The sequence below is a fragment of the Quercus robur genome, chromosome 8, assembly GCF_932294415.1.
Source record: "Quercus robur chromosome 8, dhQueRobu3.1, whole genome shotgun sequence".
NCBI lineage: Eukaryota > Viridiplantae > Streptophyta > Magnoliopsida > Fagales > Fagaceae > Quercus > Quercus robur.
In genome coordinates this window covers 23646174-23718262 of record NC_065541.1, presented here as the reverse complement: position 1 = coordinate 23718262, position 72089 = coordinate 23646174, and the positions used below count along the sequence as shown (strand labels likewise).

Sequence of the window (72089 nt, the reverse complement as noted above, 5' to 3'; positions counted from 1 at the left end):
GAACATTCTTTCTTAAAGTGTCCATGCCCGTTACATTCAAAACAAGTGACACCTTGTGTAGGTTGGGATTCTTTTCCATCTTTCTTTTTGAATTCCCTTTTCTTCCTTCCAACTTTGGAATTTTCTTTTGTCATCAAATTTGCCATTATTTTTGAATTTCAAGAACTTTCTGAAATTTTTGACAAGGTATGCAACATCTTTGTCAACCACATCTTCTCCCGATGAGTCTTGATCTTCCACCTTCTCATTAATGATCTTAAAAGTAAGAGATTTACTCTTCCGTTGATTGGGCAGCGACATCTCATAAGTCTGAAGAGAACCAACCAGCTCCTGGACTTTGATGTCATCAAGGTCCTTGCTCTCTTCAATCGCCGTCACTTTAACACAAAAACTTTCCGGCAATGATCGAAGGATCTTCCTTACAATTTTTGAATCCTCCGTTTTCTCCCCCAAGTTGAACTTGCTGACAACCACCTCATTTAGCTTCCCATAGAAAGAGTCAAAAGACTCATCCTCACTCATTTTGAGCTCCTCAAACCGAGTGGTCAGCATTTGCAACTTGGTGTCTTTCACTTTCTTCGTGCCTTCATAGGTGGTTTCCAATATCTCCCATGCTTCTTTGGCAATGGTAATATGAGAAATCTTGTGAAATTCATCCGGAGACACACCACAGAAAATAGCATTGAGTGCTTTACTGTTAGCGTTAGATGCAGCAAGTGCTGCCTTATCCCATGTGGATTTGGCTGCCTCAAGTCTGGTCCAACCAATCTCAACAGCATCCCAAACAGATTCATCAATAGAACACAGAAAAGCTCTCATGCGAACCTTCCAAAAAGCATAATTACTACCATCAAAATATGGATGTGCATTTAGGAATTGAGACCGATCCATCTCAAAAGGGAGTCAAGGATCACACAATGGTAATGAAACCAATAACAGTGTACCCGCACTGATACTAATTGAAAGTTCAAATATGTGTTTAAACATCTTTGAACGTTTAGACCCCAAATTACAACTTAACCAATTCAAGCATTATGTCAAACAACTAGTGTGCGGAAACTTAACATAAGCTATAATATGGAATTGGTAAAACTATCTAAGCCAAATTAAAATCACAATCCACAGCAGATAATAAAAAGGCAAAGATAGAGAGGAAGGAAGATGCAAACACAAAGACTACACGCAATGTGTTATCGAAGAGGAAACCGAAGCCCTCGGCGTAAAACCTCTCCACCGCCCTCCAAGCGGTAAGCAATCCACTAGAAAATATAGTTGGGATACATGGACAGCAATAAACCCTCCAAGCCGAATCTATCCAGTACACCTAAGCCCTCCAAGCTTGTTGCTCCAACGAGGTTGCGCCGAACCTTTTTTTTTTCTAGCTTCCCGGATTCCGCTACTAGACCGTAGCATCAACCAATGAAGATTGGTTCCTTCCTAATTGCTTCTCAGAAATCCAAACAACTTTCTCACAGTAATGAAAATGGTGAGAACCAGGTTTAGTAAGATGCCTCTCAAGGATTTGACAATGGAGAGGAAGAGAGTTGAGAAATTTGAAGAGACTCTAATGTATAGATTGTTGGTGAATCAATCTTGTTTTTCTTTAGGGTTTCTCTCTCAAAATTCTCTCTAGAAGCTCTTTTACAATCGTGGGTAAAAGGGGTATTTATACTGGAGTGGGAGAGGAATGTGAAACGTCAGGTTTTACAAAACAGGGGTGGCTCGCGGCTTGACCTCGCGGCTTGACTAAGTCGTGAGATCTAGTCGCGAGATAACCGTATGACTAATTGTCATGTTTTGTCCTATAGTGCTCCAGCTAGCATGACTGTTCACCTTCTGGCATGCTTGGCACGTGTGCTGCGTCTGGCGGCTTGTAGCCATGAGTCACCCGCGAGGCCAAGCCGCGAGTCTCTGTTTTCTTGCACACTCTTGAGCAAACTTCACTCTATCTCACTCACTACCCTTACAACAAACCCACCTAAATACAGGGTTACTAAATGCTGAATTACAAACAAATTTGGCACGGAATAAAGCCAATTAGATGGTTGAATAAATTCAACCTTACAATCTTATACTCATAATAATTATTTATTTCAACCATAATATAAACCCATGGAATTTATATGAGGACCCATGGTCACTATTTGTATCACAACATTCATAATATTTATTTACAAAACTCATGGTGATTATTCTCCTTACAAACCCATTATGATTATCTATAGAAAAACCCATGAGAATATCACATTGTTCCACTATAATGGTTGTTACCATATTTTATTTGAAACCCATGGATATTGCCTCTATTTAAAACCTATGGTAAATATTATTCTCAAAAAATATTGGAGGTCATTATTTAAAAGCCCTAAAGAAAATATCATTTACAAAATAATCCATAACAAAATTATGAGAAACTATAAAAGTTGTTATTTAAAGCCCATGGAAATTAATACCCAAAACCTATCATAAATATTTATTAAAACTCATGGATTCATTTTATTTCTACTAACAACTAAAGCCCATGTGGAATAAAAATTTATGGCAATATATGGTAACTTTGTCCATTTTGTAGGACTCACAATGAGAAAGTAAATGGATAGGCCCAAGTGGAGAGAACCATTAAGTCAGAGGCCCACCAAAATACTTAGCTCTCATGGCCAAGCCCAACATGAAATCTCAGTCAAAACAGCTCATGTGCGCAAACTGACTTCGTTGGAGAACTCCATTCAGTTCTGCCTTCCACTGGAGGTCACCTCAAGAAGCAACCAAGCTCCCAAACCAAATTAGGAGCTGACCACCTATCCCACTGCCAACTCTGACATGAACAGTACCAGAGGCTAATACCTAAAAAGACTAATGGTCAATAAATACACTTCTTCCCCAAGTTTTGGTCACAACTAAAGGAAGTCAAAACTAAGACCTCCAAGCTCATGAAATCCTCACCCAAATAGTTTATTTTATTATTAGTCACAACTCAAGGAAGCCATAACTAAGACCTCCAAGCTCATGAAATCCTCAACCAAATAGTTTATTTTATTATTACTAAAAATTTATGTAATTGGTTCATGAACCAAGCCCATGAATCCTAAAGGAGAAAATTAGGGAACATGTGGTTTGGAAGGCATAAAGGGATCTCCAGCAGAACCCTCTGAAGTGGACTTAAACTTTGACATCTAACTTGGGGTGTTGAATCCTACTTCCTAGGGTCCAAATCTCAGTTGCAGCACTAGAATTCCTCCTTAATACTTGCCTCAATCCCATTGGCTGAACACAATCTAAGAATTCTTAGCATTTAATACAAGATTATGCTGATTTTTATCCATGTGTGACATTGCCCAAAGAAGCAAAACAGCCCCAAAAGCAAATCTCACATTTTAGGCCAAATCCTAGGATAATTGAGTCTGTTGTCCTGCCCCTGATCAATCCTACATTTTTGGAATTTTGCTAATCAATCCCTTAAGCTTCACTATAAAAGGGAGCTACCATCAACTCATGGAGGACAACAAAATCTTATCATAAAATTCCTCACCCATCATGATATTTTTAGCCCATAAGTCAATCCCTTAGTTCAGAAACTAGCCTTTAGTCCATAAATGCCCATATACACTTACTCATAAACATCACATTCCATCTTCTCAGAAAATTTCAACACCTTAAAATATACACCAACACCCTCTGAAATTTTTGATTTGCTTGCCATTTTGCTTGTGGTTTAACTCTCTCTAAGCTCATAATTCATTCCCTTTAGCCCACACTCACTTAACCTCAGACATTCCCTTTCTTTTTCTGCATATTCATAGCCCATAAATGCTTCCTAATTAGTCATGAACAACCCTCTACCCATTAAAGACTTAGCTTCAGCATTAACTCTATCATACCATCACAAGCTTATATATCCACTCACTCAAAACAGTCTATACTACCCTATTCATGCCCCACATACATATTCCCCAAGAATCTTAATTCAACATTTGTTGCACTGAGCTGGAATCTCTCTCTCCCTTCATTCCATCCTATTTTTTTCTCTTTTACTTGTAATTACAAAGCCTTTAATCCTTATTTATTTTTATTATGATGAAAGCCCTAATGTTTTGGATACTATGGAAGTTTTCTCTTATGTTGACTTAATAATAATAAGGAAAACATATGATTTTTACCATGTAAACACACTTATTAATCTGTCAGCATCTACCGCTGGAAGTTTGTCATATTCACTGCTAGACCATTTTTCCTCTTGTGTACTTGTTATAATGGGCCTACTTTTATATTAACCAACTAAGGAGGAAATGCATAATTTTTACTATGCAAATACATTTATTGATTTTTCAAACATTTACCATTGGACGTTTCTCTTACTTACCGCTAGACTACTATTTAAACACTTGTTGTGGTGGGCCATCCTTTGTGCTAGCTTATCTTTGCAAGATGTATTTTTGGAGCCTTACTATAATCTTTGTTAGATGCAACTGAGACCTTGAGCAAAGTGGGCCTTTCACACTTTACCGATAGCCTTTGGGCCATGTTCCAAGCCTAAAGTCGAGTCTCGGTCTTGACTCCCTTAACATCATGTGGGCAACAAATAAAAAACACCCCCAACATTGTGTTAATATTTGTTTTTGTCTTCACTCAATCACTCTCCTATCCCCCCCACCCACCCCCCCCCCCCCGGCATCTTTTTTTTTTTTTTAGAATCACCCATTGTCTAATTGTTTAATTTTTTTTAGTGTTAACATTTACTAACAACTGATTAACTGTCTGGCCCATGCCCCAATCCCCACTTAACAAGTAACAAATTAAAAATAGATTCAAATTCAACCATTCCACTCGCAGATTTGTTCAAAAGTATAAATCAATTGTAACTTTATTTAACAATTTAACTCAACTTTGACAACTATTTTGTAATTTTATTAAGAAAATTTTTGTTGTGTTAACATTTATTTTGTCTTCACTCAATCACTCTCATGTCCTACGCCCTTTGTCTAATTTTTAAAAAAAAAAAAAAAAAATAGAATCACTACTTGTCTAATTGTTTAAATATCTTTTAGTGTTAAGATTTATTAATTAGTGATTGACTGACTGGCACATGCATGTCCCAACCCCCACTTACAAATAACAAATTAAAAATACATTCAAATTCAGCTACTCCACTCGCAGATTCAATCAAAAGTTTTAATTAATTGTAACTTTATTTGCAAGAATAGATTGTAAAGGGGATCATATTCAAGTTTTATTTCAGTTGGACTTGGACTTAAAAAAGATCTTGGTCACAAGGCCATTATATGGGCAGTTCGATGTTCTGCCTTTTGGAGAAAATAAAACACTGTCGGCTTGATCTTATCAACTAGAGTCAAGCAACTTTTGGGAATACTCGTACAAGGCTAGACCAAAAACAACATGAGCTAGCGAAGCTCACCAGTGGTAGCTATGCCTTAAAACTGGACAGAATCATTGATTTGAAAAAGGACATAAAGCACCATGAAGACAAGAACACTAAGTTCTTTCAGCAAAGAGCAAGCCATAGATGTCGCACGAATCATATTGAGGGAGGGATTGCAAGATGACCACAGTGCATGGCAGACCGATGAGAATAGAATTGCTATTATTGCTGAGGACTTTTATCAAGAGCTTTTTACCACTTCCAACCTAAGACACATGGACAATGTCCTAAGCTCAATTGCCCGAGTTGTTACAGATGGAATGAATGAAACCTTAACACAGCCATACACTAAAGATGAAGTCCGCAAAGCACTGTTTCAGATGCACCCTTCAAAGGCACTAGGGCTGGATGGTATGTAACCTTTCTTTTTTCAAAAATATTGGCATATTGTTGGGCCAGATGTTACCGTTGCTGTTTTATTAGTCCTACACTCAGGGAGGTGCCTTCATAAGATGAACTTTACTAATATTGTGTTGATTCCAAAAAAGAACAATCCTCAATGCATAATGGACTTTCACCCCATTAGTTTAAGCAACGTAGTCTTTGGGATTTTTTCTAAGGTGCTTGCCAACCGTCTTAAAATAGTCCTCCCAAATGACATCTCTGACCCCTAAAGTGCTTTTGTCCCAGGCAGACTCATCACAAACAACACCACTGTGGCTTTTGAGATGTTGCATTGTATGCAGAATAGACGGTGTGGCAAGGTTGGTCATATGGCCGTGAAGCTCGACATTAGTAAAGCTTATGACAAAGTGGAATGGGAGTTCCTTAAAAAGATCATGCTTAGATTGGGCTTATCGAAGCAATGGGTAGACTTGGCAATGGAGACGGTATGCACAACCACTTACTCCATCCTCATCAATGGAGAACCTAAAGGTTTTATCACTCCATCCCGTGGTATCCGTCAAGGTGACCCTCTTTCCCAGTATCTCTTTCTTTTGTATGCTAAAGGCCTTTCATCTATGCTACAGAAAGCCACAAAAACTCAGCAACTACAAGGTCTTCTATCATGTCGAGGAGGTGTTAGTATATCCTGTTGGGTAAAAATGAATTGACCCCTTGCAAATTAATTAATTAGTCAAATTACATGCAATAACGTGGTAACACAAACAAATCACCTACTAAAATAAATGTAGCGGAAAATAAATTTGACACAGTGATTTGTTTACGAATGAGGAAAACCTCCGAGACAAAACCCCACCAGGTGAATTTAAGGTCACCACTCTCAAGAATCCACTATTATAAAATCACAAGCGGTTACAAGTATAAGGAATCTTACCAAACCCTTTGGCCTATCCCGAAATACCAACTTACAGTTAAACCCTTACCCCAATACTCAATTGAACTTGTATTGTAGCGGCAATCTCTCCGTTTAATGCACGAATCCCAGTACGTGACTAACCAATGATGCACGGATCCAGTACATGACTAACTGCACCAACTTGAAAAAGATTATTGGCTGCTAAGTTCTTCAATTCATTAAAAATAAATATCAGAAAGCTCCTTGGTCATAAAACCCTTAACGTAAAGACACAGTAACTTCTTCAGAGAGAATGATGAACTAGAGCAATTTCTGCCTCTGATCACACAATGCATGCGCGACGGCCTTTTAAAATAATCCTTATATATGTCTAGAGTTGTGAGAAAAGAAACCCTACACAAATACATAAGCATTAAATCTCGATAGAAGTCTTTCTATTGAGACTGCTGTCGAATTTTAATGAACAACTCTTCTTCACTTGTTTCTTAGTCAGATCTTCATGGCTTTAACACTTGACTTGAACAACATATTTCTTGAAGTCTTAAACCCATCCTAAATCTACCCAATTACAAGTAAAGCGCATTTTGTCAAAGGATTAGCCAATTATATAAAATATGTTCCTAACATATCCCATCTTTTGTTAGTCGATGACACCCTGCTTTTTTGTGAAGCACGCACTAGGGAATTCCAGAACCTCCTATCCATCTTGTCTCAATATGAAGCGGCTTCTAGCCAAGCTATCAATCAGCAGAAAACAGCCCTGTTCTTTAGCCGAAATACCAGCCCTACAGTGAAGGAAGAAATCTGGTCCTTATTGGGTGCTCAAGTCATGCATGACTATGAAAAATACCTAGGACTACCAATGGTGGGTGGAAAGTCTAAAGTAGGTACATTTAAGGAGATTCAAGAGCGTATTGCCAATAGAGTAATGGGATGGAAGGAGAAGCACATCTCAAAAGTAGGGAGGGAGGTGTTGATTAAAACAGCAGCTCAAGCCATTTTGACTTACTTCATAAGTCTCTTCAAGATCCCTAGGACAGTGTGCGATGGGATAAACTCAATCTTGGCAAAATATTGGTGGGGACAAACCCGAAACGAGAGAAAAATTCATTGGATTAGCTGGGGTAAACTTTGCTCCCCAAAAAATAAAGGAGGGTTGTGGTTTCAGGATATTCAGGTGTTCAACTTAGCTATGTTAGCTAAACAAGCTTGGAGACTGATCCATGGAATGCATTCTCTGTTCTACTGTGTTTATAAGGCTCGATATTTCCCCACCTGCTCATTTATGGATGCTAAATTAGGTAGCAATCCATCCTTTGTTTGGCGTAGTCTCCTCCAGGCTAGGGAGCTTCTTCAGGAGGGTTCAACATGGAAAATTGGTGATGGCAAAAATGTTGGTATCGACAGCCACAAATGGTTGCCCAACACACCTAGATTTAAACCTAGTGCAGACCAAACCCTGAAAGTCAGTGCTCTCTTTAATCCTACGACTAGGCAATAGGATCGTTCCCTCATCCATGCCCTCTTCCACAGCTCCACTAGAGATGATATTCTACGCATTCAGCTCAGCCACTTTAGCTCTCGGGATAAGCTTTTGTGGATGGAGACCAAGAGTAGGACCTTCTCTATAAAAACGGCCTACTAGGTTGCTCTCCGACTTCATCGACCTGTGACTGGGGAGCACTCTCTCGCTAGGCAAGATAAGCGGTTATGGAACGAAGTTTGGGCTTTGAACACGCCCCTGAAGATCCGTAACTTCATATGGCATGCATGCTCCGACGTTCTCTCTACTAGAGTAAACCTTCTCCGCCGAAAAGTGCATATCAATCCATAGTGTACCCTTTGTGGACAACATGATGAGACCACTGGCCACATTCTTTGGGAATGCCCCTTTGCCCACAATACATGGGCCTTAGTCCGAGGCAAAATCTAGAAGAGTAACTCTGAAGCTTCGTGTTTCTACCTCCTAGCTTGCTAGGTGTTGGATAGACTCCTGAAGATGGAACTGGAGACTTGGGCCATGATTGCCCGGTCCTTATGGAATGCACGGAACAAATTCCACTTTGAGCAGGTCCAAACTCATCCCATGATGATCTTCCAAAGGGCATCTTCTCTCCTTGAAGAATATCAACGGCTCATGGCTGCACTCCCTCCTTGACGAGCACCTCTGGCGTGCTTATACCCATCTTATAGGCTTTATATAATGGGTCTTTATATAATAGCATGCACACATGAGTAAAATCCTTATATAATATACTTGTTTCTTTGCATCTTTTATTCTTTATACCCCAGTAGGTAGCTAGCCACTGCGTTGGCTGTCTTTTGTTTACTTTCTGTGGGGTTTGTCGTGTACTTTTTTTCATTTTAATATACTTCTATTGTCTTCTGTAAAAATAAAAAAATAAAAAATAAAAAGATTTAGAATTAGGGACTCAAGATATTCAAATTTTTATTTTAGAATGTCAAAAAGAAAAAAGAAATTATAAAATTACTTCCATAGAATTCTCATATTTCCCCAATTCGGGGATAATCTATGAGGCCTCCACTGTTGTAGGCTGAACAACAGCCTTAGCACCAATCGTTTCCTTCAAGGGCTACCCTTTAACTTCATAAATACCAGGGACAAAGACAACGCTCTTCCTAGAGGCAATTTGCAATGTAGAAAATACTTAAAGAGTTCTCAAAGTTTAATAGTAGGTCGTGCAAATAAATGGTAGATGAGCCCAAAGTGGTTTTTGGCCTATTAAATGTATTAAGCCATAGCTTAGGGGTCTATTTAACAACCTCAAAGATACATTGACACCCTTAAGAAGAAAGATCTGGCAACCCATTTTAGTACCTTAAAGATAAACTAAAACCTGTCAAAAGAAACATGTGTGTGTATTGAGGTGTCTCTCAAAAAGCAAGTGAGAGAGAGGCATAAGTGAATTTCCAAAGATTTTATTATTATTATTATTATTATTATTATTATTATTATTATAATAAAGGAGTAATCTATCTCAATTAAGCCTACTACAAATAAATTTTGAATTTTGATAGAATTAAATTTTTTCTAAATATTACACTTTTTATTTTTATTTTTTATAATTCAATTTACAATAATGGGAAACGGTGGATTTGAATGCTGAATATCTCCATCAAAAAACTAAAAAATATTGGCTGAGTTATAAGGCTCTTAGTGTGAGAATATTATACAGAATAGTTTTATGACTTTTATCTTTTATCATTAAATTAAATTAAAGAATGTATTTTCAGTCATAAAATAATGGTTTATTTCTAAAACAAATACTCCTATTTTTTGGGTAAAATATTTCTAAAATATTTTATCTTAAAAGAAAACACCAAATCCACGTTGCTTTTGTGACGTGGCTTGAATTGGAGTTGGTGAAGGATTTTTCTTTACAAAATAACATCATTTTTTTTTAATAATTTCGTTAGTTAGCATAGTTTGCAAACTATTTAGAAAACTAACATCTCGAACTTGTAAGAGTCGAATTCATTGTAGTAACTCGAGGCAAGAGTCTAGAGTTCGATGGAACTCAAGTTTTAGAAACTCTAGTTCCTTGCTCTTTTTCCTTGGTTCCTTTTCCTTTGTTCTTCATTCTCCAAAGGCCAGACCTTTTCTCTAGACCAAATCAAGAACAAACCCACAAAGACCAAATCAAGAACAACCTCAAGAACCCAGAAACAAACCCACAAACACCCACCCATGGCAGAAACCACACCCACAAACCCACAAAACTCAAAAATGGTTTTGGTTCGGGTTGAGAGAGATGAGCTAGTCTCTAGGACCACTGCTGATGGTGGCTGTAAGTGCTCAAGAAATAAAGTCCCAAGCCCACTAAGAATAGTGGTACGTTACCCTTTATACCAAGCCCAAACAATAAAATTTTTAAGAGAGTGAGAAAAGTACTTCAAGTGCAACTCTAAACTAAGTTCTGGGATATAGTCGAAGAGATTAGAGTGATAGAAAAGAGAAATTTAAGTAGTGATTGGAAGTAGTGCTCTCCTCGGGTTGGTCCGAAGATTAGTTTCTTATTTATGAGTGTTACAAGTTCTAAACCAAATTATACACTGTTCACTTTCTTCTTTGTCTATTTGTTTGAGAAAATAATATCCATCCTCCTTTCTGAGATGTTCTCTTTTTTTTATACCCTTCCTCCTTGCATCCTAACCCTCCGCCTATATGCCTCAAGGCATTTCTTAGGATACTTGTCCCATCAAACTCTGCTGAAGATGGTAGAAGGGGCTGCTAGCTGTGAAGTTACTGTTCGGTGTTATTTCCACATTAATGCAGCTGATATGGTTGGTATAGGGAATTCAATGTGGAGGTGGGAAGTATCTCTTTCAAGAAGCTCCTTCTCACATCCTTTACCACCACTATGGCTCTCTCCCCCCTCCATGGTCCTTCTTAAGATACTAAATGCCCATACTTCTACTTTCATCCTCGAGTTAACGGAATTCTTGGAGTTTATTCAGCTCTTCGGATTGATTTATGCAAACCATTCCTTGTTCTATTCCCCTTTAGTCCTCAAACCCCCCACAGTGGCAATGATGGTCGGAGGAAGAGCAGAGGAGCTCGGCCAAGAAAGTTCAAAGAGCAAAGGATTGGGTTCGTTGTTTTTGATTGATCTGGGTTTGTTGCTTCTTTCTTCTTTGTTGATTTGCCTTCTTCTTTGTGATCTCTGCCTTCTTCTTAGTGAATTTGTGGAACTCGAGTTTTAGAGACTCAATTTCCACATTGATTTTCATAGAAAGCGAGCCTTTGATACTCGAGTTGCTATAATGAAGTCAAGTCTAGGACACTCGAGATATTTGTTTTCTAAATAGTTTGGAAATGATGCTAACTAACGAAATTGTTTGAAAATGAGTGTAATTTTGAAAAAAAAAAATCTAGTTGGTGAACTACCTTGTTCTTTTCCTCATTAAAAAGGTGTCATTGCCATAAAGTGAAGTAGGGAGGGAATTAAGTTGTTCTTTTCCTCATTAGTTTGGTCCAACGTTTAAATTGTAATTTTTTTTTTACCTTTTCGGTCTTCAAACCACAAAATGTAAATCCAGGTATGCATCTACAAAGTAATGAAAGTAGGCAAATTTAGTATTAATTAAAATTTCTCCAACAATGATTAGAAAATACAAGGCATAATAAGTAGTTTAATTATGATGTAAGAGTAGTGTCTGATCATTTCCATATATGTTAAACTCAGACACTCCCCGATATAGCTTCTTGTTGTTCTAGCCATCCTTAATGGCCAGGACCACAAAAAACCTTTGCAGTATATATCGCATCTGGAATAGCCATAGTTTGGCGGGCACCGCTTAGGATAGCAAGCCTTATAGCATTGAACATCATACACATAATAAGCTTCCCCAAGCTCAACAAAAGCAGCAAACATCACAACCACGGCAATGAGGAGCAGGGCTACCACTTTGGTTGAACCCATTTGTGCTCCACTTCTTTGTACTTTGTAGCCTTTAATTATAAATTGTGATGTGTGGGGTTTTGTTTTGTGAGAGTCTTTGCATTTTATAGAAATATATTTTCGTTGGAAAACAAATGGGAGTTAAAGAGGCCCACCTATTTTTGGGTTAGACCATGGAATCATTTAGTTGATTTATGGTGTAGGTGTAAATGAGCGGATTGTCATGGAGTTAGTCAGTTATAAAATCACAAAAATAACATGTGTAAAGAGAACATATGCATACAACAAATTTTGTGACAATTTTGTCATGTAGTAACAAATATGGTTATATATAATTGTGTAAATATAATATGTGACACTCGTCTATAATGAGTTTTGTTTTTGCATTTGTGACAGAGGATTCAAAAATCCCTTTATTTATGCCCCATCAATCAATATCTTTTACCATTACCATATATAATTGCAAAAGCCAATTCCTTAATCTCCTCCATTACATCTCTCAATTTCTTAAACACAAATTAAACTTATTCTAAAATCAATATATTTAAAATAATATACCAAGCAATTCTACTTCATACTGACACAAAATAGAAGGGGCGGAAACTGATATAAACACAGCATAAAAACTTCCAAGAGAAAGAAGATTTTTTTTAAAAAAAAAACCTCTATTTCCTAAGCACAAAAATGAAGTGTCATAAACAAAACTAAACTCTTGATTTGTGGCCTTCCGAGTTCAAAGTTCAAACCATAGGAAATCCTCCAATTGTCCACAAAGAATTGATGCATATGATTGGTGTTAAATCTCTTTTGTGCAAATGCAAACATTTTACATGCAAATTGCAATGGTAATGTGACTTTTTTTTACAACGATGTTTTCCCTTTCTCTCATTTTAGGTGGATGGTATTAATCAAAGTCATTGTACAATTAAGTGGATGGAAATAATTGAAGTTATCACGGAAAATACCTTTATTCCCATGTCTTTTAATAACGGTTTTCCTCGTAGCCACATGAATTTTTCAACTCCATTGATTTTTTTTTTCTAAGTTATCGTGGAGAAAGGGATTTGAATAATTGAATCTTGAAGATTTTTGTTAGAAATATTAAAAAATGTCAATTAAGTTACACCTATCTTTGCAGTTAAAGTATTTCTAAATTATTTCTCAATAAAAACAAAAGTTTGATCAATCTCTGTAAGCCTTAATTCGAGATTTTTTCATTGTTTCCTCCCAAATAAAGGATAGGTACATAGTCAACAAAATGAAAATTATTTATTTTTTCATTTTAAAAAAAAAAAAAAATCTCACATTGCATCAACGTTTCATTAAAAAACAAGAAAAAAAACAACTTCCGGATCGAGTGGCGCCACTAGATTTTCCTCTAGATAAGAAAATCAGCACAGCTGTCAGATCATGTATCGAAAATTAATTTATTTGTCTTTCCTAGTTTGTTGTCTCCCTCAATGTTTAATTCATTGTGAAAATCAGTGATTTGTTTATTGGATTGGGCCGCACGACCATGTCAAAATCCTAGTAAGACTGGCATGTATTTAAGAAGATTATATGGAGAAGAGGTTGTAGAAGAAAAACAAAAAATATTCTAAAACCAAATATGTCACCAAACACAATTTCAGAGAGTGCTACACCCTTGTTTGAGGCTAGCGATCACCATCACAACGAAGAAGAAGAAGAAACAAATAGAGGGTGTTGTAAGAATGTGTTGGATGTGGTAGAGGCCAAGACCCAATTGTTGTTTTCCCTACCAATGATTCTCACCAATGTTTTCTGCTACTTAATAACCTTAATATCTGTCATGTTCGCCGGCCACCTTGGTGAGCTCGAGCTTGCCGGTGCAACTCTTGCAAACTCATGGGCAGTTGTCACAGGCCTCGCTGTCATGGTAACTCTTTCTATCATGTTCATGTCTTTCATTTCTTTTATTTATCTAGTTTTTCTTCATTTTCTTAAAATCTTAAATTAAGCAGCTTCGTATTACAATTTTTTTTGCAGTATATATCAATCTTGTTGCTTGTGTTATATTATATTGTCTCCAGGCTGGGGTACAAATAAGTATCAAACCCCAATAAATACACATAGGATTTGGAATTAATTACATCATAAGTAATTCTTATACTCTTGTGGAGGAATAAGACTCAGTGGGAGAGAGCAGAAGGGGCAGAAGGAATTGTTTGTTGCCTCTTTTTTTTTTTTTTTTTTTTTTTGGGTTTTGTTTTATAAAGTGGTTTCCACGTAATTGTTTTCGAATATGACAGTGATGATTGTGAAAGGTCGTATTGACAATCCATGCAACCACTCCACTGCACTCTACATATGACCAAGAATAAAAAAAAATTCAATAGCAAAAGCATGCATAAAGCCATAAACGTGACCTATAATATGATTAAAAAACTGAAGGTTCACGTGATTGGAGCTATGTTTCTTGATTTTTAAGTCCTGCATACCAACCTCGAATAATATATAATAAATTACACATTGTCTTAAAAGTTTAAAAATATATATATTTAATTATTTAATTATAATTCTAACAATATACATCTAATGTAGTGTTAAAAGTATTGAGTTTATGACAGAGTCTAAGTTTGTGTGTTGTTTGATAAAAAGAAAGGGAAAGAAAATTTTTAGATGGAACCAGACATTTTCCATGTTGAGAGAGAAAGACAAAAATAACCTCTTTTTTTAACTCTTACAGTTTCACCTACCCTACCTAATTCCCACTTTTCCAGCACTCATCATCAATCTTTCCATACTCCTCTTCACAAGCATCTTCACACCTAAGAGAGAAAGACAAAAGTGGTCCTTTTTTGCTCTTACAGTTTCACCTACCCTACTAATTCCCACTTTCCCAGCTCTCATCATCAATCTTCTCAAACTCCTCTTCACAAGCATATTCACACCTCAACGGTAATAATCAGCACATCTTTTTTTTTTTTTTTTCCTTCTTCTTGTCCTTCTATCGGTAATAATCTCAACTTAATTTTTTTTTTCTTTTTTTTTTTTCGCTTAGCAATATTAATTTTCTGTCCAGTATTAACTCAAGTTAAAATCTTTGGCTTAGCAATATTAATTTTGCCCATGTTTTTTATGATGTTGCCCACGATTTTAACTAGATCTTTTCTGCCTAGTATAATTTGTTGAACTTATATTCAAAACTTTGTTGCCCACGTTTTTCTTCCTAGCAAAGTTAACACATAATACCATTTTTATTGCCCATAAAATTTATATTATATATAATAATAAAAACTTATGTGTAACGTAAATTTTTATATTATTTAATGAGTACAAATAAATCTATTTTTTATATATTACGTAACAAGCACATATTAGTCAATTTATATAATCTACATTTTCTATCTTCCTACTTTTTTTCTTCAATCAAATAAAAGAGTTTTCCACATTTGTATTTTTCTACCTTATTTTTCCACCTCTACAACTAAACACACGCAAGGAAAAATCAAATTTTTTTTATTCTCCTACTTTTTCACTCTTCTAACCAAACAGTTCCTCAGTCTACCAAAAGAATGATTAAGACCAAATGAGGGTAATCGTACATACCATTGAAGTGACACAATTCTTACTTTTAGATTTATTTTAAGGATCCGGTTAATGTGTGCCCTTAGAGCATACATTAAATTTTCTATTTTTGAAAATATTTTTTTGGGAATTGAAAAAGCTGTCATTACTTTTTCAATTATTGAGAAATTTTTTTCCAAAAATAAAAATTAATGTGTACCCTTAAGGCACACATTAGTAAAATCCTTATTTTAATGAACAATGAAAATATTTCATGATCAAAGCACTGTGGTACAGTTGCATGAGCAGACAAAAAGAAAACACACAAGGAAACAAAACTATACCTGCTGCCAAAGCTGACCCACTAGGCACTAGCAAATACTAACACAAAAGAGGGATAGACTAACAGCTAAAATCAAACAGAGAGTATGGGATGATGATCCAAAGGGTACAAAGAATCCAAGGGCACTCTCAAGTCTTTAACTTCAGCTGACACCTCTGAGAAAGAGACCTCAAACTTACCCACATTAGTTGTCAAACCAAACAGTGCCTTGAACTCTACTAAAAACTGATTATTAGCCTCAATAGAATCTTTGTTAGCAGCATAAAAAATCAACTGGTCATCAACAAAACATAGGTGAAACAGATTCACTTTTGTTACTTTTAGGATGGTACATGAAACCATTCCATCCTGCTCTTTTTTGCAATATGAAACTTGTGAAAACCGTTATAATCAGTACAAAGAGGTAGGGGGACAAAATATCCTTTTGCCTCAACCTCTTTTTCACTTCAAAATATCCAAATAAACCACCATTTAAAGCTATAGAGTATTTAGGAGTAAATATACTTGTTAGAATCCCTGCTGGAATGCCCGAGAAGATTTTGATAGAAATTCACTGCCATACTTGTTATTCTGGTTCATGGTTAAGACGTATTGCTGCTCCATCGGTTTCGACCGAAACTGACGCTGTCCACCCGAAACGAAACCGAACCGAACTGTGGTTTCAACTGAAGGCTAACTATTCAATGATACTCCATAGTTGACTCTTACATTATAATTATTTGTTTTTTCATTCTAGATTGGGTTAAGTGGATCACTTGAGACACTTTGCGGGCAAGGATTTGGAGCAAAAGTATACAGACTGTTGGGGATTTATCTACAAGCTTCTTGTATCATATCCTTCCTCTTCTCTATCATCATAGCCATTATATGGTTCTATACAGAGCCTATACTAATCTTACTTCATCAAGAAACTGAGATTGCTAAGACGGCCGCTCACTATATAAGGTTTCTCATTCCTGGATTATTTGCATATGGCTTCGTGCAAAACATCTTGAGGTTTATTCAGACACAATCTATTTTGTGGCCCCTGGTCATATTCACAGGTTTACCTTTGGTTATTCATTCTGGCATTGCATATGCTTTAGTACACTGGACATCTCTCAGTTTTGTGGGAGCTCCATTGGCAGCTTCAGTTTCATTATGGCTATCAGTCCTTATGTTGGCCATGTATGTGACTTGTACAAAGAAATTTGAGCATACATGGGGGGGATTTTCATTGGAATCATTCCAATACATTCTTCCAAGCTTGAAACTAGCCCTTCTCTCTGCAGCAATGGTATGGTGTAGACACCCCATTTTACAACTTGCATTTAACCAACTGGTAGATCTTCAGATTTGTGATACAAAACAAATCTTGATGTTCTAACAATCATAATGGTATGTCATGGGTTTTGATCGGACCACCTGATCAAAAGTTATCATACAAACAATTTTCAATGATCATGGCTTGCCTACACGATGGGCCTGATCGCGTCCTATTCTAAACACTTAATTTTGATTGGTTCTCACAAGAATTAATTTAAAATTAATCAAATGTGATTTTTGATTGGATTTCATTTTATTTCATTTTTTTTAAGAAAATAATAAAAAATGTTTTTTTTATGGCATCTTATCTGCTCTTTTTAAAAAAAATTCCAGAGATATGATCTATGAAAAATTCAAAAAAAAAAAGAAAAAGAAAAAAATGCTCAAAAAACGTCATTATCTTCAGCAGTAACTTGAATCGCATTTTTGGTCAGAAAAAAGTTGAAATTTGGATTTCTCTATTTCTATAAAAGTTGTAGAGAATTAAATTTCCTTCCAAAAAAATTCAATCCCGAATCAATTGGAATTTTGAGCAGAAAGTTATGACCAAAATACGAAACAGGTGCAGAAGATAACACAAACTCAGCATTATCTTCAATTTTCTCTCAAAATTTCAAATGAGTTCAACATCAAATCTGGTCAAGCCTATCTAATAGACTTATCCTTTCCCTTTGCTTCAGAAGAAAGATTTTTGAAAAATAAATTGGGTAAAGAAACAGATACAGCCTATGAAAAAATTCAAAAATGCTCAAAAGACGTTACTATTTTCAACAGCAATTTGAAACACATTTTTGGCATGGATAACGTTGAAATTTGGCTTTATCTATTTCTGAAAAAGTTTTAGATAATTGAATTTCCTTTCAAAAAACACCCATCTTGAATCAATTGGAATTTTGAGCGGAAAATTAGAGCCAAAATACGAAGCAGGTGCAGCATCATTTCAAAATTTGAATGGGGATCAACACCAAATCCGTCCCAGCTCATTTAAACGGGTTATCTCCTCCCTTAGCTTCAGAAGAAAGCTAATAAATTAGCTTTAAAGCTAAGCCATCCCTTCCCCTATAAATAGAGAAGACCTCTTCCATTCTCTGGACCCCGAATTCCCTCTAGAGAGCTAGTGAGAAAGCAGAAAAGAAAAGCTGTTAAGCAACCATTGTTCTTACTTTGGTTGTAGTTTAGTAATTCCTTGCTTTCTCCCTAGCCCTTTAAGTGATCACTTCCCCCCTTTTAATTTATGCTTGTAAGTAGTTAATTGTGTTTTTTTAATTCTTTATACATGCTAGAATAAATGCTTACAAATCATTATTCACTTCTTTTATGCTATGCTTGGATGAACATGCCTATATGTCTTATTGATTTTCTCTTACATGCTTAGATGAACATTTCTAGGTGATACACAATTTTCTCTTGAATGCTTAGATGAACACTTCTAGGCTAATACACAATTTTCTTTTGAATGCTTAGATGAGCACTTCTAGGCTAAGACACAACTTTCTCTTTAATACTTAGATGAACATGTCTAGGTAGTTGTTTTAATTTTTTTAAATGCTTGAACAAACATGTCAAAGTATTTTGATTTTGTCTAGATAAACATGTCTAGGGTTTTTCCTTTACTTCTCTTCATAATTGCTTGGATGATCAAATATGCTTAAAGGTTTTATTTTTATTTGTTTCTCTTTGCAATTATGTTGATGACAAATAACATGATAATTTTGTTTTTCCTTCACATGCTTAGATGAACATGTCTAGGCTAGGAATTCTTTATTTATATTGATCTCTTGGATGAACATGCCATTACCTTCATTTTTTTAAAATTATTATCTAACAAGTTTTATTTTTTTATTTTTTATTTTTTTTGTTTCTCTTTATGTCAAATTCCCCTAACACATATTTATTTACAATTCCTGCAAATCACATGTTTATATGACATATTCTTTGAATTTGTTTGACATGACATGACATTGGCCACCTTAACCTAGGAGACCGGTTTTACCGGGCGAGATGGGTGCTTAATCCCTTCCCATCTCGTAAATTAGCCTCCGAACCAAGATCAAGGGTTCTAGACAATTTTTTTGTATATACAATTTTACCCTTTTTAGAATGTAACTAGGAAATAAAGCAATGTAATTTACTTTTCTTAGATTGTACCTAGGACAAAAAGTATTGTAAATTTTTGTTACAAAATTTGATGTAAATTGTCATATACATTAATACAACAGAAGTATTTTTCATTAAAGGTTTTCTTGTTTTTCCTTTTTAAATTAAATAAGTGGCGACTCCATGTAAAACCCTCGATCTAGGGGGGAGTACATTTTTTACAGTGGCGACTCCACTGGGGATGTTGAAGGCTAGACTCTACTTTAGGTTATGGTGGCCAACCATGTCATTTGTTTGTTTATTGCTTTTAATAATATGTCATATTTGTTTGCCATAACATCATTTGCATGATTGGAATTGTATATGAATTGTGTATGTTGCCCGGAAACCACGGTAATTGTAGCCATGGATCGCGGTCCTCCTGGATTCGTGTACCCAGTGGTGAACCTACCACCCCATCGCCTAAGACTCGCTTGATCTTTCTTGCGTTTCGTAAAGGACAAACTCTACCGTTTGGACCAACGCGGCGTTCATACGTCACAAGTTGGGAGGTACAACGTCCTAGCTTTTGGGGAACCTATTAGCCTACCTTTTACCTTCATGTAAGAAGCCATAGAACTAATCTTTAGGTCAATCCCATAAAATACATTGCATCCCATGAATGTGTTTGGCCGTTGTTTGATCCATGATGTGCCTTAGTCCAATGCTTAGGCCCATCATAATTGTTTAAGATTTCTTAAAAAAAAAAATCTAACTTATGCATTTTGGTTGAGACCAAAGAATCTCAATCAGGGTTCAAGCCCACCAAGTTCAAAGCATATCTAAAAGCTCAAGATCATCAAGATTAAAGCCACCAATCTTAAAGTGCAAGGCCCAAGAAAACATCAAAACCAAGGCTTCCAATTAAGAAATGGCCAACAACCAAGAAGATCGACACATGAATGATCATAGGGAACAACCGGATCTCACCACTCAAGATTTACTCAACATGGTAGCTGGTCAAGCCCAACTCCAAAAGGACATCCAAGCATTGATCCAACAGATGGGGAAAAAGAATGATCATGAATCCTCTAGGGCCTAAAATGATAATGGACCCAGAAATTCTAAAGAAAGCCATGGCTTGGTGTTGACTGAAAATGAGAAGAAGATGGTTGAATGAATGGACCAAATGGAAAAGCTCCTAATGAGATCTAGAAGGGTCGAAGAAGCTATGGATCTGCATTCACTTTCGCTCTTTCCTCAAGCAAGGGCCCCACCAAAGTTTAAGATGCCAACATTGGACAAGTTTGATGGCATGAGCTGCCCTAAAGCCCATCTGAAAATGTACATAAGAGCATTGCAACCCTTGGGAGCTGATGAAGAGTTACTGGCCCAAATGTTTCAAAATACACTCACTGGAGCTGCCCTACGTTGGTTCCTAAATTTGGAGGATTCTCGAACTTGGACTTGGGAAGATATGTGCCATGAATTTTACAAGCAATACAAGTACAATACTGAGGTGGACATCACTTGGCGAGACCTTGAGACAACCAAGCAAGATTCCAGTGAATCTTTTCATGCATTCATCACAAGGTGGAGGACAAAAGCAGCCCAGATGACCGTTAGGCCCAATGAGGAAGAACAATTGAACATGATTATGAAGAATCTCCTCCCGACCTACAACAAGTATCTATTTGCTCAATACTTTCCTAACTTCAAGACCCTAATTGTTGCTGGAACCCAAATTGAAGATGCCATCAATAACGGTGGGATTTTCCAAGATCTCATGGACCAACAAGTCATTGCTGCACCAACATCTACCAATCAATCCAACTCTACTTCATGAGTTGCCAAGCCATAATGGGTTTTTCAAGAATTTTTTTTATTACAAGCTTTGTCTGTTCCTTACTTGTTTCCATTTTTTAATTTCATTTCTTGTTTGATGCATTTTGTTATTCATGCTGTGTTTGATACAAAAATTTAAAAAAAAAATTCAAAAACTCAAAAAAAAAAAAAAAATTAAAGAAAACTTTGGACTAGGGGCATTGGGATCTTTAGTGACATTTCTGACTCCTTTCAAAGCCCAATTGAAAATGGTTTCCTTGAGGCCTACAATTTCTGTCAAAATGGACTTGTTCATGATAATCCTTCAAAAATTACAAAAATGCTTTTCTTCAAAAAGAAAAAAATAATAAAATAAAATCAAGGAAAACTTTCAAAAAAAAAAAAAAAAAAAACACTTCCAACCAGGGGCATTGGGCCCTTTAGTGGATTTTCAAAAATGATGTAAGGCTTAACCTTCTCATCAAAGCCCAATCCGCTTGGAAAGAGTGTGAGAGGTCAAAATTTTCAAATGTTATTTTCCTCAAGTACTACATGAGAATTCCTTTGGCAAAGCCTTTACAAATCATAATGCTTAATGGGCCAACCAATCAATGTGCACAAAGAGAGAATTAATTTCATTTGATTCATGTAAGGATCTTTGCTAAATCACTTAGAACATAAGAAGAGAAGGTCCTAAAGGCAATCAAAGAAAATCCAGTTATTAGGAAATCAAAAAAAAAAAAAGATTCCACTGATCAGAAATTCTCAAACAATGTACACTCAATCCAAATCTTAGAACATTTTTTTGTGTCACAATATTGAAGCATTCATAATTTTTATTCCAAGAGGAAGTTACTAAAAGAGTTTGAGTTACCGTGCCTATAAACAAGCCTTACTAGGGATAGGAGGCCATCTTTGGTTTAGCCACATTATTCCTTGACACCCATTACAAATATCATCCATTGCTAGCCCATTTGAGCTATTAAACAGTTAGCCTTTTTTTCATGAACCCATAACAACCTAAACCTAGGGTGGGAAAATTCGAGTGTGCATACTCAAATTTTATGCTAAGGAGGACAATCTCATAGCTTCAATGAAGACATCAAGAAAAGCAGAGTCCATCAAGATTAGAAGAAAAAATGAAGATCACATTTGAGAATGCAGATGATAATACTCCATCAAGATGAGAAGACAAGACTTCATTAAGTTGAAAGCTAAGAGATTCCATCATACGGAAAGAGATGAGAGCTCATCAAGTCAGAAAGCATGAAGCAAAAAAAAAAAAAAAAAAAAAAAAAAAAAAAAAAAAAAAAAAAATCCTGCTAGATTGAAAACCTAAAAGGACAGTCTAGGCAAAAATTAGGGATAAAAAAAAAAAACAATGGTAGATTGAAAACCTAAAAGGGCAGTCTACGTAAAAGGAAAGAAAAAAAATCGAGTGTGAGAGAGCCTGCTAGATTGAAAACCCGAAAGGGCAGTCTAGGCAAAAATTAAGGCACAAAAAAATTATTTTGAACTATGGATGACTTGATCCTTCTTTTAAAAGAGGTACATAGGCAGCTTTTTCAAACACGGTCATATAAAAAAAAAAATCATTCATTCATTTGCTATCAAAGAAAGAGGACAAAAGAAGTCCAATTGGTCGAAAATCGAAGAGGCAGCCTAGTCACAATTGCCAAAAGAAGAGAAAAAGAAAAGGCGACCTTGTCATAGGTTTCAAAAGAAGAGAAAAAAGCAGAACAAAGAAGGTCGAAAACTGAAAAGGCGGCCTAGTCACAAGTTCCAAAAGAAGAGGAAAGATTTGTCAAGATGAAATTCTAGAGATTTGAAAAACAAGCATGAAAGCACATTCATACAATAAATCAATGAAGAGAAAGGCAGAAAAATTCAATCACAACAAAGACCTTAGCACAAATTCAAATCAAAGAAGAAAATTTGAAAGCTCAAAAAAGAGTTGCCTAAGAAGAATACAAGGCAAACAAGCATGATATAACATTGATACAAATGATCCATGATGACCAGTGAGTAGATGACAAGAATGATGAGAATATTAGCACAATGTCAAGAAAGGGAGAAACAAGAAAATCCTTCTAATGCCTAACTTTTCAGTATTGCACACTTGAGGGGAATATCTATAGGGGATTTTGAGCCTTTTTATACCATTTCTTTCATAACCTGAACCTAGCCTACATTACAACCCATGCATAAAGCCCTCCTTGAAGTTTTGCTAGTCATAGGCACACCCTTAACTCTGGCAATATTTTCTCTTGGATTAAAAAGGAAAAATGCTTGAGGTTATCAAGCCCCACTGGCAAGTAATCTCCATGATACAGTTCCTTAAATTCTCAAATGACTTGAAAGAATTCTCTAATTGAGGGCACTCCCTTTTTGTTTGTTTCCAACAAATGTGACTCCCAAATTTGGGGCACTCCTCTTTGTTTCTATCCCAAAAAAAAAAAAAAAAAAAAAAAAAAAAGTGTCTCCCAAACTTGAAGCACTCAAAAAAAAAAAAAAAAAAAAAATCACATGACTCTCAAACATCTCTACATTTCATTTCTTTGATTGTCCTTGAAGACCTAATCCAATAGTGTTTAAAAAGAAGAAGCAAATTTGATTACATGCATTCAATGACTTTGTTCCTTTTTAGTCAAAAAGATTGACTTGACTCCTAAACAGTATGATATGCTAAAATAGTCGTTGAAAGGATTATCTCATGGTCATTTGGGAAAGAAAAAGAATTTTCTCAATAGGCACCACTATTCACCAAATGGTTTTTCAAGAAGAAAATCAATTTCTTTCAAAAAAAAAAAAATTTTACATTATCAAGTCCATTTTGAAAATGCAATGCAAGGTTTGGTTGGAATCCATGATCATCTTTTGGATGGACTAGATATCTTCCCTACAGACTTGAACTATGTCTAACTTGGTCCTCCTGAAGAAAAGTTCGTAGGCAACCTGTTAAAGGCTCTGTAAACAATAGGCACCAAATCAAGACAATGACCCAAAGTTGTTTGCAAATAGCTTTAAACTAGGGGCATTGGCCCATTAGTTTTCATCTGCAAGCTTTTCATCTATTTTTCTATGCAAGCATGTTTATACTAGGGGCATTGGTTCAAATTAACTTGTTTCTAACAAGCTTGATAAAGGAAAATTTTCATCTTTGCAGGAATTAAGCAAAAATCTCTCAGCATTCAATAACAACTTCAAGTCCAGATCACCAAATCAGCTGAGGAGTCTCACATCTCACATGGATCAACTAAGAAGTCTCCCACATCACACAAGGCTCGACTAAGGAGTCTCTTGCATTCATTGTCCAACATCTCAAGCTCTAGGGTTTGACAAAGTTTTTTTTCTTGAAAGTCACAAAAAAGTTTTCAAAAAAAAAAAAATCCAATTAGATTTTCAGAAAATTCATAACTTTTTTTCAAGGAAACCTGAAAGTTTTTCAAAATTCTTACAAATTTTCAACAAATCCCATCAAGGTTTTCATACTTTATTTAACAAATTTTCAAAAAATAAAATTCTCAAAACTTGACAAGGTTTGTGAACAAAATCTTCAAAAAACCCAACAAGGTTTGTCAAAACAATTTTCAAAACAAGGTTTTCATGACTTTCTTAAAAATTCAAACAAGATTTTCAGAAAATTTTAGCATCTATCTCAAAAACCAGACAAGGTTTGTGAACAAAATTTTCAAAAAAAACCCAACAAGGTTTGTCAACAATTTTTCAAAACAAGGTTTTCATGACTTTCTCGAAAAATCAAACAAGATTTTCAGAAAGTTTTAGCATCATTTTCAAATGTTGAGGAAAATCCTGCAAGATCTTCAAACATCTCTCAGAAAAAGAATGCTTGACAATGTTACACAGTTTTCACAAAAATCCAACAAGGTTTTTATCAAATTTCCAAAAGACATGACAAGATCATTCCAAGAATGCCCAACATGTATTCACAAATACAAATTTTGATAAGAATATCAAAATTTTCAAGAGAAAATTAAACAAGATTTTCAACAAGTTTCAAGTTCAAAAATTTTCAAAAAACAGACAAGTTTTTAGAAAATTTGCCAAGATCTTCATAAGAAAACCCAACAAGGTTTTTATCAAATTTCCAAAAGACATGACAAGATCATTCCAAGAATGCCCAACATTGTTTACAAATTTTGATAAGAATATCAAAATTTTCAAGAGAAAATTCAACAAGATTTTCAACAAGTTTCAAGTTCAAAAGCTTTCAAAAAACAGACAAGTTTTTAGAAAATTTGCCAAGATCTTCATAAGAAAACCCAACAAGGTTTTTATCAAATTTCCAAAAGACATGACAAGATCATTCCAAGAATGCCCAACATTGTTTACAAATTTTGGTAAGAATATCAAAATTTTCAAAAGAAAATTCAACAAGATTCTCAACAAATTTCGGGTTCAAAAATTTTCAAAAAACAAACAAGTTTTTAGAAAATTTGCCAAGATCATTACAAGAAAGCCCAACAGACTTTTCAAATAAAAAAGCCCGGCAAGGTTTTTTAAGATAATTTACAGGTTCAAAATTTTCAAAAAAATAATAACAAGTTTTTTTTGAAAAAATTGCCAAAACATTTTGGATCAAAATTTTTTTGGAAACCAACAAGTTTCCACAACTTTAACAAATTTTCATCACACATCGGTGATTGGTTAAATTTCAAGTTGCAAAATTTGGTGTCTTTCTTTTACATTGACATTCGCTTTTCAAGCTCTGTCAATGAGGGGCATTCTGTAGACACCCCATTTTACAACTTGCATTTAACCAACTGGTAGATCTTCAGATTTGTGATACAAAACAAATCTTGATGTTCTAACAATCATAATGGTATGTCATGGGTTTTGATCGGACCACCTGATCAAAAGTTATCATACAAACAATTTTCAATGATCATGGCTTGCCTACACGATGGGCCTGATCGCGTCCTATTCTAAACACTTAATTTTGATTGGTTCTCACAAGAATTAATTTAAAATTAATCAAATGTGATTTTTGATTGGATTTCATTTTATTTCATTTTTTTTAAGAAAATAATAAAAAATGTTTTTTTTATGGCATCTTATCTGCTCTTTTTAAAAAAAATTCCAGAGATATGATCTATGAAAAATTCAAAAAAAAAAAGAAAAAGAAAAAAATGCTCAAAAAACGTCATTATCTTCAGCAGTAACTTGAATCGCATTTTTGGTCAGAAAAAAGTTGAAATTTGGATTTCTCTATTTCTATAAAAGTTGTAGAGAATTAAATTTCCTTCCAAAAAAATTCAATCCCGAATCAATTGGAATTTTGAGCAGAAAGTTATGACCAAAATACGAAACAGGTGCAGAAGATAACACAAACTCAGCATTATCTTCAATTTTCTCTCAAAATTTCAAATGAGTTCAACATCAAATCTGGTCAAGCCTATCTAATAGACTTATCCTTTCCCTTTGCTTCAGAAGAAAGATTTTTGAAAAATAAATTGGGTAAAGAAACAGATACAGCCTATGAAAAAATTCAAAAATGCTCAAAAGACGTTACTATTTTCAACAGCAATTTGAAACACATTTTTGGCATGGATAACGTTGAAATTTGGCTTTATCTATTTCTGAAAAAGTTTTAGATAATTGAATTTCCTTTCAAAAAACACCCATCTTGAATCAATTGGAATTTTGAGCGGAAAATTAGAGCCAAAATACGAAGCAGGTGCAGCATCATTTCAAAATTTGAATGGGGATCAACACCAAATCCGTCCCAGCTCATTTAAACGGGTTATCTCCTCCCTTAGCTTCAGAAGAAAGCTAATAAATTAGCTTTAAAGCTAAGCCATCCCTTCCCCTATAAATAGAGAAGACCTCTTCCATTCTCTGGACCCCGAATTCCCTCTAGAGAGCTAGTGAGAAAGCAGAAAAGAAAAGCTGTTAAGCAACCATTGTTCTTACTTTGGTTGTAGTTTAGTAATTCCTTGCTTTCTCCCTAGCCCTTTAAGTGATCACTTCCCCCCTTTTAATTTATGCTTGTAAGTAGTTAATTGTGTTTTTTTAATTCTTTATACATGCTAGAATAAATGCTTACAAATCATTATTCACTTCTTTTATGCTATGCTTGGATGAACATGCCTATATGTCTTATTGATTTTCTCTTACATGCTTAGATGAACATTTCTAGGTGATACACAATTTTCTCTTGAATGCTTAGATGAACACTTCTAGGCTAATACACAATTTTCTTTTGAATGCTTAGATGAGCACTTCTAGGCTAAGACACAACTTTCTCTTTAATACTTAGATGAACATGTCTAGGTAGTTGTTTTAATTTTTTTAAATGCTTGAACAAACATGTCAAAGTATTTTGATTTTGTCTAGATAAACATGTCTAGGGTTTTTCCTTTACTTCTCTTCATAATTGCTTGGATGATCAAATATGCTTAAAGGTTTTATTTTTATTTGTTTCTCTTTGCAATTATGTTGATGACAAATAACATGATAATTTTGTTTTTCCTTCACATGCTTAGATGAACATGTCTAGGCTAGGAATTCTTTATTTATATTGATCTCTTGGATGAACATGCCATTACCTTCATTTTTTTAAAATTATTATCTAACAAGTTTTATTTTTTTATTTTTTATTTTTTTTGTTTCTCTTTATGTCAAATTCCCCTAACACATATTTATTTACAATTCCTGCAAATCACATGTTTATATGACATATTCTTTGAATTTGTTTGACATGACATGACATTGGCCACCTTAACCTAGGAGACCGGTTTTACCGGGCGAGATGGGTGCTTAATCCCTTCCCATCTCGTAAATTAGCCTCCGAACCAAGATCAAGGGTTCTAGACAATTTTTTTGTATATACAATTTTACCCTTTTTAGAATGTAACTAGGAAATAAAGCAATGTAATTTACTTTTCTTAGATTGTACCTAGGACAAAAAGCATTGTAAATTTTTGTTACAAAATTTGATGTAAATTGTCATATACATTAATACAACAGAAGTATTTTTCATTAAAGGTTTTCTTGTTTTTCCTTTTTAAATTAAATAAGTGGCGACTCCATGTAAAACCCTCGATCTAGGGGGAGTACATTTTTTACATATGGTAAGTGTGCTTTTAATTCTATTGTGTCTGCTATTCTTAATGATTATGCTTTATCTTTAATAATTATAATTTAAAAAAAAAAAAAAAACTGTGACATAGCTTATTTTGATATGAGAATATATTTTAGAATGACAAAATCTGAGGCAGTCTTGTTAAGATAGAAAATACGAACTAAACACTCACCAATGATTGATGAAGTGTTCTGAATTTCAGAAATTTTTCTTTACATTAGTTATATACCATGGCCAAATGAAATTCCAAACTGATCTCAAATTAAACAGGCTAAAAGAACCCGGTCCATACTGAAATTAGCATTATGACCAAAATTACCCCAGTACATAAGTTGAGCCCTAAGACATGGTATCATAAGCACAGTCATGACCTTATAACTTTCACAAGTCCTCTAATTAGAAAATTTTGTCAGTTTGGAGTACTGGGCTTTCGAGATTCTGGTTCTCTTAGCGGGATTGTTGCAAAACTCAGAAACAACCACTTCATTGATTGCTATGTGGTAAGCTTCACGGTCATTTTCCCTAGCTGTATCAGTTACAGACTTGATTTTTTGCTTTAATAATTCTTTTTTGGATTAAAACTTCAGCGTGAATACAGAAGCTATCGCTTTCATGCTCTCATATGGTCTCAGTGCTGCTGCAAGGTTAGTCTGTATAATACCTTCGTTTTAAGTTGTCTTATTCTTTTTAAGCTCTGCATTTCCTTTTCCGTTGACAAAACTTAAAAAAAGAAAATTCCTCCAACCCACTATTTATGCCATGATTGAAATAACCATCAACATGTACTTTTAATCACATGAATTTTTTAATAGTAATGTGACTTGTTAAGAAGACTTAACAAGGCCTGCGATTAAGTATATGTGGATGGTCTCTAAAAGCCACATAATTTGTTGGAAGAGATTCTTCAAACTAGTTTAGAGGAAAACATTGTCTTTTCTCTGGTATGTTCCAAATATTGAAAAAATTTAACTTATTGTGACAGCACAAGAGTGTCAAATGAGTTGGGAGCAGGCCATCCCAACCGGGCAAAGAATGCCATAGGTGTGAGTCTAAAGCTCTCTCTCCTTGTTGGGGTCACACTTGTTTTGGCTATTGCATTTGGTCACAATATATGGGCTAGTTTCTTCAGTGATAGCTCTGAAATCATTAAGGAATTTGCTTCAATGACTCCTCTGCTTGCAATTTCAATATTCATTGATTCAGTGCAAGCTGTCATTTCAGGTCTGAATCATACAATTTTCTACAATACGCTCTATCTACCTCATCATTACAAATTTACATTTTCAGTTTCAAGGCTAATGGTTTTGACACTGCAGGGGTGGCCAGAGGATATGGTTGGCAGCACTTGGCTGTTTATGTTAACTTGGCGACCTTCTATATCATTGGTTTACCAATTGCATGCGGCCTTGGATTTAAGACGAATCTGCAAGCTAAGGTGAGCTTATATCATGATACTATGAACAAAGTATCTACACATCAGTTAAACATGTCTGCATAGACGTACAAAATTTTATTTTTCTTATTCACAAATTTGAGAAACAATCAACTACAAAATTTTTGTAATGTTTCCTTTGTGTGCATTATGTTATACAGGGTTTGTGGATTGGCTTGATCTGTGGCCTCTCCAGCCAAGCTGTTGCCCTCTTTTTAATTACACTGCGAACCAAATGGGCTAAACTAAGCCTCCCCGAGAAAGATAATAGAGAAAACCCAGTTTTGGTTTAATTGAATGACAAGCTGCGGAAAAGAGATGAACAACATGGCCTGCTTGGGTGAACTAGGCTGGGTTTGGATAGCACTGAAAAGGAAAACCCAGCATGCCTGCTTTTTTTCTATGGATCTCATGCACTATTCATGGGACTCGCAAGTACAGATTTTAGCAAATTTTACCTTAAAACTGGGTCTTACAGCACTATTAATATATTTAAAATTTATTTTGCTATAGTGTTTTTAGTTTTTAGTTTTCAGCAATAAACGGTATCTAAACAGACCCCTAATAAATGACCAATGATACACATTATGTTGCACATGCATTTTGTAGTGACAAGTTTTAGCATGTGGTCTGGCAAATATTTCACCATATTTGATAGAGATCCCGTAGAATTTAATAGATCTTTGTTGAATTTGGTGCACGGGTGTGGATTCGGATTCAAGTGCGGGAGTTGGCAATTTTTTAAAAAGTAGGGTGCGGGTGCAGCAAACTGTGGTGATTAAAAAATTGTTAAAAATATTTTTATTTATATTTTCTATATATTGCTAAGCTTATCTTTTTATATAATGGTAAACATATACCAATTTAAGAGTAATGGTAAACATATATTAATAAATTTAAAAGCATATTTATATATATTATTATAATGTTTACACAACCCTAATTTTGGCCCAATAACATATTTATAATATAAATTATTTTCCTTTAAAAAAAAAAAGCAATGAGGTGATAAAATCAAAGTATTGAAGAATAATAAAAACTGATGGGTAAAGGTGATAAAATCAAAGAATCAAAACCTATATTTTTACTATTTTCACAAGTTTCAACATTTTCTATCTTTTTGACTTTTCAATTTTTTCTTCTCTCAGAAGGCCACATGAGGCAGAAGAATGGACGCCGGCAACATGGTGGCGGCCTATTTCAGTCAAAATTGGGCCATATCGGCCATTTCGACACCCATTTTTGCCGGAATCGGCCCGGTTTAGCGAGAATCAGCCCCAATTGGTGCAAATCCAAAAAAAAAAAAAAAAAAAAAAAAGCGACACGGACACGCTGTCAGCGGCATCGCACACCGCGTCAGGTGCGAGTGCGGCAACCCTGGAGCCACACCCGTACTTTCTAGGATAAGCTTCACGGATCTAGTGACAGGTGCAGAACTATGTACAATTGTGAGGGCCATCGCCCCCCAGAAGTTTTAAAAATATCTCCATTATTGCTAAAAATTAGCCTCATGTCATTAGGTTTCTTAGCATTATAAAGACTATATATAATGATGGCAGTCGTATAGTTTGTGCCATCATTCTTAACAAAGAGGTTTTTTTTTTTTTTTTAATTTAATCTAAGCAAAAATGGCTATAAAATCATGATAGGTACAAAATTTTTCTTCAAATTTTCTTTTATATCTATTTAAATTTTGTTTTATGATTTCTCCACTTTAATTTATTTAACAAAATGATAGGGGCTTTATTCACTAATTTTATCTAGTATATTCTGGCCTTAAATTTGTCTTGGGTATAACATTTGGAGAAGAAACTATAAATTGATGTACCATTGTGCTAATATAAGAATTGGTATATTCAGACTTATAAATTCTCAATATATTACGAGTTGGATGATATTGGTTGTTTAACTTTGTTAGTATTTTGAGTGCTAATTTTAATGGAAGATGCTAAGGGTGTGTTTGGTAACTGTTTTTTCCCCTTATTTTTTGTTTCCAAATACAATTTTCTATTTTTGAGACTAAAAAACTTATTTGGTAACCTAAAATGGACAGAAAACAAAAATCGTTCTCAAAACTCAATTTGTAAAGGAAACTTAAAATATGTAAAAGACTGTTTTCAGTTTTTTATTTTCAAAAGTTAATGAAAATATGCATTTAATTTAATGAATCTGTCTTATTTAATAAGTTAGCAATTAGAGTTCAAATCGTAGGAACAATATATTTTAGTATTTTCTATTTTTTTTCTTCAAAAACCTATTTTTTAATTTCAACTAACCAAACATGTTTTTTATTTCAAAAATAAAAAGAAAATTTTTTTTTCTTTATATTTCCAAAAACAAGTTTTTGAAAATAGAAAACAAAAACTGTTACCAAACATAACCTAAGTTTTTTTTTTTTTTTGAATATTTTTTATACATCTCTATAACAAACTAGATAATGTCCCTCGCGATACATGTATGCTTGGTAATTTCATTTGAAAATTATTTTTATTCTTTTAAGACCCATATATAATATTCATTTTGTCATATTGTATTTATAATATTTCCTATAATATTGCTAAATTCTTTGAAGTTTAATATTTTTTAATTCATATTTTATAATTTTTTCTTATCCTAAAAGTGATTTCAGACTATTGAGTGGGTTTTCTTTACTAATCTATATATATGAGATTGGAATTGCATAGTTATTAGAGATTTCTAGGAATCTATACCATAGTATAAATTTAATATTTAAAATAATAAAATAACATCTTGATAAAAGGTAGACTTTATTTCTAAAACCGAACACTTCCTCAACCACTTCATTCTCACCACCAAATCTCAAACACTTTGTTCATAATCTAAAAGGAAAAAAAAAAAAAAAAATTATTTGTGGACCAACATAAAGAGAATGTAATCAAACAATGAATAATTGGCTAAATATACTTCAATTTATCAATTTTAATTGCCTCTAATAGGACCTTTATATCCTAAAAAAAAAAAAAAAAAAGGAGAGAGAGAGAATGCTAAAATTCAAGAAGAGTATAAGCTAAAATTGGGAGAATTGATCTTGTATTATTAATTTTACACATGAGCTTTGTTTTTATATAGAGAAGTTTTTTTTTTTTTTTTTTTTTTTTGAGAAAGAAGACTGTGAATATCATTGAAATCAGTCATAGTCAGCGAACAATACAGAATGGAGATGTGGAGGAACATCCTCCATCCACACCTTAAAGCCTATGACATGTCTTGCATGTTTTGCTAGGTTATGAGCAACAGCATTGCCAATTCTACAAGTATGGGAAAAAGTAATACAATTGACCTCTGTTAAGGTTTTGGTTGAAGCAAGAATGTGGCCAAAAGAAGATAGGGACTCATCATTCCTTTTGAGAGCGTTTATCACCACGTCTGAGTCACCTTCCAATATGTAATTGGAGAGGCTGAGTTCATGAGCGAATGAGATGGCCCGTGCCACTGTTATTACTTCAACCAAGTCGGAGGAGAAAGGCAACTGGATCTGTTCCGATAAGGATGCAAGTACCTGTCCATGGTCATTTCGAATAACAACACCCAAACCAACTTTGTTAATATCTTTGAAAAGTGCCCCATCAAAGTTGATCTTGAGAGAGTTTGTTGGTGGTGGGATCCAAGTAACCCGGTTTGTGCTAGACACCGTGGCTGGAGATTGTTGGGCTCTATTTGCAGGATGGAAAATAGAGAGGGCTTGCCGAGCATTTGGAACGACCTAGTTTATGGGGTAATCATTATGCTGCACTCTAATATGGTTTCTACGGGACCAGATAGTCCAAATTGTTACCACCATCAATTCTATATTTTTTTACTCTTCGTTGGCAAAGAGTAACAGCTCCTGTGTGTCTCGGAATGAATGGTTCTTGCGAAAAGAGAGTTCTTGTATGGAATCCCAGATCGATGTAAGGGTCAGGCATTCCCATATTGCATGGAGAATCGTTTCAGACACTTGATGGTAATGATATTAGCTATCTTCTTGGAGGATTTGTCTCTTCTTCAGGTTCTTCTTCATGGGGATCGTGTCTCTACATGATCTCCAAATGAAATTTTTTACTTTATTTGGGATCCGAAGAGCCCAAACCAGCTTCTAAATCCCATTGTCTTGCACCAATTGTTCTGAAGCCTGAGTATTCAAGTTCACCTTTGCTAGGAAGTGTTACCCAGACTTTACTGTGTACTCACCCGAAGCAGTGAAGGGCCACACAAGTTTATCTTCAACTGAGGTGATGCATAATGGGATGCTCTTTATCAAACTCACCTCCTCGGGAACAAATAGACCATGTAGCAGATTTTCATCCCAGCTTTTAGATTCTGGGTCTATGAGATCAAAAACCTTCAAGTCTTCAAAGCCTTCAACCTGTGGTGATAGGATTTATGGATGGTCAAGGGGTGGCAACCAAGCATCCAGCCACACACTAATGGATTTTCCACATCCCACTCTCCATTTTGCTCCCTTCAACAGGACATCTCGACCCTTTAGCATACTAATTAACTTACAATCGTATATCAAAACCGTAACAGAAAATTAAATAATTTGAAATTAATCATAACAAACCGCAACAACTATAATCAACAACACTAACAAAAAAAAAAAAAAAAGATTTAGTTGGATAAGTACAATACATAAAAGATACATGAGAAAGAACATAAAAATTATGTGAAGAATTACTTAATTCTAGCTTTGATGGAGGGAACTAACAATATGATTGTAGTTTGTACACCATTTGCACACTATTCTTGAATAATTGCAGCTAAAGCTTAAATAATCTTGATTCACAAAGAAAACTCCAAAATAATCATAATTTTTTACTTTTATGGTCGAGCATCATACCAATACTACACTAAATAGTAGTCAAAAATTACTAAGAAACCAAGAAATTGTGAGGGCTAAAACAAAATAAAAAAGCACCTAACCTATGGCATGAAGATCAAAGGTCTATTTGGATACCGCTTATTTTGCTGAAACTGAAAACTTATTGCTGAAAGTACTGTAGATAAAGGTAAAAGTTAGCTGAAATAGTACAGTAGGACCTATGAATAGTACTAAAAAGTGCAGTGAAGCTCATGAATAGTAGCAAAAATAAGTTGAATAGTGAGATAATTTTCATTTTTCATTGGTATCCAAACGGAGGCTAAAGGCTATGGGTAGGACCGGTAGGTATATATAAAGTAGCAGAAGTACAAGAAATGAAAATGGTGAGTGGAAACATGAAAAGTTTTGTGCTTTGTGAGAAAGAGGAAAGTCTTGAAACAATGAACCCAATAACATGAAGAGTCCTTATCTTTTAAATTTTAATTAGCCCTTATCTCTGACGTGGCACTTGAGGAATGTCCTGATATAATGAATCTAAGAGAATAAAGAGTTTTTATCTTTAGAATTTTAATTAGTCAATATCTCTGATGTGGTACTTGAGTAAAGAATTTATGTGAAAAAAATTCCTTGTCAAAGAGAGCGCCACATGGCAGAAATTCATGCTTTCTAACATGAGGTCACTGCTTTTATATATACTAGTATTTAACCCGTGTGATGCACGGGAAAATTACTGAAAATAAAATCTAATGAATGCTAAGCAATTATGCAAAATACCATTTAAACTAAAAGACAAATATTAATGAATGTTGTTATCCTTAGCTATTTGTGTTACATCTAGAGTTTCATATTTAAGTTACTACAATACTACTTATAGCAACTGAAGATCACAATATAAGTATATTATGAGAGGCCAAAACTTATATTATCTTCAAGCTCCCTTTAGCCTTACAAAGTCCCTAACAAAATTTCTTTTGTATTGAATTTGATTTCAGGGGGCTTATTCAAAATTATTTGAATTAAACCTCAAAAATTAGAAAAAAAAAAAAATATATATATATATATATATACATACATACATATATATAACATTACAACATTATAGCAGATTAATATACAAATAAACTACCAATTTAATATGATAAATCACTATTAGTAATTTAGAAAGCAAAAATTAACAAAATTAAAGTTGGTACCCATTTAACCTAAAACTTTTCATATTCTAAAGTTGTCAAACACCTATTAACAAATAGCTATTGATATAAAAATATTCAGTAATTTCTTCAATACCACAAGTTGTTTATGCTGTAAAAAAATTGAGAGAATAACACAGCAAGCATTTTAAACTCTTTCTTGCTTGGATCCTACAAAACAATATGATAGTGTTGGTGGCAAAGTAAAAGATTAGGAAAAAAAAAAAAAAAAAAAAACTGAAGAAGCAAGCGGTTTGGCTAACATACCAGCTAGTTAATTTATATCAAAAGACATAAAAAATCTTACAATCAAATAGAATCCATCTTAAAAGTAAATAAATACATGTGGTACAATCAAATAAATAAAACGTATGTCAAGATGATCAAGTTTGGCAATGAAGAAGACGCAACCGCTATTGATAAGGGTAATCTCTATCTTAAACTTGTGATAATGATGAAGATGCAACAACTACTAATTATGCAGATCTAATCAACAAAAATGATGATAATTACCATAAAAAAACAGTCGTTTATGATATAGCACATCAAGGGGAATAAATAATAAACAAACCTATGAACTAAACAAATTTCATACACATATAAACAAAAGTAGAACACCCACTAAAGTGTTTCATTTCCTTAGACAATGTGGCTCAAGTCACAGCAAGCCCTGAAATGAAAAATTATGAAGATAAAAAAGACATTGTGACACTTCACAATAAAGATTGGGTAATAATGATAATATTGAAGTCACTACGAGAAATGGTGCAACGTTGGGATCCCAAAATAGTCTTTTTAATGGAGACTAAATTGAAGATGAGTGCCATGAAAAGAGAGAAGGAGAAAGCTGGTTTTGTTTTTGGTTTGATTGTTCCAAAAGCTCAAAATTGTGGAGGTTTCACAATGCTTTGGAAGAAAGAGATCAAGTTAGAAATCATGGGATATGCAGGAAACTTCATTGATGCAATAGTGACTGATGAGTCTTCTTATTTCAAGTGAAGAATAACCGGGTTTTATGGGCACCCTGAAACGCATAAAAGAAAAGAGTTTTGGGAATAGTTAAAAAGCCTGAATAGAAGATTCCAACTGCAATGGATTTGTTTTGGAGATTTTAATGAGATTTTGTCAGTAAATGAAAAATGGGGAGGAGTGCAAAGATCCCAAAGGCAAATGGAAGGGTCCAGGTCAATAGTAGACTCCTGTAATTTCAAGGATTTGGGATATACTGGTTCAGACTTTACATGGTGTAATATGCAGGAAGGGGATGACAAAATTTATCTAAGACTAGATAGGGTTTTGGTAACACAAGACTAGATTGAAAAATACAAGGAGGTTTGAGTCCACCACATTGTGGACTCCACATCTGATCACTTTGCTCTGCTAGTCTCAGATTCCTTTACTCCTCGACATCCTAGAAAATGCCGATTTCACTTCGAAGCAATGTTGGATAAAAAGAGAGAATGCAGAGACATAATTGAGGTTGCCTGGGAAAATAGTAGAAATCAAAATACCCCTTGTGGTATGGCTAAGAGACTCAATCAGTGTGTAGCTGAGCTAAATAGGTGGAATTTGGCCACCTTTAGGAAGGTACCAAAGCAAATCCGAAGAAAAAAAAAAAAAAAAAAAGCCCCTTAACAACATGGTAGCATAGCAAGAGACACAGATGGTAGTATGGGAGAAGAAATCAATAAGCTAAGAAGGGAGATTAATGACCTTTTGGATAGTGAGGAGATTATGTGGCAACAGCGAGCAAAGGTTCAATGGCTGATGCTTGGAGACAAAAACATGAAGTATTTCCACTCTAAAGCATCTGCGCGCCGAGGGGGGGGGGGTGTAGGGAAGTGGGGAAGAGGCCCACCTATTTTTGGGTTAGACCATGGAATCATTTAGTTGATTTATGGTGTAGGTGTAAATGAGCAGATTGTCATGAAGTTAGTCAATTATAAAATCACAAAAATAACATGTGTAAAGAGAATATATGCATACAACAAGTTTTGTGACAATTTTGTCATGTAGTAACAAATATGGTTATATATAATTGTGTAAATATAATATGTGACACTCGTCTATAACGAGTTTTGTTTTTGCATTTGTGACAGAGGATTCAAAATTCCCTTTTTTTATGCCCCATCAATCAATATCTTTTACCATTACTATATATAATTGCAAAAGTCAGTTCCTAAATCTCCTCCATTACATCTCTCAATTGCTTAAACACAAATTAAACTTATTCTAAAATCAATATATTTAAAATAATATACTAAGCAATTCTACTTTATACTGATGCAAAATAGAAGGGGGAAAACCAATATAAACACAGTATAAAAACTTCCAAGAGAAAGAAGATTTTTTTTTTTTAAAAAAAAACCTTTATTTCCTAAGCACAAAAATGAAGTGTCATAAACAAAACTAAACTCTTGATTTGTGGCCATCCGAGTTCAAAGTTCAAACTATAGGAAATCCTCCAATAGTCCACAAAGAATTGATGCATATGATTGGTGTTAAATCTCTTTTGTGCAAATGCAAACATTTTACATGCAAACTACAATAGTAATGTCACTTTTTTTTTTTTTTTTTTTTTAAGAATACTAACTATTAACACACACACAGGGAGAGAGGATAAAGTTTTTTTAAAGAAACTTATAGTGGTGTATATCTAATGTAACTTTTTTTGACAACGATGTTTTCACTTTCCCTCATTTTAGGTGGATGGTATTAATCGAAGTCATTGTACAATTAAGTGGATGGAAATAATTGAAATTATCACGAAATAGGACCTTTATTCCCATGTCTTTCAATAACGGTTTTCCTCATAGCCACATGCATTTTTCAAATCTATTGATTTTTTTTCTACGTTACCGTGGAGAAAGAGATTTGAATAATTGAATCCTGAAGATTTTTGTTAGAAATACTAAAAAATGTCGATTAAGTTACGCCTATCTTTGCAGTTATAAAGTATCTTTAAATGAGTTACCTAATATGCCACATGCCGCATCATCTTATCACATATTTAAGAATAAACACAATCACATTCAATCAATTTTAATATCCATATATAAATCCAACCAAATTGAGAATTTATTAAGATGTTATTAGGTGTGGTAGGATATATTGAATTTTAAGTAAAATGATAATGTGAAATCACTTATTGGATGGTGTAAAACATGAGTTTTACACTCCATCCTTATAGAATTTAATCTCTTTCTAAATTATTTCTCAATTAAAAGAAAGTTTAATCAATCTGTAAGCCTTAATTAGAGATTTTTTCATAATGTGAAATCACTTATTGGATGGTATAAAATATGAGTTTTACACTCCATCCTTATAGAATTTAATCTCTTTCTAAATTATTTCTCAATTAAAAGAAAGTTTAATCAATCTATGTAAGCCTTAATTAGAGATTTTTCCATTGTTTCCTCCCAAATAAAGGATAGGTACAGAGCAACATGTTGTAGTCAACAAAATGAAAATTATTTATTTTTTCATTAAAAAAAAAAAAAAAAAATCTCTCACGTTGCATCAACGTTTCATTAAAAAAACAAGAAAAAACACAACTTCTGGATCGAGTGGAGCATTTATTGGATTGGGCCGCACAACCATGTCAAAATCGGATTGGATCCGGTGTAACTGTTAAATGCAATTATTCTGTACAATTCACCTAGTTCACTTCCCTCACAATTTTTTTTTTTCTTTTTTTACTTATTAACTTTTACTTTTTTTTACTTTTATTTATTTTTTATATTGAATATTTACAACTTTAAATCTCAATCATCCGTATCAAATGTATCTGGTACCGAAAAAGTTTAGGAACATAAAATTTTTCACAATTTTTTATTACAATTATAACTTGACAGGATGTAATTAATAAAAAAAAAATTATGAATCCATATATAAATAATAATTAATTATCCACAATTTACCACATCTGAATTATAAAAAAAAAAAAAATGGTGAAATAATTTGCACACCTATAACTATTCATCTGGTACCATGCACAACTAGTCTCAATCCGTCAAAATCCTCGAAGACTGACCGTCATAATCACAATCTGTCAAAATCCCTAATCTCAAGCCGTCAATATCCTCCTAGTACTTTCTCAAAAAAAAAAAATATATCCTCCTAGAAAGACTGACACATAGTATTTAAGAAGATTATATGGAGAAGAGGTTGTAGAAGAAAAACAAAAATTCTTCAAACCAAATATGTTACCAAACAATAGTGCTGCACCCTCGTTAGAGGCTAGCGATCAGCATCACAGTGAAGAAGAAGAAGAAACAAATAGAGGGTGTTGTAAGAATGTGTTGGATGTGGCAGAGGCCAAGACCCAATTTTTGTTTTCCCTACCAATGATTCTCACCAATGTCTTCGCCTACTTAATAACCTTAATATCTGCCATGCTCGCCGGCCACCTTGGTAAGCTCGAGCTTGCCGGTGCAACTCTTGCAAACTCGTGGGCAGGTGTCACAGGCCTCGCTGTCTTGGTAACTCTCTCTTTCTTTCATGTTCATGTCTTTCGTTTCTTTTATTTATCTAGTTTTCCTACTGTAAAGATTTTATAACCTCAACCCATCACAAACCCACTGCAAAAACCAAAACCCGCCGCCACCCATAACCTCAACCCAAATCACAAACCCTAAACCCACCAAATCAACCAAAAACACCAGATCAACTAAGACCCAAACAAAACAAAAAATTATCAGCAGCGATCCAACCACGATCCATGATCCAAAACCTGATCAAATCTCAGCCGCGATCCACGATCCACCACCACCACGATCCACCGGTGAAAAGGAAAGAGAACCCATATATCACCGACCCACAAATCCACGATCACCATCACTACCAGCCGGAAGAAAAAAAAAAAAAAAAAAAACCCACAAAACCCATCACAACAACACCCACAACCAGCCACAAAACCCATTACCACCCCACCCACAACTAGCACAAAACCCATCACCACCACAAAAGAGAGAAACAAATTGAAAGAAAGAAAGAAAAAAAAAATCAAAGAAAGAGAGAGTGATATTTTCGGTCATAGCTTAAAATAAATAAAAAAAAAAACTGAAGGTCCACATGACTGGAGCTATGTTTCTTAGTTTTTAAGTCCTGCGATACCAACCTCGAATAATATTTAATAAATTATAGATGGTCTTAAAAGTTTAAACAGTTTAAAAATAGTAAAGTTAATTATTTAACTATAATTCTAACAATATACCTCTAATGTAGTGTTAAAAGTATTGAGTTCATGAGAGAGTCTAGGTATGTTTGGTTGAAAGTAAAATATGATGGGCAGAAAATAATGGAGAAAAAATAGAAGAGAAACTGTTGAGGCCAAATGTCCACTCTGTGAGAAGGCAATTGAAAGCGCCAGTCATGCATTAATTTATTGTGACAAGCTTTGCGAAGTTTGGTGGAATTGGCAAGCTTGCAGAGTAAACCTGTTGGCAGAGAACATTTGCCTTGTGGACTTAGCACTGAAAATACTGGATGCAGGTACTCCGCATGACCTTGAAACTCTTTTCGCCACTGCTTGGTCCATTTGGTTTAATAGAAATCAGGTGGTTCATGATTCTAATGGCATTCCATCTTCTCAAATATGGAACTTTGCCTTGTGCACTCAAGATGATTATAAAATGCTTTAGTGTATAATTATGTTAAACAGCAACCCCCAGATATTGGGTGGGCGGCACCTCCGCCGGAAATCTACAAAATAAATGTAGATGGTGCTACAAAATAAATGTATGAAAGGAATGGAGCCACCAATGTTACAGCAGGTTCTGCTGATAGATTGGGCTAAATGTTAATCCTATAATTGATAGCATGTTTTTTCCTTTTCTCTGTTCTCTGTTGTATGCCAATTTCAATTTAATGGTATTTCCAGGTTCATTCTAAAAAAAAAAAAAAAAAAAAAAAAAATGGTTTGTGTGTTGTTTGGTAAGGAGGGAAGGAAAGGAACTTTTTAAGTGGGGCAGTCATTTTTCACCTAGGCAGACACAAAATTTTCCTCTCCGAACTGGAGAGAAAACAAGGGTGAAAATGTCTGTTGAGAGAGAGACAAAAGTAACCCTCCTTTTTTTGCTCTTACAATTTCACCTACCCCACCTAATTCCCACTTTCCCAGCTCTCATCATCAATCTTCTCATCAATCTTCTCAGACTCCTCTTTACAAGCATCTTCACACCTCAACATTAATAATCAGAACATCTATTTTTCTTTTTTTTCTTTTTCCTTCTATAGGTAATAATCTCAACTTAATTTTCTTTGTTCTTGTTTTAGTTTTAGTTTTAGTTTTTTTTTCTTTTTTCTTTTTTCTTTTTTTTCTTTTTGTTTTGCTTAGCAATATTAATTTTCTGCCCAGTATTAACTCAAGTTAAAATCTTTGGCTTTGCAATATTAATTTTGCCCATGTTTTTTATGATGTTGCCCACGATTTTAACTAGATCTTTTCTGCCTAGTATATATAAATTGTTGAACTTATATATTCAAAACTTTGTTGCCCACGTTTTTCTTCCCAGCAAAGTTAATACATAATACAATTTTTATTGCCCATAAAATTTATATTATATATAATAATAAAGAAAAATAATAAAAATTTGTGTAATGTAAATTTTTATATTATTTAATGAGTATAAAAAAATCTATTTCTTACCTATTATGTAACAAGGGCATATTAGTCAATTTATATAAACTATATTTTCTATCCTCCTACTTTTTTCTTCTTTTTTCGGTAACAGAGACAATATATTGCAAAAGAAACTAAACAGCTACATCATGTTCCAAGCAAAGCCTGGTCATATACATGCCATGAAAGTCTTCTTCCATCACATTAACTAAGTCCACAGGTGGACTTTCGAAGGAAATAAAATCTAAATTTCTATCAACAACCATCTTAGCAAGCCTATCAGCACACCGGTTAACCTGTCGAAAGTAGTGCTTGAATTGAATCCGTTGAAACCTGCAAATTAGCTTTCTACAGTTATCCAAAATAGGGGAAACTACATTATTCTCATAGTCTGAATTTTGAAAGATATCAACAATAGCTTTAGCATCCAGCTCAACAATAATGGAAGTAATATTTAAATTGCAGCACAGTATAAGCCCATCTCGCAGTCCTCACAACTCAGCCACAAAGCTATTAGATAAACCAGTACGTCTAGAAAACCCAACAACCCAACCACCTTGATTATTCCTCACAATACCCCCACATCCAGCTAGGCCCGTGCTGCCCAAGATTGAACCATCTGTGTTCAGTTTGCTCCACCCTTCTGGCGGTTTTTCCCACCTAACTTCCTTCACAATGTATTGGGTTGGACCTCTATTTGAGCACACACAGTACATAAACTCCCTGGTTTATGCAATGATGCCTGCTGCCAGCCTTGGATTGGGATTCTTCCTATTAAACACAACATTATTCCTGCTTTTCCATATATTCCAAATTGCAAAGGGATAGATCATCTTCCATGGGGGTTGACCAGGAAGTAAACTATGGTTCATCTTCCCATTCCATGTAAGCCACTCTTGCAAATCTGTCATCAGCTTGATATCCATTGGGAGCTCAAATGGAATGCGATCCCAATCCCAACCTTAATCCACCATAATATCTTTCACTGCCCACTAAGATGCTTCTTGAGTTAAAGACCCCTGAATTTGCTGCTGAAGGGGCCCTTTTTTTATCCAATTCCCTGACCAAAAGCTTAAATTACTCTCCCTCCCAACTGTCCACATGCTTCCTTTGTTAAACACCTCCTTCCCTTTTTTTACCACGGCCCAAATATGAGAGCATGGCAGCCTATCCGCATTGGCTGCATTCATCCTTTGCTGATTGCAGTATTTCTGCCTTTCCACTTTGGCCCATAAAGCTTCTTTTTTTGTAGCCAGCCTCCAATTTAGTTTTGCCAACATTGCAATATTATGCCCCTTTGCTGTTTGCAGTCCAAGTCCACCTTCCTCTTTAGGTTTGATCACCTTTTTCCACCTAATCCAATGCATCTTCCTGACTCAATCCGAGGAGCCCCATAGGAAATTTCGATTAACTTGGTCAATGCCTTCAAGTATTTTCCCATGAAGTTGTGTACATTGCATAACATAGGCAGGTATCGTGGCTGAAGAGGCTTGTATTGACCTTTAGTCTACCATGAGAATGATTAAGACCAAATGAGGGTGATCATACATACCATTGGAGTGACATAACTCTTACTTTTAAATTTATTTTAAGAGAAAATTACACTTTATCACCCTAAACTATGCACTAGATTATAGTTTACACTCTATTGCACCCTAAACTATCACGCTTTGCACTCCGTTGTTATTTTTGCTGTTATATTTAATAGAATCTTGATGCATGTGACAAGCACATGCTTCTTGCTTAGGTGGAACAAAGTTAAAAGACTGAAACAACCTTCCTCAAACTCAATTAAAACAAAACCTAAATTTTTTTCTTATTTGTTTGGTTTCCCACCAGTTCATCTGCACTCTCCCTCTCTCTAAAAGAACACAAAAGGTCCGTTTGGATACAAACTTATTTTTGCTAAAACTGAAAACTGAAAACACTGTAGCAAAATAATTTTTAAATGTGTAAATAGTACCGTGGGACCAATTTTTAATATTTTTTTCTGAATAAAGTGGCTGTGGATCTCATGAACAGTGTGTGAACAGTGATGCTACAGTGCATAAACAGTGATAATTGTCTCAAAAAGTAGAAAACACATGGAAAAAAAAAAAAAAAAAAAAAAAGGCTGAAACGTGAACGCGAAACACAGGAGTAAACATGGATCCAAATCCCAACAAAATCTCAGAGTTTCCCTTGTATCTTCCTTGGACACTGACAAAGTTTAAATCTTCTATTACAGGTGCAAAATCAAAATGCATTCAGAGCACAATTTCTTAAGCTCACACAAAATACTCATAAGCTTCCTGTTTGCCTCTTTTAAATCAGTGATTTATTTTGTGGGATGTTGCTTTGGGTTCGGATTGATATATATATATATATATATATGGTTTTGTGTTAAATTTCATATGATTGCAGCATCTGTCTAATCGGATTTGTAGAAGGTTTTTGTGTTTGAACCTCGCACTCTCTCACTCTCCCGCTTATCACTCTCTTGCTTATCGTACTCTCTCACTGGTTTTGTGCAATTGATGAGTATTGGAACTAGTAGTTAGGGATTTTAATATTTGGTAGCTTTTTGAATTTTTTAATTATGGATGGGTGTTTTTTTTTTTTTTTTTAAAACACTGTTATAGAATATTATTATGTGTTTGTATTGACTTAGGTGGTGTCTTCAATTGGTCCCCACTCTATATAGAATAATTTTTGTACCACTTGTAATATTGAAAGCATGTTTTTGACTAGAATATTTTAATGCAGAAAAAAATACAGCCAAAACATGGAAGAAGGTGATTTAATATTTGAGATTCACCACGGGGAAAGGTTCAAGAATTTGAATGGGTTATTTTATGTTGGTGGTGACATATCAATTCATGTTGAGGGATATGATAAGGATTGTATGTCTTTTATTGAGGTTGAGAGTATTTTGAAGTCATATGGATATAAAAGGGGGGATTTAGTTTATTACAAACAAGTTGGCATGAATTTGGATGAAGGGCTTGTGCAGATAAAAACAGACCCAGATGTGTTGAAGATGGTTGACTGTCAAAAAGGTGTAGAAAGTGTGGTATTATACACTATTAGTGAAGAGATTGATAGTGATTGTATACCATTTACTCATAACTTACCTGAGAGTGTTATTATTGGTGGTAGCAAAAGGAAGGGAAAAGAGAAGAGTGCTTCTAATGCTGCTGGTTTTAATAGACCAAAGTTGCGTGGAATCTGGGGAAGAAGATGTCCCACATGAGATAGAGGGAGATGTGGAAAAAATTTGGGTTTTGTTTTAATTGAGTTTGAGGAGGGTTGTTTCAATCTTTTAACTTTGTTCCACCTACGCAAGAAGCATGTGCTTGTCACATGCAGTAAGATTCTGTTAAATATAAGAGCAAAAATAACAGTAAGTGTGATAGTTTAGGATGCAAAGTGTGTAGTCGGATAGTTTAGGATGCAAAGTGTAATCTAGTGCATAGTTTAGGATGGTAAAGAATAATTTTCCCTAATTTTAATAAACAATGAAAATATTTCATGATCAAAGCACTGTGGTACAGTTGCATGAGCAAACAAAACAAGAAAACACAGAAGGAAACAAAACTATACCTGCAGCTAAAGCTGACCCACTAGGCACTAGCAAATACTAACACAAAAGAGGGCTAGACTAACAGCTAAAATCAAACACAGAGTATGGGATGATGATCCAAAGGGTACAAAGAATTCTGCTTTGAATATTGGTTTCCTTAATTTTCTTCTTTTGTACAAGACAATCTCGAATAGAACTCTCTGCACCAGCTGATCTTGAGTGCATATGAGCCTGTTTGAAAAACCAATTTAAAACCAGTTTTATTTATTTTTTTTAAACAAAAAGTGGTGGGTTTCATTCATGTTGAAGTTGTTTTTAAAATTTTGTTCTCATCCTTCTCTCATCGATTCTAGCAAATTCTATCAGCCCACGCGTCACACGTGTAAACAATCCCACACCAAACAAGCTTACAAACAACCTTGCTGGAAATTGTGACCTTCGAGCTTATTCGCAGCCCAAACCATTTCAGAGTTCCAGTCCCTAATAGACTCGTTGGAGAGAGAGCACTCAAAAAATAATTAAGTGGTCCCTTGCTTCCGGCTTGCTCCAACAAAGACCACAATCCACAGCAAGGTTATCTTTAGTGGGGAGAGCCTGTTTTGAATGGCCGACCAAATAAATAAAGGAGTGCTTGGGAATATTATTTGTAAACCACACAATCTTACACCAGTTATTTTGAGGTTTGCTCAATCAAACAGCCTTCTTGTGAAGGATGAGGTTATTTTCAACAGCTTATTTTGCTTAGAATTTAAACTAGGAAAATAAATAAAATAAAAAAGTGAAATTTTAGAAAGTGTTAGCTCTTAGCTCACTCCAACTTATCCAAGCATGCAATTTGGATGTCAAACAATTTATCTTGAATACATGCATACCAACTTTCCTGACCTGGCTGGTGGCCATACCATTGTCCAATTGATATGAAAGAAAACAATTTAGCTGACGATGTACTGGCACTGGCAGTGTCAGTGTCTGTCATACATAAATTCTCATTAAATTTTCCAATTGTAATTTTAGTAAAGGAATTGATCTCCATTTCCCACTTTTTATCTCAACAAATGGAGGATTTTCTCCAACCCCATGAGCCGTCAAGAGTTATAACCTCCCAAATAGAACCTAATGTTGCAAATAGCCTCCATATGGACCACATAATGGCAGCCATGTTCTTGCAAAGACCCAACCAACACTCTTTTTGGGGAGGATTGATGTCAGACCAATCAATCCTGGCAGTATAGGGTTTGTCAGTAGCTCCATTCCACAAGAATGAATTGATTACCTCTGCTCCATAAAGCTTTTCAAAGAATGAAATGCTTGCCCAATTTGAGTACTACATAGTACTGATGCCATCAACTAAAGGCCTACAATGTGCCACAGTTGGTTTTCCTTGAAATCAAGGGCAGTCTCAAGTCTTTAACTTCAGCTGACACCTCTAACAAAGAGACCTCAAACTTACCCACATTAGTTGCCAAACCAAACAGTGCCTTGAACTCTACTAAAAACTGATTATTAGCCTCAATAGAATCTTTGTTAGCAGCTTAAAAAATCAACTGGTCATCAACAAAACATAGGTGAAACAGATTCACTTTTGTTACTTTTAGGATGGTACATGAAACCATTCCATCCTGCTCTTTTTTGCAATATGAAACTTGTGAAAACCGTTATAATCAGTACAAAGAGGTAAGGGGGCAAAGGATCCTTTTGCCTCAACCTCTTTTTCACTTCAAAATATCCACCATTTAAAGCTATAGAGTATTTACGAGTAGATATACTTGTTAGGATCCCTGCTGGAATGCCCAAGAAGATTTTGATAGAAATTCACTGCCATACTTGTTATTCTGGTTCATGGTTAAGACATATTGCTGCTCCAACGGTTTCGACCGAAACTGACGTTGTCCACCCGAAACGAAACCGAACCGAACTGTGGTTTCAACTGAAGGCTAACTATTCAATGATACTCCATAGTTGACTCTTACATTATAATTATTTGTTTTTTCATTCTAGATTGGGTTAAGTGGATCACTTGAGACACTTTGCGGGCAAGGATTTGGAGCAAAAGTATACAGACTGTTGGGGATTTATCTACAAGCTTCTTGTATCATATCCTTCCTCTTCTCTATCATCATAGCCATTATCTGGTTCTATACGGAACCTATACTAATCTTACTTCATCAAGAAACTGAGATTGCAAAGACGGCCGCTCACTATATAAGGTTTCTCATTCCTGGATTATTTGCATATGGATTCCTGCAAAACATCGTGAGGTTTCTTCAGACACAATCTATTTTGTGGCCCCTGGTCATATTCACAGGTCTACCATTGGTTATTCATACTGGTATTGCATATGCTTTAGTACACTGGACATCTCTCAGTTTTGTGGGAGCTCCGTTGGCTGCTTCAGTTTCATTATGGCTATCAGTCCTTATGTTGGCCATGTATGTGACTTGTACAAAGAAAGTTGAGCATACATGGGGGGGATTTTCATTGGAATCATTCCAATACATTCTTCCAAGCTTGAAACTGGCCCTTCTCTCTGCAGCAATGGTATGGTATGTGTGCTTTTAATTCTATTGTGTCCGCTATTCTTAATGATTATGCTTTAAAAAAAAAAAAAAAAACTGTGACATAGCTTATTTTGATATGAGAATATATTTTAGAATGACAAAATATAAGGCAGTCTTGTTAAGATAGAAAATATGAACTAAACACTCACCAATGATTGATGAAGTGTTCTGAATTTCAGAAATTTTTCTTTATATTAGTGATATACCATGGCCAAATGAAATTCCAAACTGATCTCAAATTAAACAGGCTAAAAGAAGCCGGTCCATACTGAAATTAGCATTATGACCAAAATTACCCCAGTACATTAGTTGAGCCTTAAGACATGGTATCATAAGCACAGTCATGACCTTATAACTTTCACAAGTCCTCTAATTAGAAAATTTTGTCAGTTTGGAGTACTGGGCTTACGAGATTCTGGTTCTCTTAGCGGGATTGTTGCAAAACTCAGAAACAACCACTTCACTGATTGCTATGTGGTAAGCTTCACGGTCATTTTCCCTAGCTGTATCAGTTAGACTTGATATTTTTGCTTTAATAATTCTTTTTTGGATTAAAACTTCAGCGTGAATACAGAAGCTATCTCTTTCATGCTCTCATATGGTCTCAGTGCTGCTGCAAGGTTAGTTTGTATAATACCTTCGTGTTAAGTTGTCTTATTCTTTTTATGCTCTGCATTTCCTTTTCCGTTGACAAAACTTAAAAGGAAAATTCCTCTAGCCCACTATTTCTGCCATGATTGAAATAACCATCAACATGTACTTTTAATCACATGAATTTTTTAATAGTCATGTGACTTGTTAAGAAGACTTAACAAGGCCTGTGATTAAGTATATGTGGATGGTCTCTAAAAGCCACATAATTTGTTGGAAGAGATTCTTCAAACTAGTTTAGAAGAAAACTTTGTCTTTTATCCGGTATGTTCCAAATATTGAAAAAATTTATCTTATTGTGACAGCACAAGAGTGTCAAATGAGTTGGGAGCAGGCCATCCCAACCGGGCAAAGAATGCCATAGGTGTGAGTCTAAAGCTCTCTCTCCTTGTTGGGGTCACACTTGTTTTGGCTATTGCATTTGGTCACAATATATGGGCTAGTTTCTTCACTGATAGCTCTGAAATCATTAAGGAATTTGCTTCAATGACTCCTCTGATTGCAATTTCAATATTCATTGATTCAGTGCAAGCTGTCATTTCAGGTCTGAATCATACAATTTTCTACAGTATGCTCTATCTACCTCATCATTACAAATTTACATTTTCAGTTTCAAGGCTAATGGTTTTGACATTGCAGGGGTGGCCAGAGGATATGGTTGGCAGCACTTGGCTGTTTATGTTAACTTGGCGACCTTCTATATCATTGGTTTACCAATTGCATGCGGCCTTGGATTTAAGACGAATCTGCAAGCTAAGGTGAGCTTATATCATGATACTATGAACAAAGTATCTACACATCAGTTAAACATGTCTGCATAGACGTACAAAATTTTATTTTTCTTATTCACAAATTTGAGAAACAATCAACTACAAAATTTTTGTAATGTTTCCTTTGTGTGCATTATGTTATACAGGGTTTGTGGATTGGCTTGATCTGTGGCCTCTCCAGCCAAGCTGTTGCCCTCTTTTTAATTATACTGCGAACCAAATGGGCTAAACTAAGCCTCCCCGAGAAAGATAATAGAGAAAACCCAGTTTTGGTTAATTGAATGACAAGCTGCAGAAAAGAGATGAACAACATGGCCTGCTTGGGTGAACTAGGCTGGGTTTGGATAACACTGAAAATGAAAACGCAATTTGCCTGCTTTTTTTTCTATGGGTCTCGTGCACTATTTACGGGACTCATAAATACAGATTTTAGCAAATTTTACTTTTAAAAAAATACTTGTATTTTTACTGTTTTCACAAGTTCCAACATTTTCTATCTTTTTGACTTTTCAAATCTTTATCTCTTATACCAGTACACCTATTCAAAAATCTAATGCACATGAACCCGTGGCGTCCTTATCTCTTCTTCCTTCTCTCTCTCTCTTTTTTTTTTTTTTTTTTTTTTTTTTTTTTTTTCACAAGGCCACATGAAGTAGAAGAATGGAGGCCGGTGACATGGTGCAGCCCGTTTCAACCGAAATCGGGCTGTATCGGCCACTTTGGTACCCATTTCCTTCAGAATCGGCTTGGTTCAACGTGAATCGGACCGAATTGGTGCGAATCCAAAGAAAAAAAAAAAAGACGTGGCACTTACACACAATTAGCAGCGTCGCGCACCACACACTGCGTCGAGTGCGAGTGCGGCGTCCCTAAAGCCACACCCATGCTTTCGAGGATAACCTTCACGAATCTAATGACAGGTGCAGAACTATGTACAATTGTGGGGGCCTTGGCCCCCTAGAAGGTTTAAAAATATCTCCATTATTGCTAAAAATTAGCCTCATGTCATTAGGTTTCTTAGCATTATAAAGACTATATATAATGATGGCAGTCGTATAGTTTGTGCCATCATCCTTAACAAAGAGTTTTTTTTTTTTTTTTTTTTTTTTTTTTTTTTAAATTAAATCTAAGCAAAAATGGCTATAAAATCTTGATAGGTACAAAATTCTTCTTCAATTCTTCTTTTATATTTATTTAAATTTTGTTTTTTTATTTTTCCACTTTAATTTATTTAACAAATTGATAGGGGCTTTATTCACTAATTTTATCTAGTATATTCTGGCCTTAAATTTGTCTTTGCTTTAAACATTTGGAGGGGCAAATCTATAGATTGATGTACCATTGTGCTAATATAAGAATTGGTATATTCAGACTTAGAAATTCTCAATATATTAAGAGTTGGATGATATTGGTTGTTTAACTTTGTTAGCATTTTGAGTGCTAACTTTAATGGAAGATGATAAGTTTTTTTTTTTTGAATATTTTTTATACATCTCTATAGCTCTATAGCAAACTAGATAATGTCCCACGCGATACATGAATGTTTAATAATTTCATTTGAAAATAATTTTTATCCTTTGAAGACCCATATATAATATTCATTTTGTTATATTGTATATATGATATTTCCTATAATATTGCTGAATTCTTTGAAGTTTAATATTTTTAAATTCATATTTTATAATTTTTCCTTATCCTAAAAGTAATTTTCAACTATTGAGTAGGTTTTCTTTACTAATCTATATATATGAGAATGGAATTGCACAGTTATTAGAAATTTTTAGGAATCTATACTATAGTATAAATTTAATATTTAAAATAATAAAATAACATCTTGATAAAAGGTAGATTTTATTTCTAAAACCGAACACTTCCTCAACCACTTCATTCTTCTCACCAAATCTCAAACACTTTATTCATAATCTAAACAAAAAATAAAAAATTATTTGTATACCGACATAAAGAGAATGTAATCAAACAAAAATTAGCTAAATATACTTCCATTTATCAATTTTGCCTCTAATAGGGCCTTTATATCCTTAAAAAATAAATAAAAGAGAGAGAGAGAGAGAGAGAGAGAGAGAGAGAGAGAGAGAATGCTAAAATTCAAGAAAAGTATAAGCTAAAATTGAGAGAATTGGTCTTGTATTATTAAATTTACACATGAGCTTTGTCTTTATATAGAGAAGTAGAGCATACTAATTAACTTACAATCGTATATCAAAACCATAATAGAAAACTAAATAATTTGAAATTAATCCTAACAAACTGCAACAACTATAATCAACAACACTAACAAAAAAAAAAAAAAAAAAAAAGATTTAGTTGGATAAGTACTATATATAAAAGATACATGAGAAAGAATATAAAAATTATGTGAAGAACTACTTAATTGTAGCTTTGATGGAGGGAACTAACAATATGATTGTAGTTTGTACACCATTTGCACACTATTCCTGAATAATTGCAACTAAAGTTGAAATAATCTTGATTCACAAAGAAAACTCCAAAATAATCATAATTTTTTACTTTTATGGTCGAGGATCATACCAATACTACACTAAATAGTAGTCAAAAATTACAAAGAAACCAAGAAATTGTGTGGGCTAAAACAAAATAAAAAAGCACCTAACCTATGGCATGAAGATTAAAGGCTATTGGTAGGACTGGTAGGTATATATAAAGTAGCAGAAGTGCAAGAAATGAAAATGGTGAGTGGAAACATGAAAATTTTTGTGCTTTGTGAGAAAGAGGAAAGTCTTGAAACAATGAACCCAAGAACATGAAGAGTCCTTATCTTTTAAATTTTAATTAGTCCTTATCTCTGACGTGGCACTTGAGGAATGTCCTGATACAATGAATCTAAGAGAATAAAGAGTTTTTATCTTTAGAATTTTAATTAGTCAATATCTCTAATGTGGCACTTGAGTAAAGAATTTATGTGAAAAAAATTCCTTGTCAAAAAGAGCACCACATGGCAGAAACTCATGCTTTCTCACATAAGATTTCTACGTTTATATATACTAGTCGCTAACCTGTGTGATGCATGGGAAAATTACTGAAAATGAAATCTAATGAATGCTAAGCAATTATGCAAAATACCATTTAAATTAAAAGACAAATATTAGTGAATATTGTTATCCTTAACTATTTGTGTTACATATAGAGTTTCATATCTAAGTTACTACAATACTACTTGTAGCAACTGAAGCTCACAATATAAAATACAAGAGGCCAAAACTTATATTATCTTCAAGCTCCCTTTAGCCTTACAGAGTCCCTAACAAATTTCTTTTGTATTGAATTTCATTTTAGAGGACTTATTCAAAATTATTTGAATTAAACCTCACAAATTAGAAAGAAAAAATAAATAACATTACAACATTGTAGCTGATTAATATACAAATAAACTACCTACTTAATATGATAAATCACTATTAGCAATTTAAAAAGCAAAAATTAACAAAATTAAAATTGTTACCCATTTAACCTAAAACTTTCATATTCTAAAGTTGTCAAACACCTATTAACAAATAGCTATTGATATAAAATATTCAGTAATTCCTTCAATACTGCAAGTTGTTCATGCTGTAAAAAATTTGAGAGAATAACACAACAAGCATCTTAAACTCTTTCTTGCTTGAATCCTACAAAACAATATATATGTGTGTATGTGTGCGTGTGTGTGTGTGTGTGTGTGTAGAGAGACAATCAATTATGATAGTGTTGGAGGCAAAGTAAACGATTAGAAAATAAACTGAAGAAGCAAGCGGTTTGGCTAGCATAATAGCTAGTTAATTTATATCAAAAGACATAAAAATCTTACAATTAAAAGTAAATAAATACATGTGGTACAATCAGATAAATAAAAGGTTTGTCAAAATGATCAAGTTTGGCAATGAAGAAGACGCAACAGTTATTGATGAGGGTAATCTCTATCTTAAACTTGTGATAATGATGAAGATGCAGCAACTACTAATTATGCAGATCTAATTTTGATTCAACTACAACAAAAATGACGATAATTACTATAAAAAAAATTATATAAAAAACAGCCTTTTTTATGATATAGCACATCAAGGGGAATAAATATAAACAAACCTATGAACTAAACAAATTTCAGACACATATAAACAAAAGTAGAACACCCACTAGAGTGTTTCATTTCCTTAGACAATGTGGCTCAAGTCACAACAAGCCTTGAAATGAAAAATTATGAAGATAAAAGACATTGTGACACTTCACAACAAAGCTTTGGTAATAATGATAATATTTATGGGAAATTATTGTGTAATCTTAGAGTACCATAAATGCTTACTCCCTCCTCTCACATGAATGGTGAGTCCTACTAATTAAATTCATGATAGGACCCATCATTCATGTGAAAGGGGGGGGAGTACGCATTTATTGTACTCTGGGAGTACCTAATAATTTTCCAATATTTACACCCTCCGTCCCAATTTATTATTTAATTCAACCATTACTCCAAAATAAAGGAGAAAGAATATGTATACCTTTCCAACTGGACTCCAAAGGAAATTGTAAAATGACAGCTTTATTTTTTTCCTATGTATGCCACATTCCATATGATACATATGTTAGGAAACCCATTCTTTTTAGAGATACTTTAATTAATTTTAGCTCCCTGAGAAGTTTCTCTTTCTCTCATATTGTAAGGCAAGGTAATGCTGTTGCACATGTTTTAGCCTAAAAAGCAAGAATTTCTTTTCCTTTATTAGTTTGTATGGAGACTATTCCATCAAACGTTGATGCTTTTCTTTTTGCTAATTTTCCAACTTCTTAATCAAATTTCAAGCGGTGTCTTTTTCCTCCAAAAAAAAAAATCACACACATACTAAACACATAAAGAAATAGAAAAAATTTGTGTCTTGTGACTTCTTTTGTTATTCTTTTAATGATAAAATGATAAACTTACCTTAATAGAGACGTGGAACACCGTGAACTTCTTCTGGCACATGCTTATGCAAATTTGCAATAGTACTTAAATTTTAAAATTAGTATACATTTTTTTAATTGAAATATAAATATGTGGATGAGTTTAAAATTGATCAATACCAAAATATAATTGATCGAATGCTCTACATCATATCATCGAGAATATATCCTATTTACTTTTTTTCACTTGAGCTGGATTAATACATAATATTGCATGCTAAACCAAATTAAACAACTTCAACACCACCAAAATAAATAAGGACAATGAAGTGCTAAAATTTTGTTTTCTATTTCTTTGTTGTATATCTGATGCTTTGCACAAAACCCAATATTTCTCTTTTGCTACAAATGACATAAGTTTCTGTTCTACATAAACACCTATAGCAAAAGATATTCATACCAGCTAGTTCATGAGAATATCATCAACCCTAAATATTATTAGTATTTAAGAATACCAACAATTCTTCAAATTCAATTTCTATTAAAAATTAGTACAATTTAAATTCCACCAGACTATATATTCATGTTAGAACATATATTAAGTTTGTAAAAACTGAGCAAATCCACCTTAAACAGAGGTCCAAGAAGGCCAACATCAAGAACTTCTGATATGTAACTACCAATTTTTGTGGGATTCACCATGCTAAAGAACTTAATAACATATCACTAGTAAATAATTATTCCAACCAACCCAAACATATAAAGAGAGCAATAAAAATTCTCACCAACAGTTGTGAGTTGCAATACAAATTCTGGTCACCAACAGTGATGAGTTGCAATACAAATTTCTAGTAATTCACACCATGCTTGAATTATACTAATGCAACAACAATACAAATTTTCAATGTCAACGATACTCTACATGAACTGTTTAACGTCTCTCATTAAACAATAACTACATAAATTGTCCAGCCTCTCTTATTAAACAATATCTACATAAATTGTTCAGACTCTCTCACTTGTAGTTTCTGCTTCAGTATACAATTCTTTTCCAATGTCAAAGATTACTCTACATATCATCCACTTTGGAGCCAAATATTCTTTTGGTTACCTAAACTATTCGGCCAACAATGGAATCTCCTTCCAAAGCAATAGGCATGTAATCACTTTATTTATAACCATGTGATAGCCAAGAGTACAATCAAATACAATCAAAACTAATAGAAGGAATTTTAAATCGATTCTAATGATGAAGGAGGGATTCACTTAGATGAGGAGACTAAGAAAAAAGGAGAAGTATCATGCTCTAATTATAGTATTGAATTTTAAACTTTATCATTCAATTTGCTAACTACTAAAACACCTTAGCAAATTGAATTTCTGTAAGCAAGGATTTTACCATACAATTGAATTTCTACAGGCATGGATACTACTAAAACTCTATCATTCAATTTTCTAAATACTAAAACTCTATCACACGGATACTACTAAAAATCTATCACACCGATTACACAATATAAACCGATAATGTTATCATCTCAAACATTTAAAAAAAAAAAAAAAAAAAAAAAAAAAAAAAAAAAAAAAAAAACAACAACAACAACAACAACAACAAAGAAACAAACAAATCCATATTAAAAATAGAAACAAACAATCATATATCAGTACAAATACCCAACCTAAATACATAAAAACCCATATATGACCCACAACACAAAAGAGGTAGTAACAAAATTATATAAATAAAAAAAATTAAAAAAAAAAAAAGCAATAAAAATAGAATAATACTATTAATCTAATCCTTAAATTGAACTATTATGCAAGGCAATCACAAGAATAGAGGTAAAGAGCAACTGGGATTTAGAGACACCTGAACTGAATCATCTAGCTTTTCAATATTAATATAGTGAGAGGAGAGGAAGAGATGAAAGAGTTAGAAAGCCAAAGTCTAGCGTTAGAAAGCTGAAAGGTTGCTGTTTGAGATTATAACCGTGGAACACAAAGGATTGCCGTCTAAAATTGTAACCGTGTAAGAGATAGGGTTGGGAATTATTTTCTTTTTATTAGTATTTTTAAATTGTATTAATATAGTGTGAAGAGAGAAAGAGATGAAGGAGTTAAAAAGCCATAGTTTGGCGTTAGGAAGTTGAAAGATTGCCGTTTGAGATTGTAACCATGGAACACAAAGGTTTGCCATTTGAAATTATAACTGTGGAACACAAAGGGTTGCCGTCTAAAATTGTAACCGTGTAAGAGATAGGGTTGGAAATTATTTTCTTTTTATTAGTATTTTTATATTTAGGAAAACTATTTTTAAATTATAGGACTAATTTAAGAAAGAAAAAACAGTAATGACATGGCTGCTAATATAGCTCAACCTGAGCGTAGCAACATTTAATGCTACGCTTCAGGTTTTAGTAATATATAGATATAGATTTTTATTAGTATTTTTAAATTTAGGAAAACTATTTTTAAATTGTATTAAAATAATGTGAAGAGAGAGAGATGAAGGAGTTAGAAAGCCATAATCTGGCATTTGGAAGTTAAAAGGTTGCCGTTTGAGATTGTAACTGTGAAACACAAAGGGTTGCCATTTGAAATTGTAAAGTGGAACACAAAGGGTTACCATCTAAAATTGTAATGGTGTAAGAGATAGGGTTGGGAATTATTTTCCTTTTATTAGTATTTTTAAACTTAGGAAAACTATTTTTAAATTATAGGACAAATTCAAGAAAAAAAAATGGTAATGACACAGTTGCTGATGTGGCTTAACTTAAGCGTAACAATATTAAATGTTATGCTTCGGTTTTTAGTAATATATAGATATAGACTAGTAAGTTACCCATGTGGTGCACGAATAATGTTGTAATATTTTATATAAGATTGTTTTGGAAAATGTTATATATGTATTATAGCATAATTGTTATAGAACTTTATTAGAAACGAGTTCATCATAGGGTTTGGCTTACCTCCAGTTACTTTTTTAAATGGAATTTCCTTTTATTTTAATGAGAAACTGCTACATCACCAACTAACTAAATAAAATATGAAGATTAAAATCTACTATCACTTACCATTGTTATTTAAAACAAAAAGAGATGTTCAGTTTTAAAAAGTACTAAAGGTAAGTTAAACCCTTGAGCATAAAAAGCAATAATTAAAAATTGCACACATATATCTATTATAATTATTCAATTGAAATAGTGAGAAATTAAATATATATAATAAAATAATAATAATAATAAAAAAAACTTTGGAGGAATATTGTAGACTAAAAGTTGATATAGAATGTGTCTTTCTCTTTCTTCTTAATTTTAAAATAAAATACATATCTCAAACACTCACAATCAATTACATCATTTACAAAACCCACAAATCCACAACGTTAGACCTTAACATCAAAATCGTAATTGTCGTTGTTATTCAATATAAAATGCAAGCCCCCCTTCTTTGGTTGTAGCTAGCTCATATGGGTTAGAATTAAATGAAATAATAATGGTAGAGTTAGGTAAATGTTGTCGAAAGATTGAAGATAAATAATATCATTTTTGGTCTATTTGTATTTGACATGGGATGGGACAGCATGAAGGGTTATGCAGGGATGGAGCCAAAACTTTGAGTTAGGGGGGCGGTTTTACTGTTGGCTGTGTGCAGTGATTTGAACCTCTAATTCTACTACCTAGTTGCTGAGATTTTTTTTTTTTTTTTGGTAGTTAAGAACAAAATTATTTTTATTTAGAATTTTTTAAAGGGCAGGGTAATTTATTTTGGATAAAATTAGTTAATTAAGGTTAATTTTGTTTTTAATTTTACTGGTAATTTTTGTTGTTGAGCTAATTTTTTTTTTACTTGAATATTTTGTTTTAGATTTTACATCTATAAATTTTTTTTATGGTCACTAAAATGAGGAAAATACTAGAGCTGCAAGTTTTTTTTTTATAAATTACTTATTAATAAGTGGTTACTAGTAAGTAAAAAATGATGTAAATGGTGTGCCCATATGCGAACCAATAAAAATTTGCTACCAAAAGGGTTTGTAAAAATGTTATAAAAAAGTTTGTGAGTATAACATTACTCTTAAAAGAACCAATGATATTGTTAAGGGGAAATAAAATGTAATTTTATAGAACAAAATTGCTAAAATTAATACACATATATATAATAATTTTTTTTTTTAAAATTAGGAGGGGTTATTGCCCCCCGGTCCAAGGGTAATTCCGCCCCTGGGGTTATGAGTAGGTATATATAAAGGGGTAGAAGTGCAAGAGGTGAAAATGATAAATTAAAATATAAAGAGTTTTGTGTGTATGTGTGAGAAATGTAAAGTTTTGAAATTTTAAGACTTACATTTAGGGGAGTTAGACAAAAAGTTGTGATATATGATATATATATATATATATATTAGTTAATAAGTGTTAATAAATAAAAAGTCAATAAGAGAATTTGTGGAAAAAAATTCAAAATTTTTATATTATATTATCTTTGTATAGAATATAAAGAGGTGAACGTACGTGAATGCGTAGAACTCAACTAGTTTAGCAAAATTTGGTTGACCTTTTTAATCTACTAATCGTGACAATTATGGCCACAGTGTTTTTTCTTTTTTCTTTTTTGGTGAAACTAAAATTGCTTTAACACAAAATAAATAAATAAAAGTTATCATAAATATATAGATACAAAATTAAGCGTTATGCCGGTAAAAAATTTGAAAAACAAAATTTTGGCAGGAATGATAAAACACACACCACAGTCCAATCCAAAACAAGAGTATAAGTCAGAAATTCTTACATTTTATATAATATATATATATATATATATATATTTCCATTCACTGATAGTCTTTGTTAATCTACTTTAGTCTTAATAGGCTCACTGCCTGGAAGGCTGGAAAAGAGACAAGTCTAACCTAATACATTTTTTTTTTTTTGGGAAATTAAAGAAACCATACATATTTTCAAAGGCCAAAACAAGTCTTCAATTTGTATTTTTGCTTCTCTTTTCCCCACCCCACCACGATTACTATTTTCTCTTCGTAGCCGCCTCTCTCTCTCTCTCTCTCTCTCTCTGTGTTTTTTTCTTTGGCATACGAGTCTGCTATTAATTAGATTAAATAGCCCACCAAAAGGACGCCAAGGTTTATCATCATATATAATAACCCTAAAGTCCAAGTCCAAATATAGTTCATTCACTTTACCCGATTTCCTAAGGTAGGACTACATGCATCTATATGAGTTTATATATAACTCACGCAATTATCAAAATCCCTGTTGTTTGTGTCGGTTAACTGCATTTCTATTGCAACTGGCTCACAATCAAACGTATAATAATAATAATAATAATAATTTTTTTTTTACCAAAAAAAAAAAAAAAAAACTTATAAGCAGCTAAACTCACCTTCTAAGTTTCACTAAAATTCATTTAAGTTCTCCAACTTTTTTTTCATTCATTTCAATTTTCTAAATCTCAAAACTCCTCAATTCAATCACCTATTAATGTTCCGTCTAGTATTGTCACTTAGTCCCCAAAACAATGTTCCTTTTGATTTGTTTTTAATATTTAATATTTTATTATTTATTTATAAATTAAAAAAAATACGTTAGTTAAAAATAAATTTAAAAAAAAACCAAAAAAAAAAAAAAAAAACTGGGCAAATTAACAATGTAGACTTTTGAAAGCGAATGCTTTCACATGTACTCTTGAGAGACGGTTTCAAATCTAAACAAATCTAGAATAGTCTTGAGTTCAATCTAAACAAATTGTATCTCAAAGCTACAAATACAATTTTGTCTATTAGGAAACCTAGGAATAAATTATGGGGCTTTGATTGTATATCTCCTTCCAACCATATGAAACATATATAGGTTTAGTAATGTACAGATCGAGAGCGAGATCTCAAAAAAAAAAAGATAATAGGTACAGAGGAGAGATCGAGTGACATCGGAGAAGTGTTTCCGGCAAAGATGCTAACTTCTTTCCCCTATTTGTGTGTGTGTCGTGTCTCTTTCTCTCTCTTGTATTGGGTTAGGGTTTTTGGTGGGGTGGGTGATGTATTTTCTTGTTCAGATTTGGTGTACGATGTGTTTGCCCAGTTTTTAATTTTCTGGGTTTTTTTAATTAATTTTTAAAAAAAAAATTATAAATAATTTATTAAATAAAAATTAAATATTAAAAATATACCAAAATGTCGTCATTTTGGGGGACTTAACAGAAATACTAGATGAAACTTTAACAGAAAACTGAATTGAAGTGTTTTGAAACTTACAGAACTTAAATAATCAAAAGCTAAGTTAAATGACTAAAATCAATTTTGGTGAAATTTAAGGGGTAAGTTTTGCATTTTAGCCTAATAATAATATGTGAGGTATATGAGATATTAGTATTACACTATAATGGTAAAGTTGAATTTATTCAATTATGTATTGGTTTTATTCCATGCCAAATTTGCTTGTAGAGATAGCAATGGGACGGGGCGGGGCAGGGCCGAAGGATGGGGTATTCGTTCCCATCCCGCATGGTTTTGTCTTGCCTCATCCCCACCCTGCCTCGCATGACGGGGAAAACCTTTTCACCCCATCCCCGCCCCTCAAGGCCCTGCAAAGCCCCGCCCCATCCCGTAAAACTCTACATTTTGTTAATTTACCCTACAACTAGTACAATTTTTTTTTAATGAAACCTATTTCATTAATAAAAATATACTTGAAATTACAACTAAATTTAACAAGACAATTACCAAAAAAAAAAAAAAAACTCATAATATAACACATAACAAAATAAAAGCAGAGAACCACATTGGGTAAAATAAATAAGTTAATATTGATATGTTTGTTTAAATAGTAGAGTTTTAGGATATGAAAAATTTACAATTATAACCATTAGCAACGCAGGGCGGAGCATGGACAGGGCGGGGTGGGGCGAGTCTAAAATGTCTAAACCCATCCCCATCCCGCCACGTGGTGCGGGGCTAAAATCTTGCCCCATCCCGCCCTACCACCTTTGCGGAGTGAGGAAAACCCACGTGGGGTGAATCGGGGAAGGGCGGGTTAAGCGGGGCAGGGCAAAATTGCCATCCCTATTTGCTTGTAGTACAACATTTAGAAACCCTATATTTAGGTGGGAATAATGTAAGAGTTGTATGTGAAAGAGTGTGAAGATTTGATCAAGAGTGTGCAACAAGAAGGTGATTCGCGACTGAGTTGCGAGTGGTGATTCACCAAAATGAAGCACACGTGTGAAGCATGTAGGAAGATGAAGAGTCAGGTCAGCTGGATCACTATAGGGCAAAAAATACAGTCTAGCCTAGTCTGGTAACTCACGACTGGAACTCGCAACTCATCCTAATCGCAAGTGACTCGCCAGTGCACCCTATTTTGCTAAAAAGTGTCTTTTCACATTCCATCTCATACCCTAATATAAATACCCTCATATCCACGAAATGTAGAGAGCTTCTAAAGAGAATTTTGTGAGAGAAACCTTAGAGAAAAACAAAATTGATTTATCTACAATCTTATACACTTGATTTTCCAAATTCCTCTACTCTTACCCTCTCCATTGTCGTACTAATGAGAGGATCATAAACCAAATCCTTACCTCACCAAATTCAAAGTAGTGAGAAAGTTCTTGGTATTTGGGAAGCAGTTCAATAGAGAACCAATTCATATTGGTTGATGCAATGAGCTAATTGCGGGATCCGGAAAGTTAGAGAAGACACAGCTCGGTGTAACCTTGTTAGAGTAAGAAGTTTTGAGGGTTTAGGTGCATTGGGTAGATTAGGCTTGGTTAAAATCAGAATTTTTGTTTTATAATGCTGATGTTTTAAAAATAATGATGACGTGGAAAATTGTGAGAGTTTCAAAGGTTTCGGTTTTATATATACTAGTCACTAACCCGTGCGATGCACGGAAAAATTCAGAAAAATGTTCAAGAAGTTCTTTTTTTTTTTAATTCATCTTCCTCTGGATTGATGAAAGCTATAAAATTAATTCCTAATATTCATGTACTTAAACAACAAATTTAAATGGTTATATGTTGCAAGTTTGATGAATCCATAATCATAACCTTTAAAAATACTTCATTCCAAACTTACAAAAGTAAATTTATGAATCTTTACTCCTCATTTGGCAAGCACAATTATTTTCCAATTAAATATCCTTTCAAATAGTGTTTCTCAGTATTGGTACGTTTTGTAGTTGGAAAAGAGATAAGCAAGTCTAATGTTTAGTTCATATTGCAATGTTTAGTTCTATTTAATGAGGCATGTTATATAAACTAAAAAAAAAAAAAAAAAAAAAAAAAAAATTAAAAATGTAAAATGTTTCTTGATATTCAATTGGTTAAAAACACAATCGGTGCTATCTAACAAATTTCCACTTTGAATTCATTAAATTTTATTAAAATGCAAAACCCCATTTAAGACTAATAGGTATTTGCTAAACTATCTAGCCATGCAACTATATCAGTTGATAGTGTATATATTGTGTGCGGGAATGTGGATATGCATACACAAAAACACACAAAATTAAAATACAAATTATGTGTTCCTACTTCTCTATAAAATCTAAAAGGGAATAAAAACCAACATCAAAGTTGAATAAAAATTATATCTGAAAGCATAATGTAAAAAGCATTTCTTATTAACTTATATCCCAAAATTTTAAGGAACATCTCAAGTAGTTTAGTAGCTAAACATAGCTTTTAGCAACTATAGCATTCAGCAAGAACTTTCAATATCTAGCCTAATTTACAATTTTTTTTTCAATAAGTAACCTAATTTACATACGTGACAGCTTAGCAACTGAGAGAAGACTTCCACTGAAACTTCTATGGCACCATCAAACCCCAAACTTGTCAACATGTGCTAATCCAAAATGGTTCCTCTTTCCTTTAGATTCAATTTTTCCACCATGTTCTATAATAAGTTACATACAATCATCATAGAACTCCTAATCATAACTTAAGGCAAGTTTTCAAGAACTCCATAGAACTCCAGTTTATGGTTTTCTTCCACTCTATCTATGTGTGGGAGTGCACCATCAGGTACACAACATTCTTCTTTAGTCTAGAAAAAAAAAAGGTAAACAATCATCAGTTGAATTATTTCCATTTAAAACAGATTTTGGATGCATGTTTGATTCAATAACTTAGTAAAAAAATAATTAACAGGCGTTTCTTTGAATATATTATGTTGAACCTATGACTATAAATAGAATCTATATAAGATTTCAAATAAACTATTACACATTTACAGCTTAATATAAAGGAAAAACAAAAACCTTAAGATAAAAGACAAGTAGCTCATTATCTTCGTCTAAGTCCGCCCACATCACCATTCACATCTAGCAAATCAATACGAACTACAAAACACAAACATAGAAAACTCATCAAATTTTCCCCATAAGTAAAGCAAAAGTACAAATACAAAATAAGTTTGTCACTGAATCCTAAACGTTGAAACAATAAGCAACGGAAATTAATAAATCAGAGAGAGCTTTAAAAAAGAGCATCAAGAACTCTCATTTCCACTTTCATGTTTGTGTATTGAATTGATGTTAGTTGCATTGAAAACTATACATAAAATAAAAACCCATAAAAAATTTCATCCAGAATAAGAAAATTGTGTTATTTCAATTTCTACTAACAATCAAATGGCAAAGCTATATTAGGGGAAGGAAAAGAATTAAACAAAAAACATGCCAACAAACTACCTAGATGTTCATGGCCTTCATGTTAGACTTTAGTTGTTTATGGCTTTCTTGTTAGACTTAAGTTAGCTTCCTAGGCAATAAAAGTTTATAAAATTTTCACACAATTACATTCCCCAAAATTCATCAAATTTGAAACAATATTCTAACTGCAAAATTTATGAACTAAAACCCCAATAACTTGCTCAAAATTTAAAAATTAACAAAATCAAAATTCTTTCATTTAAAAAAAAAAAAAAACTTTTTGGGTAAACTCTATAAAATAAGCAAATTTAAGAGGAAGAGAGAGAGATTTATCATGCACAAAATCTCTAAGAAACTCAAGGCCTGTGGAACTTATAGCTAAAAATTATAAAAATTGAAACCCAAAAAAAAAAAAAAGAATTAAAAATCTTATTTAACCAAGCATAACATAATATTTTAACTTCTCCAACTAACATACTACATATATAGTAGTAAATTCTTTTGAAGCAAACAAAAAAAAAAAAAAAAAAAACATAAGAAAGAACGAAGGAGGGAAAAAATTTCAAATGCAGTAATTAAATTAAGCTTACTACCAAAAAAAAAAAAAAAGGAAAAAAAATAAACAATGAATAAAGAAATATGTTACCCTTGCTTGATGATGTACATCTACAAACATGAAAAAGAAAATGCAAGCATCTGCAACGAAAGAAGTTATTATGGTGTCCATCTCTTGTTTGAATAACTCTTGGCCTTTTCTGTTAGTTTATCTACTCTATTATCAATTTATCATAGCCGAATGAGGCAATACCTAATTACATGACAATTAAATCAATTAGACATTTAAATACATCCAATCAATGCGCAATCATCTATATAAAACATGAAATTAGTATTATTGATTAAGGTATGGATAAAGGCTTCGGTACAATCCATAATGACCCTCCCACACAACTCAGCAAGTAGCAAAACTACCGAATTGACATATAAGATAGACGTACATATAACAAAGTCACATGTATTATGGCTACAATCTAAGGGTCAAATCATACACAACTCAGCAAGCAGCAAAACTACCAAATTGACACAGAAGATAGACGTACATATAACAAAGTCACATGTATTATGGCTACAATCTAAGGGTCAGATCATAAACTATCCACTATAGTGTGACGAGAATAATGCAAACCACATATGGAGATTAACCTGCAGGCTACAACTATTCAAAAACAATGAATCTTGATATGTTCCTTCTTCACAATGCCAGCTTGCACAAGGAAGGTGGGAACATTCTTCCTCTGATCTCCCTGAAATTGTATAACCTCAACTTGATATAAGCCTAATAAAAAATAATCACAGATTGGGGTAATTTTCCTTACCCTAATTTCTAAGCTTTTCTCTACAGCCAACGGCAACAACTAAAAATACAAAAAATTGCAGACCATAAACTCAATACCCAAACAGGAAAACATAGAAGAATTAACCCTAAAAATTTTAAATATACATAGAAAATAAAAATTTAAGTATACCTTGACGACTCGTACAAAGGATGCAGCTAACAACTCCTTGCCATTAAAGTTGACGGTGGCCTTGAACCTGGGCCTGTGGTTAGACCAATTTGCCTCTCACAAAAGGAAACAGAATGTTGATTGAATTACTGAAATACAAAAGAGAGAGCAATGCGTCCAATAATTGAAATTAGCAAAACCCACTACAGGGCTCCAAACCCATAAATCTAAGTAAATCATTCAAAAGAAACACTCCCAAACGAAACATGAACAAAGGTGAAATACCTGAAGTGAATCATCCACATTTTGTCAGTATTCTTGAGCTCTTCTTTAAATAAGCTGTTTTCTGATTCAATTAAATGAGGAGTTTTGAAACCGTGAAAGATAGGAAGAGCAAAAGGAGGGGAGATAGTGATAAGGTATGAAGGAGTCATTCACTTATATAAGGAGAGGAAGAGACAAAGAAGGGAAGAGAGAGGTTTGAGTTAGAAAGCTGAAGGCTTGAAGTATTGAATCTGTCTTTGGAAGAGAGGGAGGTTGGCGTTAGTCATGCTAAAGGTCTGAAGAAGAAGAAGAAGAAGAAAGGGTTGGCGTTTAAAATAATGAAGGGTTGGGTTTGGGCTTAATGGTGTACAGCAACGTAATATTCATTTTTTGGGCTTTGCGGTGAACATAAATAAAGTTATAAAAATTGGGCTTTACGATGGAGATATGACTGGAAATCATTTTCTTTTTAATAGTATTTTAAAATTAAGAAAAAATTTAGTAAAAGTATTTTAAAATGAATAATGCTACATACATAAACTATTTTACAAATATTTTACAAACTGCTAATGTGGCATACTCCACCTCAGCTTTTTAAAAACCAAAATACCACATCAGATATTAACAAAGAAAATTAATAAAAGAAAAAAGAAACCTAGATTTGTTTTGCTTCTAAACCCTCTCTCTGCACCTCCCTATCATCCTAAACCCAGGCCTCACACTCCGACTAGCGCCTCCGAAGCACAAAATTAAAAAAAAAAAAAAATTTGTCCCATAAAATTCTGTCAAATGGGACTGCAGCACTTTAAAAATAAAATTGTCATATTACGGAAAACAACAAACTATTTTTTTTTTTTTTTTTGGTAAACTAACTTATTCATTGAATATGAATGAATAATCACTAATACCACTTGTAATAATTTCACTACTGAACCTCTTTGAGTGACGTAATTATATGCTTACCTACCAAATTAATTTGTAATCATATAATATATATATGAATACTTTTTGAATAGCATAATGTTGGCCTGTTTGACTGCGAATGGGTTTAGGAAGAGAGGGAGGCGTCATATTGATGGCTGATGTGCCTCAGTAGCAACATTAAATATTATCCTTTTAACTTTTAGTATTATACAGATATAGATAGATACAGAGAAGGACAACACGCCAAAATATCCTGCGTAGCTGTCAAATTGATGTCCATCAGTCTTATAGTTCCACTTGATTATACCATTATATTCTGACAAGTGATAGAAGAAGAAGAAGAAGAATAGCTCGAAGAAAATGGATATGTTAGCGAACACAAATTTAGAAAGTAAAACACCTTTGATAGAGGCTGGTGATCATGGTGAAGAAGAAACTAAGAAAAGGTGGTGGCAGAAAGTGTTGGACGTGGAAGAGGCCAAGAAACAAGTCTTGTTTTCCCTACCAATGATTCTTACAAACGTTTTCTATTACTTGATCACCTTGGTATCTGTCATGTTTGCCGGCCACCTTGGTGAGCTTGAGCTTGCTGGAGCCACTCTTGCAAACTCTTGGGCAACTGTCACCGGCTTTGCTTTCATGGTAACTCTTATCTGTTACTGTAGTTATGTGATGAATATCTAAACCTTCTTTTTCTCCTATGTTACCCTTTAGTCTTTAAAGAACATATGATTAAAAAAAAGGTAGCAAGTAAATATTAGTATATATATGGCTCAGTTGTTAAACTTTCTTTTAGTACTTAGAAAATATTTCTTTGGTTTACGAGTGAAAAATTGAAATGAATCCTATTGTTGCTCAGTTGATCACAGATCATAGGTAGATATGGATAAGCACGGCCACAATTTTTTTTTTTGCCAAACTGTTTTTTATATGAATGAAAATCAAGTTAGTCTGTGGATAAGCACTGCAACATAATCATTGCTGGGAGGGAAAAACGGTTATGCTATCTAGTAAGGAGTACAAAGGATATCAAGGTACAAGTAATCTAAAATACGATTTGGTTTCCTATTTTTAAATTGCAATTTTGTTTCCGATAAAAAAAAAATTTATTCATCTTTGTGTAATTTCCTCCACATGTGACAAAAATCCGACAAAGATGATGATGGTGATAGTAAAGGCTCGAATCAAGATTCCATGTAATTAGTCCAAAAGCAAAGTACAAAGATGATTATATCAGCATATAGAAAAGTCCACGAGTTTGGTCTGTTTCAAGCGGCCAAGTTTTCTAGTCATGTGATAGCACTCCTTAAATACGCATCTACTTTGGCGTAACTGTCCTGTAGCACAGGAATGCTTGAATAAATAAATGAATACGTAAAGAACTCCAAGTCATGATAGGCCAATAGTCTTGTAACATGTCACCGGGTCTGTTTGATAGAGAGAATTTGGGTTTAAATCCTCCCACCCCCACCTACTGTAAGAAGAAAAAAAGAAGTAATTAGAGTTTTAATTTACTCTTTCAGGGTTTAATTGTATGTCATTAAAAGCAATTGTGAAGTGGCAGCCCTACTTTCACAGTAAATTTGTTGCTATACCTGATATATAGCTTATAGATTGTGACTCAATTGCGTCCAAGATGAGTTATACTCTGATTAGATTGCATAGTCAATTCATTGTCTTTGTAAGCTATGTATTCTTATTTAACCTTACTATGATGCTTCATTCTTGAATCTTATCTTTAGGTTGGTTTAAGTGGAGCACTTGAGACACTATGTGGGCAAGGGTTTGGTGCAAAATTATATAGAATGTTGGGGATCTATCTACAAGCCTCTTGTATCATATCCTTCCTATTCTCTATCATTATATCCATCATCTGGTTCTATACAGAGCCAATACTGATCTTACTTCATCAAGATACTAGCATCGCAAAGACCGCCTCTCTCTATATGAGATTTCTCATTCCTGGACTATTTGCATATGGCTTTCTGCAGAACATCTTGAGATTTCTCCAGACACAATCTGTGGTTATGCCCATTGTTGTATTCTCGTTGATACCATTGATTATTCATATAGGCATTGCATATGCTTTAGTGCATTGGACAGGTCTTGGTTTCACAGGAGCTTCTTTAGCAACTTCAATTTCATTTTGGCTGTCAGTCATTATATTGGCCATGTATGTAGTCTGCACAAAAAAATTTAACCACACATGGGAAGGATTTTCATTGGATTCATTCCATTACATTTTTACCAATTTAAAACTAGCCCTGCCCTCTGCAGCAATGGTATGGTAAGTGAAACTTCATTTATTTCATCTCATTACCATGCTCTTCAGCTCTTGCTAATTGTATAGAATTAACTTTAACATAGACTTACAAAAATATGTGAACAACATTTAGAATATAATCAAAACCCTTTGTAAAGATAGAAACACAATCACTCAGATATGTTCAACTAAGTGTTGCAGAATTTTATAAAATCTTCTATCTATTATTGGTGTACCATGACCAGAAAAAAATTTGAACCTGGTCTGAAATGAATTAATGAAAGCCAGTCCTAATTAAAGATGGCAATTTGTTGAAAAAATTTTCAATACAAAGGGTTTCAGCTAGTGAGTCATTATGACATACTGATCTATTAGGAGACATAGGAGTATGGTATGAAACATGACCTCAAAAATTTTACTAGTCTTACATGGTCAAAATTTTTGCCAGTTTGGAGTACTGGGCTTTCGAGATTCTGGTTTTCTTAGCAGGACTAATGCAAAACTCAGAAACAACTACATCTCTGATTGCAATGTGGTAAGTTTTACATCTTTTCCCCTAGTTTTTATAAATTTTAAGATCTAATCTTCACGATTTACTCCAAATTTTTCCTTTTTTGGATTATATATTCAGTGTGAACACAGAAACTGTCGCCTACATGATCACATATGGTCTCAGTGCTGCTGCAAGGTTAGTTAGTTGAACAACTTCTTTTGGTTTGTATTTATACCTTCTAGTTCTTCCATTCTGTATTTAGTCACAGATATTGAGAAAAATAGAACTGATGATTACAGTACGAGGGTGTCAAATGAGTTGGGAGCAGGCAATCCAAACCAAGCTAAGAGTGCCATGGCAGTTGCTATCAAGCTCTCTGTCCTTCTAGCACTCACAGTTGTTTTGGCTCTTGGCTTTGGTCATAACATCTGGGCTGGATTCTTCAGTAACAGCAATGAAATCATACAAGAATTTTCTTCAATGACACCTCTACTTGCAATTTCAATAATTTCTGATTCTGTTCAAGGTGTCTTATCAGGTAATAATCCTCAACTTTTCTTTTATATGTGCAGATTATTCCACAGTTATTGGTGCTAATGATTTAGATACTGCAGGGGTGGCCAGAGGATGTGGTTGGCAGCACTTGGTTGTGTATGTTAACTTGGCAACTTTCTACTGCATTGGAGTACCAATTTCAGGACTCCTTGGTTTTACTTTGAAACTACAGGCTAAGGTGAAATATATTTATAGTAGTCTGTTCACAAACATGCCTAAAAATCAGTATACTTGTCTGCATAGACATAAGATTTCCATATTTCCTTTATAGCAATTTGAGAAGCCCTCGTGCTTAGAAAGAAGTTTAGTTATCTAAAATTTGCCTGCAATGAATTATTCTGTACAGGGTTTGTGGATTGGCTTAATCTGCGGTCTATCCTGCCAAGCTGTCACCCTCTTGTTGGTGACACTGCGAAGAACATGGGCTAAACTGGATCTCTCCAATAACAACACAAACGGAGATCCAGTTTTAGTTTAGAAAAAGGTCGTCAAGCATTGTCAGTGATTAGCAACACAGGCTACTTGGGTCTGTGACATATCTTGGGAGACAATATATGCAGTTTATGGATGAGATTTTGCAGCTTCCTTCAAACATTGCAACTATGGATTTTTCCATACACTGGCTCAAAAGAACAAGATTAGAAGAAGGGTCAATGTCCTTCAACATATTAATCTGAAACTAGTGTTGTAAAATACAAGCATTTATTTTCTCTAGTTTGAGATGTGTTAAAGGACCTCTCAATATAACCCCTAGATGGATTGGGATCAAGCAGCATTAAAAAGGCATCCCAGAACTCATACTAATTATTTAGATTAAAAGTGTAACAAGTACAACCTTATTTTCTTCTTAAAAAAGGAAAAGAAATGTACCACCTTATTTAAATTTTGTTATTCAAAGCTTAAAATTGGTACCGTTATAATCAGTTCTAAAATGAAATAACTTAAGCTTCTTTTCTTTTCTTTTTTTTCTTTTGATAATTTAATAGTTAGAAAAAATGGGGATTTAAATCTTGGATATTTCTATTTAAAACACAAATTAGTGTCAACTAATTGAGTAACAAGACTCTTGGCTAAGCTTATATTTAGTATTAGAAATTAAATAGTAGAAATTTTTGATAGAATGCTCTTAATGATCTTGATTACCCATAGCTGACCCCAAAATTAAGACTAAGGTTTAGTTATTGTTATTGTAAAAGTAATACATGGACCAATCTATGTTGTCCCCAAACATATATTCAATAGTCTAGACTCTATCTAAATCCGGAAAATCCAAACAGCAATCTAAAAGGAAATCCGGAAAATCCAAACAGCAATCTAAAAGGGATTTTTGGATCCTGTCACAAGACTTAAACCCCATATACTTTGATGCACAAGCAATACTCGTTATTGACGATGGTTACATGTTATATTTGCACAATTATATACAACCATTTTTTTTTATACAAGATAGAATTTCTACTCTAACCTAATCTAAGAGTATATGTGTGTGAAGCTCCCTCCTAGAAACTTGAATCCCAGTCTTTGCCCCCCACATCCCACAAACATTTATACTTGTGGAGTGACCACTACATTAAGAGTATGCGGTGGTAACCATATCTGTTACTATATGACAAAATTG

General features: G+C 33.8%; 3 protein-coding genes and 1 long non-coding RNA gene across 10 annotated transcripts; 3 read left to right on the top strand and 1 right to left on the bottom strand.

Moving 5' to 3' along the window:
- Positions 1–13612: 13612 nt before the first annotated feature.
- LOC126695037 (protein DETOXIFICATION 18-like) lies at positions 13613–31334 on the top strand. Of its 3 annotated transcripts, XR_007645950.1 has the most exons (8): positions 13617–14018; positions 16729–17273; positions 28716–28802; positions 28890–28946; positions 29285–29523; positions 29619–29737; positions 29896–30169; positions 30883–31334. XR_007645950.1 is itself a non-coding variant. In XM_050391646.1 (7 exons), exons 1-7 carry the CDS (start codon positions 13731–13733, stop codon positions 30025–30027), a joined length of 1287 nt encoding a protein of 428 aa, XP_050247603.1. In that variant the 5' UTR covers positions 13613–13730; the 3' UTR covers positions 30028–30244. The 3 variants fall into 3 exon arrangements, 2 of the variants coding, with proteins under 2 accessions (XP_050247603.1, XP_050247602.1); XM_050391646.1 differs by lacking the exon at positions 30883–31334 and having other exon boundaries at positions 13613–14018; positions 29285–29343; positions 29896–30244; XM_050391645.1 differs by lacking the exon at positions 30883–31334 and having other exon boundaries at positions 29896–30244.
- Positions 31335–39779: 8445 nt separating this feature from the next.
- Positions 39780–50470, top strand: LOC126695040 (protein DETOXIFICATION 18-like). The gene is made up of 7 exons (XM_050391648.1): positions 39780–40227; positions 47929–48473; positions 48879–48965; positions 49052–49108; positions 49445–49683; positions 49779–49897; positions 50056–50470. Exons 1-7 carry the CDS (start codon positions 39949–39951, stop codon positions 50188–50190), a joined length of 1461 nt encoding a protein of 486 aa, XP_050247605.1. The 5' UTR covers positions 39780–39948; the 3' UTR covers positions 50191–50470.
- Positions 50471–63399: 12929 nt separating this feature from the next.
- Positions 63400–66552, bottom strand: LOC126695041 (uncharacterized). Of its 5 annotated transcripts, XR_007645952.1 has the most exons (6): positions 66258–66552; positions 65994–66121; positions 65844–65882; positions 65671–65771; positions 64075–64155; positions 63400–63860 (listed from the first exon to the last, which is right to left on the bottom strand). It is a non-coding gene; the product is annotated as an uncharacterized LOC126695041 (long non-coding RNA). The 5 variants fall into 5 exon arrangements; XR_007645951.1 differs by having other exon boundaries at positions 65671–65882; XR_007645954.1 differs by lacking the exon at positions 65671–65771.
- An 844-nt stretch (positions 66553–67396) lies between these two features.
- On the top strand, positions 67397–71391 carry LOC126695038 (protein DETOXIFICATION 18-like). The gene is made up of 7 exons (XM_050391647.1): positions 67397–67802; positions 68903–69447; positions 69872–69958; positions 70055–70111; positions 70216–70454; positions 70531–70649; positions 70818–71391. Exons 1-7 carry the CDS (start codon positions 67521–67523, stop codon positions 70947–70949), a joined length of 1461 nt encoding a protein of 486 aa, XP_050247604.1. The 5' UTR covers positions 67397–67520; the 3' UTR covers positions 70950–71391.
- The last annotated feature ends 698 nt before the right edge of the window (positions 71392–72089 follow it).

Excerpts from the sequence above, each read along its gene's own strand:
- LOC126695038 (XM_050391647.1), top strand. The coding sequence starts at position 67,521 with ATGGATATGTTAGCGAACACAAATTTAGAAAGTAAAACACCTTTGATA. Across the intron at positions 69,959-70,054 it reads ACATCTCTGATTGCAATGTG|TGTGAACACAGAAACTGTCG; the intron begins GTAAGTTTTACA and ends TTATATATTCAG. Across the intron at positions 70,112-70,215 it reads GGTCTCAGTGCTGCTGCAAG|TACGAGGGTGTCAAATGAGT; the intron begins GTTAGTTAGTTG and ends TGATGATTACAG.
- LOC126695040 (XM_050391648.1), top strand. The coding sequence starts at position 39,949 with ATGTTACCAAACAATAGTGCTGCACCCTCGTTAGAGGCTAGCGATCAG. Across the intron at positions 48,474-48,878 it reads CTCTCTGCAGCAATGGTATG|TTTGGAGTACTGGGCTTACG; the intron begins GTATGTGTGCTT and ends AAATTTTGTCAG. Across the intron at positions 49,684-49,778 it reads AGTGCAAGCTGTCATTTCAG|GGGTGGCCAGAGGATATGGT; the intron begins GTCTGAATCATA and ends TTGACATTGCAG.
- LOC126695037 (XM_050391645.1), top strand. The coding sequence starts at position 13,731 with ATGTCACCAAACACAATTTCAGAGAGTGCTACACCCTTGTTTGAGGCT. Across the intron at positions 28,947-29,284 it reads GGTCTCAGTGCTGCTGCAAG|CACAAGAGTGTCAAATGAGT; the intron begins GTTAGTCTGTAT and ends TTATTGTGACAG. Across the intron at positions 29,738-29,895 it reads AGACGAATCTGCAAGCTAAG|GGTTTGTGGATTGGCTTGAT; the intron begins GTGAGCTTATAT and ends TATGTTATACAG.